Below are 68,985 nucleotides of genomic sequence, written 5' to 3' on the forward strand. Positions count from 1 at the left end.
CGTGCATCACTGTCCGCATCCGCCTTGCTCGCAAACCACTTCGCGACCTCGTGCAGGCTCTCGGCAGTATGCGCGCCATCAATGAGCCACGTGATATTGCCGTCCGCTCGAGTCTCGCACCGGCCTCGAAGCTGAGCTTGTTCCAGGCCGTGGCGCATAGCCTGCTCGAGGGTCTCCTGGGTAAGAGACTGGTAGGCTTCCCCATCGCACAGTTGGAGGTGTTCCGGCACCGCCGCCCGGACCAGAGCCCGGTTGTACTTTTGGAACTCGCCGGCGAGACTAGGGGTGTGATGTGCTGCCGAGATACTGCTCTCCTCGGCTTGTGCGTCCGTCACCTCGACCAAAATAGCCTTCTTCTCCACGGCCCGGGCGCGAATGACCTTCATGGCCTCCTCCTCTGCATCTCCGCCCTCGAGCTTGCGGGTAAAGATCTTGCGCCCGGCCTTGGCAATGCCAATCTTGTGCCAGGCAATCTCGGGCAGGGTGCCGCCCAGCATGCCGACGTGGTCAATGCCGAGCTGGGCCACGACGCCCGCCGTCACGGCCCCCGGCGGCAGGATGTTGGTCGAGTCGTACTCGCCGCCAATGCCGCACTCGATGACGGCGCTGCGCACGCCCTCGCGCAGAAACGCGTACAGGGCCATGATCGTCAGGAAGCGAAAGTAAAACGGCTTGGTCGCCGGCCCTCGGAGCTCGGCCTCGACCTCGTCGCTAATCTGCTGCTGCTGCTCTTGGCCAGTCGCCGCCACGTACTCGGCCCTTGCCGACGCCGTCATGGCGTCCCAGACCTCGAAAAAGTAGCGCGTAAAGAGCTCGCGGCCTATGGGCTCGCCGTCGAGCATGATGCGCTCGCGCACCGTGATCAGGTGCGGACTCGTATAAGTGCCCACGCGGCCGGCGACATTGCGGAGCTCGGGCTGCGTCAGCACCGACGTCAGGTACGCGCAGACGGACCCTTTGCCCTTGGTCCCGGCCACGTGGACGCACCTGAGGCCGCACAGGTCGTCGGGCGTCAGCCCGGCCCGGCCGAGCCAGGCAATGACCTCGGGAATGGCCACGGCATTGAGGTCTTGAGCCTTGTCGTTGCCGCCCTTGCTGTCGTCTGGCGCCGTGACTTTGGGAGAGAATAGCGACGTGATTGCGAAATTGGACTGCAGAGACGCCAGATGCGACAGGGCATCTTCATAGGTGCGCGACATGGCAGATTTATATCGCCGGGCTTGGCGAAGCGGCTTCGGGGCCCCGACCCGGGAGAATTCACAAGGCGACCAGCGGATATGAGAGACGAGGAGAAGCCCAGTTAATCGACTCGATAGATACTTCATACCACTTTTTGTGTCATTGAAACTCCTTTGACAGCCTCGAGCTGGAAATTTTAGCCACCATAATCCTGTCATTGCGGTCGTTGGATTATGACTTGTGAGCCTGTATGCTGCAGCTGCTGCCAGGTGGCCGTTTCTATAAAATAGGCCTCCGAAATCTCCTGGATTTGCATATGCCCTGCCCGATGAACCACGTCTTAACCGATTCAAGCTTTGGAGGAATGAATGCTCAAGCTATGATTTGTAATCTATTTCGTGCAAGAATAGATGTCCTGTAGTAGAAAACTCCGTGGAACTTGCCTCATGACCAGGAGCAGTGGGGGAAAATTGGATGAGTTTAGTACAATATTGCATTTATTTGTAGCTAGGCTCTACTTTGGTATATATCTTCTCAAACCTTTCTCTGCTCAAGTCGCCCTTGGATGGGCCATTCTGCGTCAGTCCTGGATCCGAATCCGAATAGCGCACTCTATCATAATTCCTCGTCCCAATAAATTTGTTTATTATAAGCAGCCAACGCCAACCATGCATTCTAGGAAGTCTTTTTTCGTTTCCTGATTCCGTTTGTGGACCTTCTAGACAAGCCGTTTACCGAATCTAGAGAGACCATCTACTGTTCAGCAGCAAAACTCGTCATACTGCTAATCTAAAAGTGAGATGCGCGACCCTTTCCGTGGCTAGCTTCCTCAATCATCTGGTCGAGGCACCCCGAAGCAGCGGCTACAAAACCAAGGTACGTGGGAGATGGGTCCAAAACCTTGCTGGTGTACTCGGGGTGTGCTTGCACACTGTAATATGATGTTAGTCATTTGTCTTGGAGTAGTCCTCTTTCTCAACTTACCCAACGAAGAAGGGGTGGTCCTTGATCTCAATGCACTCAACTCTGACGCCTTGGCTATCGAGAGCAGTCAAGGAAAGTCCAGCCTCCTCGAGCTTCTCAATGTAATCGGGGTTGACCTCGTAACGGTGTCGGTGACGCTCCTCAACAACATCTCCGCCACCGTAGATGGCGCGAAGCTTGCTCCACTCGGTGCCGGGCTTGAAGTGGGATGTCCGGGTGCCGAGTCTCATTGTGCCACCCATTTGCCTGTTATAGGTTAATACTTGTTGCCAAGCTGATAATCCGAGACCCGAAAATGAAGAAAACTCACTCCTTGGAACCCTCGGGCATAAAGACAATAACGCGGTTCTCTGCGTGAGCAGAAATCTCCTCAGAAGTAGCACCCTTGAGACCCATCTCGTTACGGGCGTATTCCATGACGGCAACCTGCATTCCGAGGCAAATACCCAAGAAAGGAACCTTGCGCTGGCGTGCCCACTTGGCGACCTCAATCATTCCCTCCACTCCTCTAGAGCCGAAGCCGCCAGGGACAAGAACACCCTGAGCCTCACAGACAGCCTTCCAGGCGTTGTGGTACTTGGGCGGGTCCTTCTGTTGCATATCGTGCTCGAGGTGCTCGGAATCAACCCAGATGAGGTTCAGCTTCCGCTTGCATCTCATGGAGGAGTGCTCAAGCGACTTTCGGACACTGAGGTAGGCGTCTTCGAGAGCGACGTACTTGCCGACCAGGACAATGTTGACAGGAGCGAGGTGCTGCTCGGGCACGACTGTCTTCTTCCAGAGATCCCACAGAGCCGAACCCTTGCTGACCATGTCGGGGGACAGCACGTGCTTATCAAGGGCCAGACCCTTGCGCAGCAGCTTCAGCAAGCCCTGCTCCTCTAGGAGAAGGGGAACTTGGTAAATGGTCTCCATGTCACGCACGCCAATAACCTGCTCGAACTCGACTTGGCAACTTCTAGCGACCTTGTGTATCGTGCCGTCATCCAGGGGTCTCTCACAGCGACAGGCAATCTGAGTGGTCGTTAGGTCTGGTCTCGCCACTGCAAATTGATGGGTTCTCTTACCGCGTCTGGAATGAGACCAGCACTTCGCATCGATCTTATGGCATTCTGGGTGGGCTTGGTCTTTTCCTCTCCGTTGATGATTGGGACGTATGACACGCCAATGTTGAAAAAGTTCTCTGGGCCAAGTCTGTGTCTGAGCTGAACCAGTGCCTCAATGAAGGGACCAGACTCGAGATCACTAATAATTGGTTAGTCATAGTCCTATGCTGGACAGTTTTGAGAGTAAAGACTTACCCAACTGTGCCACCCTATCAGATTGCAAGTTAGTATCAAATGCGCTTGTTCCTATTTGAAGCCAGAAGACATACCAATTCAACTAGTACAAATGTTAGCATTATTTTCGACTTTCAATGCAATCATGAAGGAAATAACGTACTGATGCAGACATCCGGCTCGGCGCCGGAATCGTCAACTGGGATCTTTGCGACGCGCTCGATCCACTCCTGGATGGCGTCTGTGATGTGAGGAACGACCTGAACAGTCTTTCCAAGGTAGTCTCCTCGCCTCTCCTTGTCCTGCACAAATTTGTCAGCCACTGCCATCGCTATTCATCTGGATCTTATCGGGTTTCATACAATGACCAGCTTGTAGATCTTGCCGGTGGTCATGTTGCTGTCATGACTCAACTGAATGCCGAGATATCTTGATACTATCGTGAGTCATGGCGCCAGAGGTTCGAAATTTGGCAGATTTACCTCTCGTAGTTTCCGAGATCCAGATCCGTCTCTGCACAATTCTCAGCTTGACGTCCATCAATCAGAACTTGCACCTTTTCTTACCGCCACCATCGGCCAGAACGAAGCACTCTCCGTGCCTAGAGGTTCAATCAGTCACATGCAACCCAGAGAAGCAGCAATAATCCTACTCGAGAGGGTTCAAGAGTCCGGCATCTGTGTTCAGGTACGGGTCTAGTTTTTGTGCCTGAAGCGGAATGAGCATCAACTAGTCAGAAAAATTGCAGCTTCCGGGGGTTTCATACAGTGACACGGAGACCCAGGGTCTTCAAAAGCAGACCGGCACTGCTGGCTTTTCACACACGAGAATCTATCAGCAGACGAAGACCACGGGACCGCCTGGTTTGTATTTACCAATAATGCCTAAAGGAATTGAGAATTAGCACAGTCACTTTACAAAGAGGCTATCTTGAAAATGCACTTGGCGATGGCGATGGCGATAGTGGGCTTGGTCCATCTGATATGGCACAGCAAGCAGGCGGGCAAGCACATGGAAAGGCAAGAGGTTCAGCGCGCGGTCGGACAGAACTCACCTTTGCCGACACCAGAAATGACACCACCGTTTACGAGAACGACCTTCATCTTGGGCGATTTGCAAGAACAAACTGGGGATTAACAACGTAAAAGAGAGGAAAGGTGCTGAATAGTGCCCGTGAGGATTTGTTGGATCTTCACCGGCGCAATGTCAAAAAGGTTGTGGCTGCTGGTCGTCGACGTCGAAAAAAAGATAAAATCCAGAAATGGCCAACCCCACTACGCTGCCTAACAAAGCTGCTAGCTCTCTCTGGGGCGCGTCAGTGCGACAGAGGTGAAAAAAAATTCCCTGCGCGCGCCTCGTCGCCAACCTAGACTCGGACGAGTCTCACCTTGAATTATGACGCCTAATTGGTTTGACTTCTGACGCTAGTCTAAGTCTGGGCTAGCTTGGACGTACGACTCGAAGTTTTTCATGTACAATAACAAGTCTCTTATGCACCACTTGCTTTCTGCTTTTGGCATTCATTAAATCTCTATACTCAATCCCGTCGATTCGCACTATGAGAGACTATTTCACACAAGACAACTGTTTCTTTCCACCAGGTTTGGTAGTCCTACATAAAGTATATCCGGGAGCACAGAACAAGAGCTTCGTAGTATCGACTACCCACATGTCGGGGACTTGGTCGTCATGCATGGATGTGGATTCTATGAGTCAGTAAGCATCGCCTCATGTTCATGTCGTTCTTCTCTACACTTTATGGAATGCCATAATATTTCAGATGTCTCTTTTTTTTTATGTATTGGGTAGAAGGTGTATTCTTCATCTAGCTGGTTCTGATTACGTCCCCTCCCTCTTGAACCGAGCGGCGTGGTTGATGAACGACTTGTGGCACTTGGAAGTTGGAACCATTAATCTGGGTATTGCTGGTGCGAGTGTGTTCCCCAAGACTCCAGAGGCCAATCCAATAACGATAGTCTATGCAATCTCTGAGCGAGCAGTTGGCTCCGTAGAAGATGTGAGAGATCAAAGAGATAGAGAACGATTGAGTATGTAGTCGGATGGATCATTCAATCAGATCACAAAACATTATCCATTGACGGAATAGTCTTGGACTGGTGTAGGGGAACTGGCTCTGCTGAGTGTTGTCCTGCATCGGCCACTGGCTCTGGGTGTTGTTCTGGGGATGGAAGCCACCTCGGCCTCCGCCACGGCCTCCACGGCCTCTGCCCCGTGTGCTCTGTCCGTTCATGGCGGGGCAGTTTCTCCAACTGTGGTTAGGATCGTTACAACCGAAGCAAAGCTTGCTCTCCTTGCGGTACTTGTACTATGACTGCGTAAGCTTCGGGTATCCTGCTTGCTGCATGACTGCGTTGATTTTGTCGATCTCCATGGGGTCTGGGTCTGAGCTATCAGAGTTCTGATTGCCGTTCTCTTTGTTGCCTCCACCTTGGTTGCCGAAGAGCTGGGTGTTGCCGTTACCACGCATTGCTGCGCGTCGACTGTTGTCGTCAAGCTTGGAGTATAGCTTTACCCATCCCTCGTTTTCATCACCCGCCGGGGGCTCCACCTGGTATGCGACTGCATTGGTCAGTGTGGTGTTGACGCGGGCTGCCAGCTGGGAGACCTCTTAACCGTACAAAATAATGTGGTTTCGCCTTGTTAAGCTTTTCAATATTTTATAGAGGCGGAATCACGATGGCGATGCCACGGTCTGTCGCATTTGGCCATGGAGCTCTGCAGTGTTCGCCACGCTTCCAGGAGCCTCATGATTGGAAGTGTTGCTGGCCATAGGGCTGGCTTGCAGGTATGTACTGCGTCTGCAATGATTCTCTCAAATATAAAGTCGTTGAACCTCTGGTGAATGAGAGTTTCCACAGCCTCGGGGTCGTTTCTGACTGCACCCTCTCCATTGTGATCGGGGTTCTCTCCATCGCGGTCGGAATCCTCTTCCGAGTGCTCGTCTGAGAATAGCCAAGGAAGGCAGCCGACGCCATCCTCATTTCCTCCAGTCATGTCGTCTTCGACATCATCGCGATCTGCATTATCATCGTCACTGTCGCCAGAGAACTCGGAGACGTCTGATTCCTCTGAAGAGGAGCTCTCCTCCTCCACGTGTTCCTCCCTGCTGTCCAGCTCTTCCTCAGATTCGGCCTCGTCATCTGATACGACGAAATTGGCAAAGTTGCCACGAGGGTCGATTCCGCTCCTGATGCCAGCTCCGCTGGATCATTGCTTAATCAGCTGAGTTGGCGTAATTCGTCGACGGAAGCCATCGTGTGCTGTATGTTATCGTTGGCAGTGTAAACAATGTTGCCTGAAAGCAACGGCAAGGTAAATAGTATGCCAAGTTATTGCATTGGCACTGGCATTGCGGCGAAGCCAGTACTTCAGCAGCAGGTTAGGCGGGTGCTGCTGATATGACAACCATGTAAGCTGGCCTGGTTGGACTGGCTTGCCCGAATAGTAGGGCATTCACCTGGGCGTAGTGTGCCACATGAGCCCATTGTCCTGAAGAGCTTTTTGAAAGCGCTTGTTCCACCTGCCCAGCCCCAGAACGTACATGCCAACATGCCACAAATATGGCGATGTATTCCAAAGAGCTCAGACGTGAGCCGACTGGACTGACTGGGAGAAACTGCGCGTGGACGTCGAGGAGCGAAATTTGGTTCGTCTCAAAACAAACCAGTCTTTAGGTGGTGCAAAATGGCGGGAACTCATCAAATCAGCGACAAGTCGTGGTCTATCATGTCCTCCAGCGGCGGTTCGTCAAGTCGAATAAGATTAAGAATCATTTTGGTGATTTTGCCACTTTGGGACCAGGGTTAGTAAAGGATGTTCCAATCTGAATCTCCATCTCGCCCGGCAAATTCAACATCAATAATGGACCAGAATCGTGAGAACGTCTCGCCGTCTGGCATTGTGCCTCGGTAGCAGATCAACTGCCACTATAATTGCTTTGGGCATATCACTTGACTGGGTCATTTCTAAGATCCCTCTTATGTCTCAATGATATGGTATCGCTGACATCTAGCCAGATGTATTCGTGAAAAATTCAGCATTGGTTTGATAACCTAGGGAAAGCGGCGCTCTGATGATGATGGAATTTATCATCAGACAAAGGCGCGAGTTTATGAATATAGTGATTGGAAAGCTATATGACGGTGAAGGATAGGAATTTGTTTTGAGAAGGGAAGAGGGAAATGTTCAAAATATCTTTGAGCGTGGAAATTTAAACTCATGAACCATGATTGTGTTTCTTGTTTTGCCATTACATCCCGAATGCTCAAACACTTGAGAGTCACTATGATTGTCAGTATTCTGTGTCTCACCATCACACTAAGAAACACGCAACTAGCTCACAATTTGCTATCGCATCATGATAAACATGTTTTCTCCATGTATACAATCAAGTTCCAATGCCCGAATCTACTCATTGCTGTCCAAATCGGATAACGAACAGGAGCAGCCCTCTCCCCCATGCAGAACAGAGGGTTTGCTGGGCACGCCGCGGGAACGGGAGTGGCTTTGGCGTGTTTGGAAGCCCAGGGTCCGTCCCACTGGCCCACCAGATTTAGCGTCCGGGGAACTTGGAACCCGCTGATAATAGGTACATTCGGGTTCTTGGCCTCTTGGCCGCATCTTTATTATAGCCTCATCCCATGGGAGATGTTCTGTATGTCAGCGACTGATGCACTCAATCTCGCCGTGTTACATTGCACAACTGAAAGAGTTGATGCAATGTTGGCTGCCCACAACATGGGCTAATCACGAAAACTAATAGACATGATGTCATGGAATTGTGCTTCGGCTACCGCTGATGCGATAGGGCCAGGTACCTGCACACCCCGCATTCTGTTTTATCTATGGGTCCCGTTCTAATATGTAATCGTTGTTGGTCATGATCTTATTGAAAAACATGCGACGCCGATTCTGGTCAATCATAGTACTACTACGGGCACGTCTGGTCGGGCAATGATTTGCATTTGAGCTCTCGCACTTAAATTGCCCTGTTCGGGTAACTGCCGACGGTCCGGCCGTTATCAGTCGCCTCTGATCCCGTATGTAGTATTCCTGTGATCATATCTTTTGCCGTTTCTGCTCGCCCGTGGTTCTCTCTCTTCATCAATCCGCCAAGATTTGTCCCTGCCGATTAGTTTCTGGTGATCATCGTTTTGCAGTGATCTGTTGCTAGGATTACTCACTGCCTTTGTGCGAATCTGTGTCTTGGCCACGATGACCGACGCCGAGGTTGAAAACAAGGGCGCATACCCTGGGGAAGACATTGAGAAAAAGACAGTGTCAAATGAGCAGGGTCGTCAACATGAAGTCGGAACCATCATGCATGCCGATACCAATGATGCCGATGAGGCCTACAAGGTCTTTGTGGAACAAGCCGGCGAGGTCCTCGACATAACGCCCGAGGAGGAACGTCGGTTGTTGAAAAAGATTGACTGGAATCTCAGTAAGTTTTGAGCAATTATCCTCATACACACGGTATAATTCCTAACATGGCACATTATAGTGCCTCTCTTGTGCCTATGTTATGGCCTCAACTATCTTGACAAAACGGCCATTTCTTATGCAAGCGTCATGGGATTAAAAGTGAGTTCACTGCTCCAATCACATGTATTTTTGACTAACAAATACGACTGCAGACAGACATCAATCTAGTTGGTGGGTGCCACAGCACAAGACTGTCGGGGAAAATCATCTAGGCTGACAAACATACAGGTCAGGATTATAGCTGGGTTGCTTCCATGTTCTACTTCGGTTATCTCGCCTTTGAGTGGCCAACAAACCGCCTCCTGCAGAGATTCCCACTGGCCAAATACTCTGCCTTCAATATTATCATGTGGGGTTTGACACTCTGTTGCATGGCTGCAGTCAAGAATTTCGCCGGCGCAATGACTGTGCGCTTCTTTCTCGGCGTCTTTGAAAGTGCCGTGTCCCCGGGATTCGCGCTTTTCACTAGTCAATGGTGGACTATTCGCGAGCAGGTCAGTACTTGGTTTCTTAAATGTCAGGTCACTTACACTCATTTACTTAGGGTTCCCGAACAGCGATATGGTTCAGCTTCAATGGATGGGGTCAAATTCTTGGTGGATTCATTGCATATGGCATTGCAGTCGGAACAGAGGCACACCCAGTTGCTATCAAGAGTTGGCAGCTCGTATTCCTGGTAATCGGCTTCTTCACCGCTTCCATGTAAGTCTGAGAAGTCAACTCGGCTCGTAGCCACCTGACGTTTTCCTTGATTCTTGAATAGAGACAAACTGACATATTGCGACTTGATAGGGGCGGTCTGTTTCTATACTTTATGCCCGACAATCAACTCAATGCACGATTCCTGACTCAAAAGGAGCGTCTCATGGCCGTGGAGCGTATCAGAATCAACCAGCAAGGTGTAGGCAACAAGCATTGGAAGCTGTATCAGGTCATTGAGGCATTGAAAGACCCGATGGTTTGGGCATTCGTCTTTTACAGCGTAGTCGCCGACATCCCCAACGGTAAGTATCCGGAATCGTATGGCACAAGTTAGACACTAATTCGTTGCGTAAAGGTGGAATTTCCAATTTCTTCTCTCAGCTCATCGTGTCGTTTGGATACACGAACACGCAGTCGCTGCTGCTAGGCACGCCTGGTGGAGCTGTAGAGGTCGTGGCCTTGGTCGTTGTGGGGTGGCTTGGTGATCGATTCAAGAACCGACTTGTAGGTGCTATCGGGAACCTCAAATGACCGGACTATTGCTGACTCTGTGACACAGCTCATATCAACATCTGGACTTCTTATTGCCGCGCTTGGAATGCTCCTCATTGCTTGTCTACCAGAGTCGAACAATGTCGGCCGCCTTGTGGGGTACTATCTTACGCAGGCGTCGCCTACCCCATTCGTGGCCCTTTTGTCACTTATTTCGACCAATGTTGCTGGCTGGACCAAGAAGACGACAGTTGCTGCATTGTACCTGATTGGATACTGCGTTGGCAACATTGTTGGACCGCAAATCTTTTTGGAAAAGGATGCACCTCAGTATCGGCCTGCCGAGATAACAATCATTGTCTGTTATCTTGTCTGCGTGGTCGATATCATCTTTATTTACTTCTGGTGCAAGCGAGAGAACAAGAAGAAGGAAGCTATTCGGTCGGCACCTGGATACACCAAGCTGACGGGGCAAGAGTTCTTGGATCTGACTGATCGGGAGAACCCTGAATTTATATATAGTTTGTAGGGTTCAAAATTCGGTTGGTTTTCAGCATAGAAGAACGAGGTTGGCTATTTTTTCGCCATTTTGAACGAGTAACATCGATAATACAGAACAGTCAGATATCTACATCCGCTGCAAAGTATGTCCATATTTGTCTGCCTTTGGAAAGCCAGAATTACACCAATGCCAAAATGCTCTTGGGTATGTGGAGAAAAGAAACTAGAGGTACGCAGGTAGTATAGTCAATCAACTAGATGCTCGCTAATACAATAAATAGGTGGATTCTACTATGGAGAACATAGAGCATATTTTGTTTCAAACTACATACTGTTGGTATTGACAGCTTTCATGCGGTTTGAACCTCGAACGCATCGACCAGGTAATTATCCCAGGTCAAGACTAGGCCAGTTCAACTTACCGAGGAAATGCACGGGAATACACAGAGGATCGCCAGTCTCGGTTGTTGCAACATGTCCGGGGTAGCGGATGCATGTGCGGGGAAACAGCCAACCCGGTAACACCTCACTGCCAACCCAGACTACATTCAAGTTTGGGGGCAGTAGAATTCGGGGTAGCATTAATACTTCCTTTGGATGGCACAGCAAATATCGTCCAGTACAGACTCGGCTTGATTTCAGCATCAACTTTCACCGCCTCTCCTCCAGCAAAAGTGAAGTTCGGAACAGAAACCGGTTCAAGCTTTAGTGAACCTAAAACATCTAGACTTTGGCAGACCATTCACCATCTGCACCCGGGCACTGGACTGATCAACGATGCATCATCCGCAAGATGAAGTTCATCAACATTCCCTCAAAGACCCCGAGTCTTTCTGGGGCCATCAAGCCGAGCAACTCTACTGGCACAAAAAGCCCGACAGCATCCTCGCGCGGACTGGTAAGACTCTGAAAAGCGGCACGAGACATCCAAGCTGGGAATGGTTTCCTGGGGGAGAATTGTCCAACTGCTTCAACTGCGTTGATCGACATGTGCTGGCTGGCAACGGAAACCATCCTGCCATCTTCTACGACAGCCCAGTAACCACGACAAAACAGACCATTACATATGCGCAACTTCTCGACGAGGTAGAGACGCTCGCCGGCGTCCTACGGGACGAAGGTGTCAAGAAGGGTGATGTCGTGCTCATTTACAGTAAACAAAAAGGCCTCCAATATCGCCGCCGAGCAAATTTTGCTGACATCTGAATAGTGCCAATGATACCGGCAGCTTTGATCGGCATCCTCGCCATCAACCGTCTTGGTGCCGTTCACGCAGTCGTCTTTGGTGGATTCGCCGCATCATCTTTGGCCCAGCGCATCGAAGCATCAAACGCCGTGGCCATTCTCACAGCTTCATGCGGTATTGATGGAAACAAACCGCCAATCAGCTACAAGCCGCTCATCCGGGAGGCCATCCAGCTCTCAAAGCACAAGCCCGAGAGAGTACTCGTATGGCAGAGAAATGAGCTGCGTTGGGATCCTCTGGACAAGACCGGAGGGGAGCGGAATTGGTTCAAGCTGGTCAGAAGCGCGCGAGCCAGGGGTATGAGGGCAGACTGTGTTCCGGTCAAATCCAGCGACCCAATCTACATAATCTACACGAGCGGCACGACTGGTTCTCCCAAGGGAGTGGTCAGAGATGCGGCCGGCCATGCAGTCGGACTGCATCTCTCCATCAGCTATCTTTTCGGGGTTCATGGCCCTGGAGATGTGATATTCACTGCAAGGTCAGTCCTTTGACACAATTCCCGGCCACCCTTTGACCATCACTAAAGAATCGACATGCTTACGACAACAGTGACATTGGATGGGTTGTAGGACACAGCTTCATCCTGTATGCGCCGCTTCTCACGTAAGTAAATCCAGTCTCCCCATATGTGCATGGCCCTTGGAACGTCTTGCTGATATATCTCTCATAGGGGAGCCGCGACAGTACTCTACGAAGGGAAGCCTATTGGAACTCCAGATAGCTCTAGTTTCTGGCGTATTGTACAGGTGAGTCCAACCTTCGAAGAGACCTCTAGCAAACATGCGCTAACCATTGTGCTTGCACCTAGGAATACAAGGTCAACAGTCTTTTTACAGCACCAAGTAAGTAAAACAAACAAAGTTCACATGAGGATAACTATACTAACATGGACAGCTGCACTTCGGGCTATCAAAAGAGATGACCCAGAAAATAAACACTTGGAAAGAATTGGCGAGAATGGAGGCCTCAAGTCGCTCAGAGCTCTGTTTCTTGCTGGTGAAAGATCAGAACCGTCAATCATTTCCATGTATCAGCAACTCCTTCAAAGGCACGCTGCACCAGGCGCCACAGTGATCGATAACTGGTGGTCTTCAGAATCAGGCTCTCCAATTTCTGGACTCAGCCTATACCCACACGCTGGCAAGGACAGGACGATAACAGACAGGCAGGAAAAGCCCTTGAGTGTGAAGCCAGGCAGTGCTGGAAAGCCAATGCCGGGCTTTGATGTCAGAGTTGTGGACGACGATGGTAATGAATTGAAAAGAGGCAAGATGGGCAATATTGTCATGGCAATTCCGCTGGCGCCCACAGGCTTTCGAACCCTGTGGCAGGACGAAGAGAGATTCTATAAAGGATATCTCAAAAGATTTGGTGGGAAATGGCTCGACACTGGTGACGCGGGCATGATTGACTTGGACGGATACATAAGTATCATGAGCCGAAGCGATGACTTGATCAATACTGCAGGTCATCGTCTATCTACAGGTCAGATTGTCTCACATGGAAATGTTTATTTGAGCTTGCTAACATCAATGATAGGTGCTATTGAACAAGCCATTACCAGCCATCCCCTGGTGGCAGAAGCAAGTGTGATAGGCATACCAGACAACCTCAAGGGTCAGCTGCCGTTTGCCTTTATCACGCTCTCGGTTCCCGATCATCCTTCATCTGCTATACCAGACAAGAAGATTGGCGATGAAATTCAGAAGCAAGTACGGACCCAAATAGGTGGCATCGCGACCCTTGGCGGCATCATACAAGGGAAAAACATGATTCCTCGCACTCGGTCTGGCAAAACACTGCGAAGAGTGCTGAGAGAACTGGTTGAGAATGCAGTCCACGGCGATTTTGATAAACATGTCACTTGGCCTGCAACTATCGAAGACGCTTCAGTCATAGATGTGGCTCGGAGTAAAGTTGCCGAGTACTTCAAGGAAAAGGGTACTGCACACAAGGCCATCGAGGAGCGTGCCAAATTGTAGTATTATAGATGTACTCGAGTCTAGAATAAGCGTTTCTTCTCTGGAATTCCAGGCCAAGAATAACCAACACAATGAACGGACCGTCGAATGCAAGACACTTGAGTAGCCGGATGAACAAAATATATCAGCTCATACATCAGCTCATGGAAACCATTTAACAGAAGGCTTGAAACTTTGATACGCCACAGAGCGGCTAGTTGGTGTGGCTTACCCAGCAAAGTCTCAAAAGGCTGTTGTCAGTTATATGAAATTATGACGGCTGCGCTTCACGTTTGTGTGGACGCCCAACCTTTGACACTCATATAGTTGCACTTTTGTTTCTGAGCTTACAGATGGCGTGGTATAATGGTTATGTTGAGCACTCATTTGCTCATCTTAAGTCCAATAGCTTTGCGATATCTGATTACATTCTTTGGAAGTTCTGCACATGTTCGTTGGCATTCACAAATGCACGTAAAAATGCAAAAGGGACCTTTTCTTTTGCATAAGCCAGTCACTTTCTGGCTGCCAAACTTGCGTAATGTACTCTGTAGGAGCAATGCATCTGGGTAACGCACCTCAACAAATTCTGCAGGGTGCGATTCACATTGCGCCGCTTAACTGCAATGCACAACCGCTCCAACGCACATTTATCTGCATATCTCATGCACTACTTTTTGTATTCAACATATCTGGTTTCTCCTCCCATGATCTCATGAGCTCGGAGAATAGCCCACAATGATCAAGGAGACTCAACAAGATAATACGAAGTGCTCATGGACCGAAATCTCGGCCCTTTGGCGGTGACCGGAACTCCAATATGTCCGTCATTCTTTTCTTAATCAAAAGGCAAGATTTTCATTTGACTCTATTTCTTTTCCACTTACTTCCAGCCTCATTGAGAGAGCAGGTATCTGGTACAAATTCATACGACCACGCCCTCTGGACAAGTATTTCATGGTATAGCAACAAGATGGAATAAACTCGACGTGTTCGAGAAAGGTTGACCGGATGACCTGTCACCGACTGAGAAAGCAAATAGCAACCAAAGCCCATTGGCCAATGAGATGCTTTGAGAGCAAAGTAAACATGCCATATTAACGTTTGGCAGATTTTGCTTGGCAAAGGGAGGCTGGGGGGGAGTCAAGGAAAAGAAGAAAAAGAAATGCTCTACATGAAAATATATGCTATCAAGGTTTCGAGACACTCCAATATGACCGAATACACTTTTTTGCATGGTTTCTTCTTTAGGGTATCGACTCTGTTTCGCAAAGCCATGATCGGTGTGTCGGAATGTATTCTCCTGCAAGCCACGTGCAAGGAACGCCCTGGCAGTCTGGAAAAAGACAAAAGCAAAATCTTCAAAGTAGGCCAGATTTGGAAACAAGCTTCTCGGGACCCAGAAACATGTTGTTTTTAGGTTTTGGATCAACACGCTCTTTCGCGCGATAGGAAACTGCGGGATTTTGACCACGGCTCGTTCGCATAAAATCACCGACATTTGGAATCGTGACAATCCCCTTGCAGAGAGGTTCAAGGCGATGTTCAACATTGATTACACCAAGAAAGAATAACGGGATCAAAGTATGTATGAATGTCGTCACTTGAGTTCTCCCGTGCGCAATGTATAACATATCTTGATTGAGCATGTCCTTTTTCGAATGCTCCTCCTCATGACAGTGCCGATCTGCCGAAAGCATCACCCCCAAAAAGTTATTATACCTGTCATCTACCGCATCAATTCGGCCTAATTGGTATAAAGTTGACAATTGTGGGGGGAATGTATCAACCATTACCATCATTACAGGTTACCTTGGCGGAATACAGCACAATAAACATCCAGCCCCTTCATTATCAAGCCTTGGCAAACATGTCTATGAATACGATTTGCGAACCGAGTAAACAGTGGCATTGACCATAAGTGGGAAGCCCAAAACGAGCCAAGCGGGTAGGTTAAGCTCTAGGTGTACTCTTTTGGTCAGTGATATGCTCACAAGGTCCAGCGCCAATAGTCACATTCGGCAATGGCCGCAACAATACCCGCCGATGCCTCCTCGGCCGCGATGGGATTAGATCAAGGTGTGTTGCAACTTTATAGAGCCCGTATGCTCGTCCCTGTGCCAAGCGTCAACGGTGCCTTAGCGAACCAAGGTGTTGGTACGCGATACTGTCCAAGTTCTTCCAAAGTTTCAAGTCCACAGTGCCTGAATGGAAATGGAACTGAACTCTATGGTATTCATCGCTTTCAGCCCTGTGACCTAAATCTGTGGGCGTTGGCCACTCGGAGGTGGTTCGTCATCCGGAGGCCGTGATGGCGTTGCTTTCGGTTCGCTAGACTTATCTATTGTAAGCTCTCCACGGGAGAACTTTGTTGAGCTCGGCGGTTTGGACGCCATGCCAAAGACGCTTTGTTGGCCTTTTGCGGCCATCTTCAGGTTGCTAAATCTTGCTTCCGGTAATCGCTTGCCAGCCTTGATACTCTCCATGATCCTGTTGACGCGTTAGTGGTTCATGCTCCTTTTGATGGTTTCGTACTTTCACGGGTATCTGACCATTCGACTCCCACAAACTTCACGGCAGCGCCACCAACTTTTTGTATCTCCTTTTGAAGCTTGCCTCCGGCGAGGCCTCCACCACCACCGTTGCCACCACCGGCTGGACGTCCAAGTATGACATGCGTGACTTGCCTCCTACCCAGATGAATTGACATTCTGGCACCGTGTTCAGCGAGTAAATGCTTGAGTTTGTGGTCTGATATAACGGGGTATGTGCTGCCATTGACGTAGACCACGACGCCATCGAAAATCTTTCTTGGTCTGTCGATCTTCTCCTGCTGCGATTCATCCTCTGACTTGCGCCGCCTCGCCAAGTTTTCCTCTGCCGTCAGTTTGTTTTCGTCTCCGTTGGCCAACGAGGACTGGTCGGACCCCCGTGATGTCGAGCTCAAGCTCCGTTTCATGGTCCCCGGTTTGACCAACATGTCCATGACTGAATTCTTGGCTCGAGCACGAAGCTCCGGTGGCACAATGCCTTGCAATTCTGGATCCCAGTGTTGTGATCCCGCCCCGACGGCATCAGACATGCGCTGGCCGCCGCCGGCTCCGCTCCGGAATTGTGACTGAAGCTTTGCGCTCCTCGAGTCCCGCCATCCTGTACTTCCTCCCAGGCGGTTTTCTGCTCGCTGGTGGCCGGTAGACGAAGAGTTCCACGGATCAAAAGATGAGCCAAACTTGGGCGTGGCGGCCTTTGGTATATCTGATTTGTGTGGTGATGGCATTGGTGATATTTATCTACAAGACTGCTTATGCATAAAGAGAGAGACCCAGCAAACGGGCACAGGATCGATCCTACGTCGGCTGTTGTAATGTATGCACATGCACCAAGAACGGAGGCGTAGTAGAATTTGCTTATGCTGTTGGTTCTCTGTGCATTATCGTGAGATGCAAATATGTAGATACAATAATAAGCTTGCATGCATAAAGCACGCGCCCGCGACCCTGAGATTTTGTCCCAGCTGGCGGCTGCATTTGTCGATGTCATGACTCGTTGCGGTGCCAATGACAACGGCACGCCTGCACACGAAAACACGTGACGTTGGTGCCTTAGGGTCTAATTGCACCTAGACAATGATGCACCTCAAATTCCAGCGCACTCCAGTTGTTAGTCAGATGTACTAATAACTACCGTAGAGCTAAGATAAAAATATAAACCGCCATTCAGGATATCATATTCTCAGCCTTCACTCCCACTGCAACATATCTTGGTGACCACGAAACATTCATTGGTCACTGTGGAAGTCAGCTGTCGCCGCAGCAAGCGACGACACCCCCGACATAGAAAGATCCACATACCTACGTACGAATACATGCGTACGGCCGCATTGAACGCCGTTTCCTGTCAACCTTGCAAGTACTCTGACCTCCCCGGTCTGATTCGGATGAACAAAGAGGGCAGAGAGGGGGGTGGCAGACTGATTCCTGGCTCGGCCAACAGCACGCGAGAACAGCACGAAAACGCACATCAAGCCTCCCCCGGCTGCGTCCAATCGGGTCTTCTTGCACAGCTCTCGCATCGCCGCGCAGCAAGCAGCAATGTTTCTGCGCTGTAAGTGCGGCTCGCTCAGAAAATCATTACCAGGGGGGCGCGCCCAGATGGGAGGGGAGGGAGGACCCGGGGGTTGGGCAGCCTGACTGGCCTCCTTCTCTCTCTTTGCTGGCCTCTTTTTCTTGTCCTGTCTCGTCTCTCGCTTGTTTCGTGTGGGAGCCCGGACGGGAAATCAGGCGCCGGACATGAAGTCTTGTTCTAGGGCTCCCTGACACTGCTCGGATCTTGCCAATGTACGATTGTCAGGAGGCACCGCGCGCACATACACACACACACACACATGCTGCCGAACAAGTTGTTACTGCTGCTCTGCTTGCTAGGGGGGTCCCCTCCCCGCAGATCTCCATCGTCGTCACTATCCTCGGGCGATGGATCGAGGGTGTAAATTGACCAAAACGCAATGGCTGCTTCATGCATGTCAGTATTGCACAAGAGTCCTGCACCCTGGACGATATCCGTTTCCGCTATTCCCTTCAGAAAAATCTAACGCGGCCTGCCTCATATGGAAACCCTCCAGACTTTCTAAGCGACTAGGTTGGGTGTACCTAGGGAGAGGGCAAGCCAAGAGAGGGCAGCAGCCAAAGGAGGGGTGACGTGCGTCTCGCTATTTCTGGGGGGCTGGGCTGCTGGCGGGCAGTTGTTTTTGATGGCTGATGCGCTGCAAACTGCATTGTACTGCGCAGGCGGCAGGCTCAGCGGCAGCGGCAGCAGCCTATCTGTCCGGCTGACGAATTCTTTCTCCAGCGCATGTCCCGCCCATGAGAGGCAATGTGAAGTGTCGATACGCCACCTGGCTCCAAAAGCATGACCTGCCTTTCATTGCAAAGCTTCTCTCTGGCGCTTTTCCGCCTCCACTACTGGAAGCCATCAAGCAACCTCCTCTGCAATGAATTGAATCCAGAAGCGACAATCGGCCAGCCCAGATCCGCACAAGACAGGGGCATTGAGGCTGTAAAACTACTGTGGGCTCCCATGTATAATGAGATCTACTATTGCTGCACAGCAGAGCTTGACCAAGCGTTCATGCACGATAGGGTCGTTTCTTGCCTGGGTCTGGCCTGCCTGGCTCCTGTCTGTCGCGCACAGCGCAGCGCACATCTGTCAATTAGCATCGATCTTCCCCAGCATTTGTTCAAGCGGCCGAGCGAGCGAGCGAGCCAACGTCTTAGGATACACTAAAGACATGGCATGGTAATTCTGAATGCTGCTTGCTGGCTTGCTGGCTGGCTGGCTGCTGTATAATGGGCTCCTGCCAATGCTGCCGCTGCCGCCTGCATTCCCGTCTGTAATTGTGATCCTTCAGCCAAGCCTTTTCTTTTCTGCCGGCATGGGAGATCGCCACCTTGTGAACTCGCTGGCATTCACCACGGGTTCTTCCTTTTGTTCTTACTACATACGTACATGGTTTCCTTCCACCCTCCTCCATCCATCCTCCTCCTCTCCGCCAGCCTCATGGATCCTCTGTCCGCTGTGGTGCCACTTGCGGTGTTTGTGACGGCCCCGACCGTACCTAGGTAGCAGGCCCTCATCGATAATTATCGAGATTAAATGCGTCCGTGCAATACCTGTCCACGGATAGACAGGGCCCTGAAGTAAGGTAAGGTATGGCTTCCCTTGCCCGGTGTGCAAGTGTACATATAGGATTTGTATTTCTTGCCTTGCCGCGCTTCTCGAAGTGGAAAGCATATCATAATCCCTAGTCACCCAGTTTGTCCGTTATGGTGGAATTTTTCCCCCCTGGTGGGCGTGGATATTCTCAGTTAATTCCAGGCTGGATTTCAAATTTAGAGGGTCCCTATCCTCGATTTGTAGCATGGACCGTACAACAGCCCATAACCACACACCCAACTTTTCTTTTCTCGGGGCGATGGCTGGGGGAGATATGCTGTCTTTCCAATCGGATGCTCTTCAGTTGAGGGCCATGGACGTACTAGTCGATACACGAGATCATTAGGATTGGCCTGCGGATTATCGAGTCCACCCTCAAATGAAAAAAAAAAGCCCACACGGGACACTATCATTTGAAGTCATACAGAACAGGCATCTAGGGAGTTCAACCACCGGCATATGCGTATCATACTTGCTTCTGCTTGCTTCTTCCAACGCTTCCAGCCTCTGAAGCTGCTGCCAGAGTGCTTTGTGCTGATCTTCTCTTTCCACCAGGTCATATGTACTCTGGTGGCTGTGTGTGAGCGAAACCGCGTCTTCGCAGTGCCGAAGGCACAGGGTACCATGATCATCATCTCTCACTCTCGGTCTTATCAAGTAGTAGTACTCTTTCTCTGTACTTTGGACACTACGGAGACCAATCCATGGCTTGTCAAGTACGTGGTATGAGTATATCGAGCACCCACAAACCCTGCCTGGTCATCAAGAGCAATGACCACCACCTCCTCCCTTCCCGCCTGGAGACAGGGACAAGGGCCAACAGGTAGGGAGACAGGCAATGGATACTATGTACACTACTGTGTACACAGCAGCTTGCTGCCAGCAACGCGCACCGTATTTTCCTCCTCTTGTCACCCCCCATGTCCGTCCAAGTGCTTGGCTTGCAGGTGGTGCAAGCCTTTGATGGCTGCGTGGGTCTAGGTATGCGGCTTTTTGCTTGATCGCGGTCGTCCTCGATAGGCCCGGTCCTCTCATGCCGGCACCTATCTCTAGCTTAGCTCACGCCCCCCCTTCTCGCGACCTTCCTAGCACAGCAATAGCGCGACGGATTGCAGGCTGGGGTGTGGGATGTGGATTGTGGACTTGTGGATTTTCGAGGTCCAGGCTGCACTGACACTAGATATGTGAAGTGCGGATAGGCAAGGCAAGGCAAAATATTTAGCATCAAACAAGAAGCCGACGGCGATTGAAAGGACCCAGTTCATGGTCGTTGTTGGTCGTTAGTTGTAGTACCTACCAGTCTACACTAGTCCAGTCCACTCCAAAAATTCCCAAGTCAGTCGGTAGGCCGGCTCTGGCTTCCCAGCGCCCTACCAAATAGTACAGTGGTACACGTACGCACACAAACTCAAACCGTAGGGCACTACACTACTACCTGCGACTACTACTACGGGTACCGGGCTCTTTTTGCTGCAACTAGGAGCGGGTGCGTAACGCAACTCCAATGTAATGTACGATTTAAGCTCGCATCTGAAAGGGCCACACTTTCAGGGGGGGACCTCGTCCTCTTGAGATCAGAGTACATTGGCAGCAGCAGCAGCATCTTGGGGCTGTCTCTTTTTCGACGGTTCATTATACAACCTCGTGGTACCAATGATGTTCATGTAATGTAGAAAGATGACATGCACGCATGCGTGACGGGTAGATACCACGACATTGCAATTACTTTGGACCTTTTTTTGCAACAGCAACAAGAGAGAAATATCAATTCATTATCATTGTTCGTGGGGTCTCGGGCGGCCCCAAACCATTTCATCTCATCAAATGTCTTGCGCCTATCTTGCATAACCATAGTGTAGCGCAAGCGGCACTGAAGGAAAAAAGTGACGATGCGCCCCCCTCCCCATATCTCATTCCCCCCTCCCCTTCTGGGCTGGGGGCCTTGCCCACCATCCACCCCCATCGACATACATAGCCGCGCTGGGCTTGCCCTCGCGGCTTCTTCCCCGAGTGACTACCCTTGCTCGGGAAAGAATTGAGAGAGGAGGGGGGAATTATGGGGAGATCTCACCAACACACACACAAGTAAGATGACACTCTTTTTTTGAACGTTTTGTTGGCAAATCCAAAACATAAGCACCGGAATGTCACCCACCCAAGGGGGCTTACTTGTTCATCATACGATTGAAAGATAATAGGTAATATCTCTTTCTTTATGGAGCAAATGCAGACGTGAGGGAAAAAAAACAAAAAACAAAAAAGAGGTACATAGGTCTCTGATGAGGATTTTCATTTCATCCGAGAGCAGAGGAAGATGACTAGGGCCCTGGGGAGAGAAGCGGGGGGGCTCCTCCAGGCGTATACGAAAGAGAAGATCCCACAGGTGAAATTTTGTTTTCTTATTCGTTTATTCTCGGTTCAAGAAGATTTCCAATTCCAAGGATTTGTTCGCCAAGGGGAAGGGGTTGAACAGAAAAAAAAACCAAAAAAAAAAAAAAAAAAAACCAGAGACCATCATATTGATCATAGTGGATAACTAAGTTCAATTACGGATCGTGATCCCGGAGGTCTGGATTTTCAACGCTGGCGGCAGCGCGGACGGACTTTTTCTTTCTTTCTTCACATCCCTACGTACCTACATTAGACAGCCGAAATGGCCGAGAAATTTACTACTGCAACTTTGGTTGTATGTACGTACGTTGTTTCCTCGTGCTTTGCCGATCTCGTTTTTTTAGTCAGGAGTATTGAGTCTCTCACAAAAAAGACCATCCATGGGTTTTCGCTGCCCGCTTCGCGGCCGCCATGGGTGGTGGGCAAGGGCTTGCTTGTCTTCCGGGTCTAGACGACAGGAGGCCAAAGGGTCTTGATATGTATGAGGGCATATTACTAAAGTCTAACAACGCTACTTTTTTGTTGTCCCTTATATTGTGCATACACTTACCGAGGCAGCATCTGTAAATAGTAACTTGATCCCTACCTAACCGAGTAGTACTACCAATAAACCATTGAAGGTTACTATCAAGAATCGCAAGAAGCGCGATCACGGGCCTCTTCTTTTGCTGGGTCTTGTCGGAACCGAGCACCGGTCTCGTAAAGTGCGTGGTCGCGTAAGGGGAAAAAAAGAGAGTTTGACATGGTAGTATAATAGTGAGGTACTTTTTTATTTTTTTATGCTGAGGTGAATTATGGCAAGCCGACCCAAAAGCCTCACTCCATATGGAAAGGAATTGGGGAGGCTTGGAGGAGGAAACGCACTGACGACAAAAAGAGGCGTTTTTGGGGAGAAGACGAATCGCGCTGGACTCGTTTTAGAGGATCAAAGACAATTGCTTGTATATTCCGCCTAAACAAGATCTATCCATCTGTCATGTCTCGCAGTATACTTTTTGTTCTTGTCCCGCCTTCAGACTCCCAACTCAAGGTCGAGCCGTGAATCATTTCAAGCCATGGTCTAGTTTTCAAGGCGTGGCTATCCGTTGGTTCTCATGGAGTCTACGGGTAGGTTAGTCGATCATTCGGTATTTCTGGCCGGCACAACTCAACAACAAAAGAAAAGAAATAATTCATCTATTGGGCAGAAAACATAAAATAAAATCAAGAGCCCACTCCAGTACGGAATAAAGTGTGTACAGAGAGATAGCGAAGTATAACCCGCTTGGCTGTCCCCAGAAGGGAGGGAGTGGATGGGACGGCGATCATCGGACAAGCGCGATGGAGACCGTGGGCAAGGATCGCGGCTATGTAGAGTTACGTGGTACCTCGTAAGCAGCAGCCAGCCAGCCCAGTGTAGTGAACAACAACGGCGGAGATTTTTTTTTTTCCTCTTTTTTTTTTCTTTTCTTTTTCTTTCGCTACAGCTAACGACACTGTAGGGGCGTTGAACTATGAGCTCACAGAGTAGCGGTGAAGGATCCACTAAACTGGGACCGGGACAGCTCTGAACTTTGGAACCTGGACAGGCTGGTTTGGCTGGCAATGCTGGCCTATCGAATGCTTGCACCACTCATCTTCTCCCCTCTTTCGTCGTCATGAAAGAGAAAAAGAGAGAGGGACAAAAATGTCATACTGTGTGCCGAAATAAGTCGTGATTGCGGGCAGAAACTACCTACTGACAAGGGATGTTTTAAATCGTTGGTGGACGTATCGCGGGGATAGAGCAAAAGAGAGAACAGACGGTGGCCGAGGCCCTTTAATTGTTGTTGGCTTACCTCGGTGCGCCGGTTCCAAATGTTGGTACTTGTTGGTGTAAAAAAAGTAAATGCCTTGAAAGAATAGTGAGCTAGTTGACCAACAGTCGAGTCACTATGAACCTGGCATATGTTATTGTGGTTTCATGTTTCCAAGTGAATTCAGTGTAAAAGCACATTGAAAGGCATAGCAGTCCCAAAAAAAGAGTATAATAGTAGCTATGCAATAGACGTATGCGGGTGTGGTTTATTTGTCCTGCATCAATTCCATTGTTCATGTCGTGGCTGCAGCTGGAGTCTGTATGTAGGTAATGTAGAAAAGGTACATTGCATGGCTCTGTTAGGTATTGCCTGCACATCAAATGTAGGCTGTAGTGAGAATTTTAGTGTGTACATTACCTATGTAGCCCAGGTACGTACAGAGGGCAGAGGCTTACACAGTAGTAGCTAGCAATCAGGCCGCATGTACTTAGTAATAGTAGCGCAGAAAACGAGGGAGACACATAGTATGTCGTGCATCACATCCACGTTCCGTCTTCCAATTGGAAGAGCGTCGGTTGGACGAGAAATGGCCACGCCATGAGTAGAAGAGGGAACTTAATTGCGTCTCTTGGCAAGCCAGCTCTCACGCTAGTCCTAGAGAACTGGAATCTGTAGAGAAAAGACAGGAAAGAGGAGTGAATTAGTGAGAGAAAAAGAAACAACAACAGCCTGATGGAAAAAGATCGCAACCCGTAAGATTGTATGTCTACGCAGTAGTCTATCTTTTCCTTCACTTTTTGGCCCCCCTCTTCCCCCCTTCGCTTGCTTGCTTGCTTGCTTGCTTGCTTGCTCCGGCTGGCTGGAGGGGCAGGTCATTGAGAGGCCCGGCAATTATTTCTGCTGTCTTGCGACGGCGTGTGACCATGACCCATCTTAGCCTCGAACCACGGGAAGCGGTCCGCATTTGCAGTGTTTCCTAGCGAATCAGAATATGGAGATTTCTGACCCGAGAAGGGGCAGTGAGAGTCGTCTTTTCTAGGCTAGGTTACGCACGTCTTTTTGAGAACCAAAGGGCTGAATTTTGAGAGAGTACACACGTCTTTCAATACTACAAGTACAGCCAGGCTCTGTTCTGGTGCTGGGTGTTCCTGGGGCGTACCAAGCAAATGTAACCGATCGTTACGTACCTACAAACATGCTATGTATGTACAATTATTGTCTGCATTTTCTCCACGGTACGGGAAATACTCGTGGGTGCCAAATAAGCGTTCAAGGTCGAGTCACGTTGGCTGGGTCACTCTGATAAGCTCCCGGGAAAAGTGGTCGATCATTTGTATACATTTTGTCAAGTACTCTTTCTAATCCTAGATTTCGGTCGGTCCATTGGTGCTTATGGGTTTTTGAATCAGCAAAGAAAACAGAAAAGATCTGGGGCCCTGCAAGCCTAGAGTTGTCACTTTGAGGAGCAGGCAGGCAGACAGGCAGGCCCGGCCGGCCTCGCTTCTTTCTAAAAAGAGACCCCAGTCTGCAAGGTTATTGAACATTTTTCTGAACACTGTGCCCTACCCAGCGAGAGAAAGCGGGTGGTCGTCGTTGACGTGGGCAGCTCTGATTGGACATTGATATCTAGGGAGACCAGCACCGTGCGGAGTACATGAACCAGAGAGAGAGAGCCTGATTGTAGTGTATCCGTAGCGTAGGTGGCCAGCGGAAATAATACTTAGCGATAATTTAGGAGAGGAGAACAAAAAGCACGTCTTTTCTTCCCTGGCCCAGCAAGAATTAGTCCCCCCCGGGCCCTATTACCCTCTTGAGATTTCACGATGGCGATTTGGTAGCCCGATCGGACGCTGGCTGACCCAATAAGACGTTGGATTACACATCGGTTTCAACTTGTCCTGTTGGTCGCGAGGGGGACTGCAAATAATTGCAAGAAAAGAGAAAATTTCATTTGCATCACAATGGATGGTACATAGTTCAGCGGTAAATAAACCTTGGACTCTAGACCTAAAACAGGCGGCATACATAGTAGAGGATTCAAGTGTGACTATGCAGGATCTCGTGCCCTTCTATCTTTCCCCTTTTTAAAAATAGTAGGCAAAAGCAAAAGCTGGATTTCCTCCTGTCCTTGATTCCAAATTCCCGGGACAAGCGGTCTACCGGCGGACCGACGTGTGATCGTAGAACGCTTGCGATATAATCCTCTCTATATACGGTATAAGCTTTTCATCTGGGCGTGGCGTATGTTAGATCCTGAAGTTGAAGAAATCGAAGCAACGTTTAAAACATCCTTGCACCCCAACCACCGAAGACGGCATGGGCATTGAATCCTCTCGTCGACGTCGTAGTAAGTCAGCAGCTCATTCCTCCTCTACCCGTACTCTCTGTCCATGTGTCTATTCCCCATATATTCATCGCTTGGTAAAATTTGGACGCCGTTGGCGCTTATTTGAGTAGCCGCCCAAAACATGTAACCCTTCGTCAATCAATAAACGAATAGTAATTTCTCCAAATAAAAGACGGGACCTTGAATATGATGTATGCGGCATACGTAGGTACGCAATCTTGACTTGCTACTAAATGGGACAATCCATTGTCCACACTGCGGGAACACTTTCGAATCTGACCGGGATAGAGAATGCAAGCATTGAGCATGGGGGTAGAGACTGTCTGCAAGTGTCATTGGTCATGTCTTAGCATTGCATAACCGCCGCCCGCTGTGCGTTAGACTGCTTCTCGCTCATGCAAGTGTTCAGCCATCAAGAACAAGGTGGGGGGATCCTCTTCTACGCCCCTGGTCTCGGTCCCACAGTAAGATTCAGACTGGGGGGAACGTATACACCCAAGAAGAAGAAAAAGAATTGATTGACACCACTCGTGTAGTATATAGTTGCTGACGGAAGAGGCGTCTGCTACAGTACCTACTGTGCCGCGCTGCATGTCTCTCTCCGCGTGTGGCTGGGGGAGGGGGAGACTGCAAGCAAGGCAGAATCAGGTATTTCTTTTTCCTTCTTCTCATGGCTTCCACAAGGGCCATGACGAGATGCAGAGTCTGTCTCGTATGTTTCGCTGAACCAAATGCCGAGAGGTAAGATAGAGGATGACCACCACCAACGACTTTTTGCAGGACCCTGTCGTGCACCTCAAGAGACCGATATCGTGCTTCCGTCTGCATGCCCCCCCAGAGGAAGGAACGGGCACGCCCTATTCTCCTTCAAGGGAACGTGTCCTCCCTGTTCACATAATCTCTCTACGTACTGACTGGTCACGGAATATTGCCTCTGTATGCAAGGATATCCGTAATGGCCGCGCGAGGCAGTCCGACCGAGAGGAGAGGGAATATACCCTGGCGAATTGGGATTCCTCTCGAGAATCTGGGGTCTGCACTGACCATATCGGGATATTTCTTGTGGGACCTATATTATCACTACACTACAACTTTGTTGGGGGCTCCCTTTTTGCAGATGATCATCTGATGCTGCTTTGTAACTCACGACTCTTGTTGTTTATCCCGGACTTTGATGACACAGCGTAAAAGGACCACAAATTGTTATTTTGCTTGCACACCAAAGCGATATCTTTCAAGGCATGACGCCCCCTCCTCCTTCCTTCCATTTTCGGTGGCAATTCCCACTTTCATCAGCATCATTCGATATTGCTGCACCCTTTGGTGATTTTCTGCCAGTGTAGTAGGTTCAACAACTATACGCTACTACCCAAGGCGATATATGACGTCGATGTATACTTAAATTCTGAGAGGGCCAAAGAATTTTGAACGGGGCCCATCCATCGTATGCGCCGAGCTGTTGCAAGGACACACTGAAACTCGAGAATGAGCCGAACCACTGCCACCACCACCCCCCCGACCCGGAAGCTGGTTCCATACCTAGTAGGTATCTACCTTTTCCGTAGAACCACGACTGCGTACAGTTGTCGTCTGTGGCCATCTTTTTCTTGCACCTGCCAGCCCAGAGGAACAGGGGATGGATACATGGCCATTTTAGATTAAAATAAGACGTCTGCGGATGATGGGCATGTGCATAAGCATAGCATAGCATGGCATGTCATTACATGACATGACATTGAGGCTCTCTCTGTCACTTACAGCATGTGGCATGGTTACCTCGCTGATGTTTTTATTACTTTTTTTTTTTGTTCCGAATCGCTTTCTTGTTCCAACGCGATACCAACATGCTACTGTACTCCGTACTGCATGTAGGTGCGGATGGCGAACTCGCGTGAAACTGCCACTCTGCCTCGGGGAGAGTGTAAACCTGCATGTAGGGAAAAACCAGTGTAGATATGTGGTCCCTTGTTGCGTATTGCAGTGCGGCGCGCTTGTGCCTCCGCAATGGCGGTAGTAATCTGTTTTCTTGCCCCCTTATTTCAGCCCTGCAGCGCCGTTATGGCCTTGTGGATTCTGGACTACGGATATAGGGGTCCCCGGAACATCCCAATATCTCATGACTGGGCCTAGGTACGTATGCACCTCGATCTAGCCCTCTCTTGCTTGGCCTGATACGTCGAGCCAATTCGTTACTTCCCGAGGAGGACCTGGATTTCGTGGTCAAGGCATTTAGTAATACTTGTCGACTGTGATATCGTTTTCAGTTACCCACCAAGTCCCATTTTTCCCGATTATCACGTTAGGTTTTTCCCAAGTGTCTCTAAGCAAGCCTGAGAACCCAAAGAGACTAGAGTTGCGGGAGCCACCGACCCGATCTAGGAGGCCAGAGGACGTGACTTTGAGCCCATCCTTTTGGGGCCCCCAGTTCTCTGCCGTCCCGACGATCGGGCTTAGTCTTTGAGACACGAGTATAATAGAGCAAGCATCACCAAAAAAAGCAGCGGACTAGAATGGCGGCTCACTAGGGAGGGTTCCCTGAAACGTGAGTCGGCTCAACACACAATTCACACCCCCATCTCTGCCGTCTTCTCGATCACGGGAGAAAGAAAAGAGAAACGAGGGGAAAAAAAAAAGAAAGAAAAGTCTTGTCTTTCAGTTTCGGGGCTTGGGCCAGTAGGCGGTGGCCACGCGCCCGGCACGGGAAGGCTGGGGGCTAGGTCGCCACGTTGTCAAAGGCGGGCCCGTATTCCCAAGTTGACGATGTCAAGGTTCGCTGGCAGTTTGGAAAAAGCAAATTCACAGTCCCTTTTTTTTCTCTTTTTTTTTCGCCCTTCCTTTTTTCCCCCCCCTTCCCTCTTGTCCCGTCGTCGCCGATTTCGCGAGAGGAAAGAAAAAATTGGATATATTGTGCGAGGGGAACTCTAAATGGCCTGATGATTGTCGTGTTCACACTACTATTACTATAATATGAAGAAGAGGCTCCACTTTTGAATAGTCAGACTAGACTATTAGCTGCGGGTAGTATACAACACGCCCAAGCATCGTGGGGTGCAGCACCACCAAAATTGGGCAACTCTTGACAATTGCGCGAATAATCATTGTAAATTCCTCATCCCAGAAGTTTATTTCCGGCCAAGACAAAGGGTACGGCCCCAAACGTAGATCATCATCTTTTATCTTTATACCTGCAGGCCCCGTTGATCTGATCTACTATTTTACCACTACGTGTGTGCTATACTACTACTGTGTACAGCTGTGGGGCTTTTGGGGGGTTGAGAAGTCTTCTGTATATAATAAAACCTGCTAATTTACAGGGCCTTCCCCACACTAGAAGCCTTCTGTGGCAAAATGTTCTTCTTAATCCAAGAGTTCTTCTCAAATCAAGAGTTCTTCTTAAAAACCCCACTGTAAGGCCGCTATAACGTCCACTATAGCTATCGGGACCACCCACTAAGCCATCCACTAAGTCATTCACTAGCAAAAAGAAAACTCGCGATTTTTTTCTTTTTCTTTTGAATACAACACGATCTGAACATAAAACCTACGGGATTATAATAAAGTTTACGGGCTTACGACTACGGCATCACGGATTTACGGATTTACAACGATCACGACGATGCAGCCGGTTATTTCAGATTCTATTGTATAGCAGTGCCTTCAGCGGCCCTCTCCAGGGGACTAAGAAGAACTCTTGGTTCAAGAAGAACTCTTCGTCCGAGAAGAACATTTTGCTACAGAAGGGCTTTAGCGCTTCCGGAAGGGCAAGAACACTTCTTGGCCACCTCAATTTCCCACTACTGTATGCAACGCACTAGTGAGAATGGAAGCAGCCGGGTCAGACAGACGGGCTACCATCTTGGCGTCTCTTGTCTACTATGATGCTGCTACTACTGCGGATACACTTCACGCAGAGCGGAATCTCGCATAAGGATCCGTTCCAGTCTGCAGAAGGGTTGCATAGGCGGGCGGTCTTCTAGCTAGTCATCTGCATGCCCAATCCCATCTCCCTTCCCCCCCACTGACTAAATGAGCTGTACACTACGTATTCCCGTAGTATGCAGGGCTAGTCATGGGTTGGCAGTAATCATAGTTTGTCAAGATAGACACGCATACATAGTATACACACATACACACACACACACACACGGGCAGAGAAGCAATCGCCGCGAAGAGATGAGCAAGAAAGAAGGAACAAATGCCCACCCCTCCAATCCCCTTCTTTCAACGGTTCGTGCTGGGCCGGTAACGATTTCCGGACGGGAAACGCTGCGAGGCTAGAGCACCACCCTCCCCCAGTCCTCTTGTAGCCCACAAAATCGAGGCGACAGGACCACATGACGGTGCTTGGTGCGAAACAAACTTACTTGCGTAGGGCGACGGGTCTCCATTCTGGGCCCCCAGACAGACAACACAAACGAAAGATCTGCTTTTTCTTTGTTCGCTGTGAAACACTTTTGGTTATATCCCGTGGACTCGATGACCACGTCTTGCATTTTGTGCTAAAGTCTCTGAATATTTCATATTGCCACTTTGGGCAAATTATTGACTGGGGAAGAAAAAAATTAAACATAAAAAACGGTTATGGGAGTATCTTTCTTGGGGCCCTTGCCCTTCCGCAGCCTCAGGGCTAGTCGGCCAGCAAAGCGTTTGTTGTTGCCACACTCTCCATCTCAGATATATCGATGGTGCTACAGCATGAGGCAGGTGTAACCGGCTTGCTTTTCTGGTGTAGGACACAGACTGCGCAATCAAGCATGGTAGGGGGTGGGAAGCACGACAAGTTGTGTGCTTTCTTTTCTTCTTCTTTCTGTATCCACTCCAGAGACGTTGAATGGTTGTTCGCACGTGCAGCCAAGTCTGCCTGTCTGCTGCCAATACCAGGTAAACAGCAGTACAGTCAGATCCTTCTGATTGTCTCCATGCAGGCGGCGCTCCGATGGCCGCAGCAAAGAAGACCCTTCCTCCACCCTTTCAGCAAATTCAGGATAGATTACCTGGACTGAGGATGTTGCTATTGTTGGGCCACTGTTGTCTTGCTGAAGAGGGCTAGTTTGCAAGGCAAGTCACATACTACTGCGTTTTATCCTCAAGTGTTTGGCTTGATACAATTGGTTTCCTTGAGTCACAATGCATACAGGCCTCTTGGTAGAATGTGTAGTTGAATGATTCAGAATCCTATGCAAGAGTGTTCAGTCTGCAGATGCGCCCCAGATGTAAGACCAAACAAAGGAGATGATATCTTGGGGGAGGATGACTGACAGGGATGTCACCATTGACCACCACCTGGCGGCGGCGACATATGCATACACCTACACAGACCCTGACTGTGCGTATGCAGTGGCTACCGTCTTTCTTACCAAACGTCGAGACTAGGGCGTGCTCGCCATGAGCTCTGATCTCAAGTCCGAAACAGCAGTCTGCGTGCACTTCAGACTTTGCCAGATTTCCGTTGACTGGCCATGCTGTATGGAGTATACTAGGGCAATAATCCCGTCCAGACTTATTCCCATGCCCAGAATAGATATTGTGGCCCGTGAGAGCCGTGTAGGGATACACGGTGCATGGTAAGGGTGGATAGTCCATGGCCTGTCAAGTTGGGCCAACGGGTTGACTATGCAAGTGTTGTGAATACAGTGAGGGTTGCCAAGATCAAAGCATTCAGGACTTTTGTCAAACGTGGAGATAGATTCTGGCCTTGGTTTCCACTGAATTGCCTTGTTTGGTGAAGGCATTCCGCTGGTATCTCTGTTGTCAATCATCCCTCCCTCCCTCCCTTTGTCCACCATCAGTCAATCAATCAATCAATCAATCAATCAGTCAGTCAGTCAGGTTAGCCATGGGGTCAAGGTCCAGGCCTCGGTCCGCAACGGCCAGGATTGGCGATATCAACCGGGCGTTGGCTGACCCGATGACTGACTGACTGGCAAGCCTGGAGGTTTGTAATACTAACCCTGTAGTATTGGGGGATCCACATATAAGCCCAGGATACTGATTAGCAACAGGGACTTTTTAACCTTTCTTGTCATTGCAAGACGAAAAAAGAGGAGGGGGTGATGGGATGGGCAGATGGGGGAACGGATCCGACCAGAGAAAAGAGAGAGGGAGAGGGAGAGTAAAGATGTGGGTGTGGGGTGAGTTGAGAGCAAACCTCGTCTGTCACAGTTGGTAGGTGGTTATCGCGTACTGTGTATCTATATGCTCCCCCATTTGGTGAGGCATCCCTACTTGTATTTTCGGTAATTCATCCAATATCTCAATAGTGCTGTTGTTGGATCTGAGTATTCCTCTACCTGCGATAATCATGGTTCTGGATCGGACCTGCACAAATGCACTAGATCCGGGGACATAGAGCTTTGGCAGTGGCGAAGATGCCAATCCAACCACTTGGCGGCTATTCTCTACCTTTGTGAAGGCATGTACGAGAAAGGTTGTGACGCACGATATTTTGCATACCAAGAAAGGTGACCCATCAATGGCCTCTTCTGCTCGTTGGGTTTTTTTGTGCAGGACAACATAAAATAAACTTGACACGAAGACCTGGTGGTCGGTGCTCTCTAGATTTCGTATCCATGGCATTCGCCTCGATGAGGAGATCCTTTGATCATGATCATGATGGAAAAACACCTCAGCAAGGAGGAGGCATCGTGGTACCGAACGTTGCACGAAATATGACGGAATGGGCTCAATACGAGCGATGCAAGGCTATGATCTTCCAGACATTGGTCATCATCCAAGACCCGTGGCCCCCTAAGGAAAATCTACCTTTCAACGGTAGGGACCTGGGCTGGTGTGCTGTACACAGGACTCTGTATACTCCGTAACGATCACTGTGCAGACGACAACCATGATGGGCCCGCGAGTCGTGAGCCGTTCAGCAATTGGCGCGCTGTCGGCGGTTGTGGGTCAGGTACTGGCGCTGACAATGGCGATATCTCAGGGTGAGACGTAACGAAAACTGGCGGAGGACAAGAGGGGGTGGAATACTTACTGTACAAGGGAGGGCCAAGCTGAGCTGACGGGAGGAGGGGGGGAGAGGAGAAGGGAAAAAAAAAAAAAACAATTTTAGTGAGGGGTCGAGGGAGGGAGGGAAAAAGAGCCTTTGGACCAAAGTACCGCTAGCGAAAGTCCGTACCCACGCCGAATGAAGCCACCCAAGCCACCACCGTCTCAGAAAATCCAGTACGCGATAGATTAAAGAGATACTCCGTGTCACGATGCCATAGCCCAGCCGCAGTGCGCAAGTTGCAAGGTCGGTGAAGAAAGACGGTCTCTCAAGGTGGCCGCCTCATGTCATGATTCAATCAATCCTCCAATCGCTGGCCAGCAGCCCGTGGCGGGCAGTTCTGGGATCAGATCCAATCTCGCGCTGGGGGGATGGGATGATGGATAAATTCCTATTCCTACGTTTGTTCACTGTGTCCGTCGTTCTTTGCTGCCATGCACCCCTGCGCAAACACAAGACACTGTCCATAGTCAATCTCTGCCTGGTCTCGCCTCGTTTCGCAAAAGACTTCCATTCACTTTCTTTTTGCTATTGCTAGTGCCAATATCATAGTAATTCTTTGGCATTAAATTCTATTCTATTCTAAATGGGCTGCCGAGCGCTAGTTCTCCAGCTTTCCACCCGGAGTCTATCGTCATCTGCAAGCCCCAGTATCAAGATTGATCTACCGACGCGCCGCAACCAGCCACGCAGGAAACGATTTCATGTGATGACGAGCTTGGCGAGTAGGCAAGGAACAAATATATCTGACAGAGATATCAATTTCAACTAATAAATACAATCATGCTTCGAGGGCTGCTTAAAGTCATAACTCTGACTCGGGATGAAAAGAATCACAAGCTACTCGTCTCTGGCTGAGCTCCGGGACCGGGGGTGACCTGCCTTTGGGGAGGGAAAAGAAAAACTACTACGGGCAAGACGGACCTACCTAGGCAGGCTAAGGTTTTTGCTGCTCTTCCTCGTACAATTTGAGCCGCATTCCCGTGCTGTGTTTGCTTGAATCATTCTCGGCGAGCTGCTGCTAACAGAGTGAAGCCTTTGCTAGACTAATTATATCATCGACAGCCCGTAGCAAGTCACCGTCGTTGGAATATAAAATGCACTATCGTCTGGCGCCAAGTAGCGAGATGGCCATCCGGCACTGTAAGTGGATCAGGATGCAACGCGGCGTAAAAGGGCAGCTCGCGCCAGTGAAAGAACCTTATTAGTATGTAGGTACTTCGTAGTGTATTCGTACATTGCCCACCACGGGACGCGGCCATCATCCAAGTAACCGCACAGTAGTGCTCGCAGAAACTGCCTGCGGCCCCTGCCCTGCTGCCAGCCGCTTGGTAGGGGGAGCCGGGGGTTGGAGGGAGATCTTACCGACCAACCGATGATGCTGGCATCAGTCCTCCTTACGCGCGAGCGCGATTAACTCTCAATGGCAGCGGCTGCTCAGAGAAGTCGACAACAACAACCGCTGACACACTGCGCTTATATGATTGACTTACATTCACTCACGGCCTGGGACCTGGATCGACGACAGGCTATTTTGTAATGTTATCAAGACGTCCTTGAACCTAATTGCCCGTAGCATCTACATTACGCGCTGGCTCCCAAGGAGGAACCATGGTCTATTTCCGAGGGAGTCATTGATCATGAGCACAGACGACACACATGCTCTGGATACACGCAAAAACCAGCTGGGGAGTCCCGTCACTGGTAGGCCCCACCCAATAACAAGAAGCGACTCCCCTGTCTGTCCGAGGCCTGAGCAGGCTTCTTCGATGGCTGGTGGCCAGATACAGTGGAGCATTTACGGCCTGTGACCCGGCACCAGGCCAGATAGATGCCTGTGCAAAAGTTCCCCTCCAAGTGCCCGCGCGCCGCGAGAGAAACGGCATCCGACGCCTAAGACGGCCGGACAGAGCGCGCCGAGGTGCCCGAATCCTTTTAGCCCTTTCAAGTTCAGGACTCCAGGGCAAGAAGAGGAAAAGCTCGGCTCTGGCATGGTTTGCGTCGTTCCCCCCTCCAGTCTCTCTGGCGAGGACCGGCTACATTACTCTCGGACTGGGCAAGGCGTCCCACAGATTCAACGCCGCCATCATGAGCACAGAGCCTGCCCACCTAAATGTACTATTTAGTGCAGAGCTCCCGTTTCTCGGAATCAGTCTACGTACTTTGCCATGTTTGATGTGCGTGTGTAATCGCCAAGAGAGATTGTGAGGTATTCCTTCTCATTGGGTCCGAGTATCTTTCAGGATCCCTGACCAAGGATCCAGATTTCCCATGATCAAAGTTTTCAAGGACCCGAGAGCTTCAGTCAGAGACGTATTCTTTTTTAGCTTCTCCGAACCGTAAGAGGACAAAAAATTCTCACACCTTCTTCAATATTGACGCAAATGTTTATTTACCATGACACTTTGTGAGTCTCGCCCTCTGTTGCTGTCTCCATAGAGGGGCAAAAGGCCCGAGGTACGTGTGGCCTAGCCTCGCTGGGCACATATATCCTGTACATTAGACCTGCAATATCGCATCTTGATAGACAAGCCGCCGTCATTCCTCGTTAAGAAAAACGTGCAACGACTGCGAGACGCCCATGTATACAGTGTCTCATGGGCTTGCTAGACAGACACAGCAGATGCAGCGGCGGCAGCAGAAGCAGGAGCAGGAACGTCGACAACTCTTGTGCGGTCATGAATTTTGATTCATTTGCTAATCTTGACAGAGTAATAAAAAAAAAAGACGATAGTCATTCAGGATTTGAATGCTCAGCAAAAAGTAATCCAAATTTGCCAACCATGTACGTAGGTAGCAGCAGAAAAATGGACAAGAAAGTATGGGGTGAGTGGCCCCTCCAATGTGCATCCACAGGGCAACTCTACTACCTACTGGGTCGCGCTTCATCGATGATCTGAGGTACTCACGAATGAATGGGTCCGGACAATGACTGAGGCACGATGAGCATTGAATGTAGGTACATTTGCCAGAGTACCTACCTTGCCGTCTATGGACAACATTCAATGGGAGAGAGAGAAAAACCCACTGCACCGATTGAGCTCCAGTAATTCAACCTGGCCACACTCTACGTAGTGTAGGTACTTTATAGAAATACTGTGTAGCTGCTCTCTTGTGCCCTCAAGCCTCTCAGGCCATCTTATGCTCTGCGCTAAGAAGCACCAACCACCATCTTACAAGATTGCACGCCCCCTTGGATAAAAACACCCGGCAGCGCACACACACACACACACACACACACATCGGAGTAGTGGGCTTGGTTTGGACCGACTAGACTAGGCCAGGGTATATAATGTAGCTGGGATGCTACGGTAAGGAAGTTAGGGTGCCAGGATCAAATATCGCTGGGCAAAGCCAGGGTGCCAGGATACTGTACATGGTAGAGGTCGACGCTACCTAGGGTACCGCATGCACACAGTCCACACCCCTCAGCCCACCAAAAAACGGCAGTAGGTACTTCTACAGTGCCACCAACGGCTGTTCTTCACTTTTTCCCCCCCCCAACGCTCTTCAGCTATCAGGTGACTATGATACATAGTACTTCATGGCTTGGATATAGTTGTTGTAATTTTGGTAGATTTGAATAGATTCTCCAAGAATTAAATAGATAGAAAGGGAGACATCAAGGTCAAAGTTATCCGTCTGTACATGGATTATAAATATCGTGTTGTTGGTAAATCCGCACAGCGGCCTGGGGGGGGGGTTGTCTACGCACCCCCGTCGAGACTCCAACCCAGTCCTTGTCTACATTCAGCCCACTATTATTCACATCCGCTGGGGGTTCACAGTGTCAGAGAAACGAAAGATCGAGCGACCAGGTCTGGCTAGATGATTATTTGGTTTCTACCCCGAGATAATGCACCTAGTACCTACAGCATCATCCATGGGTGACTACTACTACTACAACTACTACTATCTTAGCTTCCCCTGCCTCCTCTTCCTAACCACCACGACCGTTTTCTCTTTTCTACCTACTTACTTCTTCTCTTCCTTCCTCTCTTCCTCCTTACGTCTATCCGACCACCCCAATTCTTCCGAGACGGACTTCAGAGGTTGGAGCGTAGGTACGTATTGTGATCCCGTCGAGATCGCCGTCTTCTACTACACCGTCCCCGGGCCTAGTTGCCAACACTTCCCTCTGCTTCCCACTCCGACCAACGAAAACCAAAAAGCTCTTTCGCGCAAACCTCGACCACCTGGGTCCGCTATATTGGACCACGAGCTGAATGTCAACCTGGCCCTTGAATCATATATCCATGGCCTCAACTCATTGCATGAAGCTGACCATTGTGCCTCACCACGAATAGTGTCGAACTTTTTTCTTTTCTTTCTCGAATCCAAAAGGAAGCAAGCGAGGAAGAAGCCGCGTTCGTAGTTGGGCAGGCTTGAGCAGACACATACTTTCAATTGAAAAGGTCATAACCTCAAGAAACCTCGAGGACGAATAAAAAGAGTAGGAAAGCACGACCGGACTTACGACTTTCTTCGTTTTTCTTGTAACCTGTCTCTGCACGTCACGAAAAAAGCCCCTCGTTTAAGCTTTAACGACATCAACATCAACATCTTGCATCGCTCTTAGACTTAAGCGATACGACTGACGACCAATTGTTTCGATACCAACTTCTGTGAGGGTTTAGCAGGAAGCGTCCGATTCGGTTCCAGGACTCACGTTCCACCTGTGATTTGAGGTAGGAGGACTGTTCCTCACCGTCAGCGCTGTGCTTGTCCGAAGTACCGCGCAGATTTAGGAAAACCACTGCGTGGAGTGGGTGTGGTGGGCTCTGTGCTTCTTGAGAAAGTCAGGGTTTGCTGAGGCGTACGCCGTCTTCTGAATCGTCTCTACGACTCCCCTTGCTAGATCGTCAAGCTGGATCCTCAACTTCTTCCGCCGATTTCTTACTCGCATCCCCGGGGACCAAGCGACGTATCATACTACGGGCAACCTGCCGCGCCGCGCCCGTTGCCGTATGCCAGTGAGAGATTGCCGTCGATTCCTTTAGCCCAACATCTTGCATACTCCTCGGGTGCATCTTCACCCCGGCTCAGTTCTATTGGCTCGTCTGTGAGTTCGAACGGCGATTCCCACTCGTCCTTCACAACCGCCACCTCGGCCACTTCGTCCAACGGCCCCAAGACCCCTTCCCCAAGCCTCCCTGTAACAGGCATATCTGGGGCATCATCACATTCAGTAGGAACATACGACCATTATCCCGCTATGAACTCCGCAGGCCCCGACATGTATTACCAGCAGCACATGTCCGCCGGTCCGGCACCTACTCCTCAGACTGTAACCTCGAATGCCCTCCCGCCGCACTATGGCCACCAACAACCCACATTGCTGCAGCCCGGTCCTGCACAGTATGCTCCGGCTCCGTATCCGCAATACGGTTATTCCAATGGCTTGACGTCTCCGCAGTCGGCACCCCCAGTCTCGAACTCGATGGGCTCTACCGTGCTCCCGCCACCTGGTGTGCACCAGCCGGGTATGACGAATGCTTACCCAACTGGCATGGACACGACTGGACAAATAGCGCCTCCTGGCATGAAGCCACGCGTAACTGCAACGTTGTGGGAGGATGAAGGCAGTCTCTGTTTTCAAGTCGAAGCCCGCGGCATCTGCGTGGCACGTCGCGAGGGTGAGCATCAAACCGTTCCAGAATACGTCTTTTGATTTCAGCATTGACACATGTCTTTTCAGATAACCACATGATCAACGGCACCAAGTTGTTGAACGTCGCTGGCATGACCAGAGGTCGTCGCGATGGAATTCTCAAGAGTGAGAAGGTTCGCCACGTAGTCAAAATCGGGCCCATGCACTTGAAGGGCGTATGGTAAGATTACCCTCAGCCGTGTCTTATCCCTTCCATGCTAATGTGGGGAAACAGGATTCCGTTTGAGAGAGCCCTCGACTTTGCCAACAAGGAGAAGATTACCGAAATGCTGTATCCCCTTTTTGTTCACAACATTGGCGCTCTACTCTATCACCCCACCAACCAGACCAGGACCAACCAGGTCATGGCCGCTGCAGAGCGCAGGAAGGCCGAGGCAGGTGGCCAGATGCGCAACGGCTCCGGTGGCCCTGCACCCCCAGCTGGAGTTCTCCCTTCCATCCAGCAACACTCGCACCACCACCACATGGCTTTGCCCGGGCCACAGCCTTCGATTCCTTCCAACAATTCCTCCGGCCGGCCTTCGTTAGACCGTGCTCATACTTTCCCGACTCCGCCTACTAGCGCCTCGAGCGTGATGGGAACCATGCCTTCGGACAACTACCAATGGCCACAGCCTGGCATGTCCAGCGCTCAGCACCCCAACCCCATGTCGATAGATACAGGTCTCAGCAATACTCGATCCATGCCTGCCACTCCAGCAACCACCCCACCCGGAGCCTCGATTCAAAGCATGCAACAGTACCCACAAGTAACTCAGCCTTATGACAACTCACGATATGCTCCTCAGCAAGCCCCGCAGGCTTACCCAACAAGCAATACCAGCCCACAGGATCGCGACTCGTACGGCCAAAGTTACATGAGACCTGGTGACATGGCCCCGCCCACTGGAAGGCCTGCAGGCCCTGGCGAGCAGGATGTGAAGCCCCCCAATGGCATGATCCATTCATCGCAAACCGGCGAGCAGCTGTCGCAACCTTCAGCCGAAGACGAGGATCAACACGAAGCCGAATACACGCACAACAGTTCATACGATGGGAACAGGAATGGTTATGGCTATAATGCACCGCCCTTGGCTCCTCTTGCCGATGCATCTGGCGACCTGGGTGGCTCTGATGCCCACCAGGCAGGTTCCGGCCGTGCGACACCGAGAACCACCAATCCCTCCCAAGGATACTATTCCCAGCAGACGGGCTACAATTCTCCCCCCCGTGTTCAGTCGTCGAGTAATCTGTATAATGTAATGAGCAACGCTGAAGCCCCCGCCAATATTGCGTCCAGCCGAGACGTCTATGCTTCACAAGACATGTCGGCCATGCAAAACGGCTATGCCGCTCCGCCCGTCATGAATGGCTCTACGGCCAGCATGAAGCGAGGACGGGATGACGACGACGAACGGCCTGGAAGCGGCGGTTTCGATATGAAGCGGAGGAAGATGACTCTTGATGGGACGATGCCCGCTTCGACTTTCGACCCAATGAATCGACCTGCTTCCGTTACTTCCGCATTGCGTCGATAGGGTTAATATCCGGGCAACATGCACCTCGAGGCCCATCACCAAACTGATTCAGCTCCTGACTCAGCATTCGACCGACTTTTTGACGTATTGCATTTTTCTTCTTTCAATTGCTACGATCATGACGCATTACGCATGGTGTAACCAACAGGTGGGGAGTTGGATATTCTTGGCTCGGGGGGAGGTGCTACTTCTCCTTGGGTGTGTTGGAAATCTCCCCTTTTCGGACCAAAACGCCTGTTACGACTAGGACACCACTCCCTTGCAACTTTTCTTTCAGTTCTTGTTGTACTTGTGAGCAACGATTCAGCATCGACCATCCCCGGGCGAAACTCTAGAGAACGCGACGACGATCTTGACGACTTGCTTCATGCTTGATTTTTTTTGCGATGCCCCCAAGGCTGTGTACATGCTTCACGAATTGATGCAACGCATGGAGGACCCTAATGATCTCAAAAAAATCCGAAAACACCCTTACAACCCTCTTCTATTTTCCGACCTCTACTTCATGCCAAGCGCGACGAGAAATCGAGCCATGGAGAATCCCGCCTAACCAGAAGGCGGGTAATGTTTACGACATGACGAGGCCAAAAAACTTGTTTCATTTTCATTTTTATTTTAACAGTTGTGGGGATATGCTTGAAAGGCTTCAAGCTGATTCTCTCTGATTATGACCTAACGACCAAATTTTTCTTCTCTTCAAAAGGCGCGATTTGCCTGTGGGCGTGTTGGATGGAATGATTCTAGGGGATCAGGTCATGAATCGCTAGGAAAGCCCAAAAGCCCTTGCTTGATACAAGACGATTCTAGATATTGAGAATTAAATACATAAAATGAAAGTATTCAAAATGATCAATTGTCTTTGCTGCCATTTAAATGAGAAGCTGGTGCTAGACCCTTTGGTTGCAAGGGAGTTAGTTGTGAATGCCCCCCCACCCGTAGACTTGTTGTACATGCTACATGATGTATGGTGGGACAAGAGGATTCAGCGGGTTTCGTCTCGAGACTGGATCCATAAGCCTGCAATATCTCCCAAGTCTTCGAGGGTTAGTAATCCTAAGAAGAGTGCAGTAGCATGCCTAGGCATTCCAATAGAGTGCTTATATATGCGCCTTTGGCTTTGCTTCCCACCAGTACGAAGTACATGCCGTGAGACGACGCAGTGCGGAGAGACTGTCAGACTGGTGCTCAGATAGCCATGATCCTTTCCTCACACGATGAACGAGGCAGTATGGAAAGGGGGCAAAAAAGAAAGAAAAGAGTTCCTCAAAGAATTACCGTTGCACACAGAAATACCAGAGTGAAGTTTGGAGCCGTTGATTGTTTCGAAAACTCCTTCCCAGGACACCTTCCTCCCCACCATGGCGAGATTTGGGAACGGGATGTTTGGTTTACGCAGCGACCCGTTTGTTGTCGTGTCACGAAAATGGGAGGGTTTGTGAAGCTCTTCCCATCAAATAAGCTGGCGTCTTCGGGTAGAGTCGGCCTCTCCTCGAAAGGCGGATTCTTTTTTTTTTCTTTTTCTTTTCAAATCTGATTGAAGTTATCTATCATGCAAAAAGCTCTGCCCAATGCAATACAGATGACACATCTTGTTCCCTCATCGAATCTGATGTCGTTTCAAATCGAGGGATTGGGCATTGGCTCATGATGGATTAATTTAGCAGCATGTCGTTGCGAAAGTCACGGGTTCGAATGGCAGATCCGAGACATGCTCTTTGACCCCCTCTTGAGAAACGCGCAATACTGCCGAGTACAAGCAACCGTCGCTTTTTTTGTAGATGTACTTGCTACCGTTGAGGGATCTAAAACATTCCAGATCAGATCTGGAATACTTGTTCGGAAGACCGTTGAATCTAGACGGGAGATCCGCCCGCCCTTGGTCAGACATTTTGATATTCAGGGGAGAACGTCTCAGTTAGTAAGCAGCCGGCTTGAATTTATTGGCACAGTGTACAATGAATATTTGAGCAAAAACTACGTGCGTAGGCGGTGGATTGCGTCCAATGTGAGTTGGTCTATACTGAAGCTGGTATATCTCAGCATGCCAACCAGTCAGAACATGGTATATTCAATGTTGGGGTATAATGTATAATTCTGCGGGTGCTCGGGGTCCCGATGCAGCTGTAATAGTCCATGTATGACGGCGTTACAATAATTCAGCGTCATATATGCCCACTGCCTCGGTTGGACTCCGCATCCCCGCCCCGACTGTACCGTCGCCGATGGCAGATCTGCTACAAAAGAAGTGAACCTACGACTTGCAATGGGTATAATTCAGTATTTTTACATTGGATAATTTTTTGAATATCCATAGTTTTGCATCACGGTTTGGCGAATATGGGTAAGCCATCTTGAATACTGAGTTGTATTCTTGGCAACACCTACTCAATATTACCGTGCTATTTCATACCCCAACATGACGCGGGTTGTATATGCATGCTACAAACTCGCAACCAATAAGGAATCGAAACATAGTCACTCTGAGCATATAAGAATCCCGGCGGTCTCACCTTTTTAGCACCACCTCATTTGTCCTGCCTTATATAGGCCAAATTACATGCAGTTACTGCACCTGGTACATCATATTGGTGGATTTGAAAACAGATTTTGTCAACATGACAGATATCAAACCATTTCGTATTGCTATCCCCGATACTGAGCTTTCGGATTTGACGAGCCGCCTCTCGCGGTCAAGGTTTCCAGATGAACTGGAAGAAGCTGCCTGGGATCTCGGCATCCCCCTCGAGGAAGTCAAACGGTTGGTATCATATTGGGCCAGGTCATTTGACTGGCGTCTTGCAGAGGCAAAGCTCAATGAGTTCCCACAATACACGACTCCCATTGCCGTCGACGGCTTCGGGACTCTGAATGTGCACTTTATCCACCAGCGCAGCTCAAGGCCTGACGCGATCCCGCTCATTTTCGTGCACGGCTGGCCGGGCAGCTTCTACGAAGGGACCAAGATCGTGAGACCCCTAAGCGAGGGCGACGGCAGCCGCAACGGCCCGGCCTTTCACGTCGTGGTGCCGTCGCTGCTCAACTTTGGCTTCTCGGACGGCGTCGCCAAGCGCGGCTTCTCCATTGCGCAGCAGGCGGAGGCCATGCACAAGCTCATGCTCAAGCTCGGCTATGATGATGGCTACGCCACGCAGGGCGGCGACTGGGGCTTTGCCATTACGCGGGCCATGGGCCATTTGTACCCTTCGCACGCCCGTGCCCAGCATATCAACTTGCTCCCGGCCCGGCCGCCGTCGTTTTTCCGCCATCCGATCTTGGCTGCCGAGAGCGCACTCCGGCCTTGGTCCGATGCTGATCGTGCCGGGCTTGCTCGGTCGCAATGGTTCCAGAAGGAAGGATCTGGTTATAACCAGATTCAGGCTACTAAACCCCAGACCGTTGGGTACGCGCTGGCTGATAGTCCAGCTGCGCTGCTGAGTTGGATTTGTAAGTTTCTGGATGGCAAAGTGGTGTCTTTAGGCTATCCAAGCACCAACCCTCATTTTCTTTTGCTGCGGACTGATCTGGTTTGTTTCCTTTTAGACGAAAAGCTACACGACTGGTCCGACGAATACCCCTGGACCGAGGACGAGATCTGCACCTGGCTCAGCATCTACTGGTTCAGCACGGCCGGGCCAGCAGCGAGCGTGCGCCTCTACTACGAGAACACGCACGAGCCGGGGGCCGACGGCCACCGCGGCAACCTCTGGGACAAGATGATGAGCTACCAGCCGCACGTCAAGGTCGGCCTGGCCCGCTTCCCGCGCGAGCTCCTCGTAGTACCCGCCGTCTGGTCCCGGCAGCTGGGCCATGTCGTCTATGAAAAGACGCACGAGCGTGGTGGCCATTTTGCGGCGTGGGAGGCGCCCCAGGCGATTATTGGGGACCTGCGGGCCATGTTTGGGAAGAAGGGGGCCGCGGCTGGTGTTTTCAAGACGAGCAAGCTGTAGAATTTCTCTTGTGATGAGTTGATCCGAAATCAAGACGTTTGGAAAATCTTTCGGCATTCTATTAAGGCTCGTGATTTTATTGTACACCTGTTGCATCGACTTGTATTCTATTTGATCAATTCTTGATCAAATACACGAATGATCAGCCCATCATGTCATTGCTGTCTTGAACAACTCAACCATGTCCCTTTGATGGCTTGATATTTCAGAGGGAGATCGACAAGAACAACGCCCGACACGCAGGCCTGCATCATTAGATATTGCGTAGCGCGATTGACTCTGGTTGCAGTGTCCTCTGTATAGACTACGTGCTGACGGAGTTGTATGAGTTATTGTGAGAAGGGGTCTATGACTAGAGAGGAGAGAATGACAATTGCACCAATGCGAATGGCCCAGCTGCGTATCCAGAAATGCCTGTAGCGCAAAGTCGAAGGAAAACAGGAGAATAGAAGTACGAGCCTCTGAGCCGCCACAACAATCTCAGACTTCCAAATGGTCCTCGGCTGGCGGAGTCGATAATGCCAAAATCGACCAAGGCTGGATAACCGCAGGAGAATCAGATCCATTTCCACTGTCTAATTGCCGCGTCAACCACAAATAGCAGCTATCCTTTACTGGCTGTTGACAGAATGGAAACAATGGTGTTCAAGTTGATCTCGTGCCATGAGAAGATGGGCTTCCCGTCGTGTTCAGCCAATATAATGACCATCCCAAGTAACGAGAGGCGCGATGCAACTATTGAAAAGGCCTCCAAAAGCCATGCTGACGATTTGAACATGTTTTGCGGTGCTTGAATTCGAGTCATTGTGAGTTCGGACTTGCAATGCTATACACGTTCGGCAGTGGGAACAAGTAGCCAATGCAGGAGAGCACAGGCATGGGCGAAGCTCTGTGTTTACAGTTATATAAGCGGTACAAAGGCATGTTCAAAAGGCAGAATGCCCACTGACAATCCAAATAAAGACATGACATTCATGTCGTTCGCGGGTGCAGCTCAGGCTGAGGCTGAGCTGCAGACACTACCTTGTATATCCTTTTCACAAAGTCGCGATGTGTCTGGGATTGGGTAGAGAGCCTTGACATGCTGAGCCGGTATCAATGTGTGGGTGGTATTTTGTGATCGTGGGCTGTTCTTCAGCCCCAGAGTGCCATCGAGGAAATATAAATAGTCACTCTCGTCTAGAGGAAGGACCTTATATGCGCATCTGGCTGCTTTTGGGTTGGTAACCAGATTGATCGATGCAATGCTTATAGATAATGAAGCTGGAAATGACATTGGACACATTTCGTCAAAATAAAAGGGCAGGCGAGAAAAATGCATCTGCTCTACCACATACATTGGTAGCTCGCTAGCCACGCTACAATGATATTTTCCAACACGTCATTCATTTCCGTGATGTAAGATAGTTAGTGATCAACAAAACTGACTTGTGAATCTCGAGTCCACCTCGCAGTCATTGCTGGCCATGGCCATGAGTGACGTACGTACGTGGAAGCGGGCAAATAAGAGCAGTGAGACACTAAAACGGTCGTAAAAGACGCTCTCTGTGCGGAGTTGCATCGGCCAGACGTCGGACGCATATACGATATGAGGAATATCAAGCATTCGAAGAAATCGCAGCTGACAATTGAGGCCATGCCAAACAACATGTGTATGTCTTCGAATTGACCAGTGAATTGTGTCATGCGCAGCGGGCCAGCCCATATTTGTTCTTATGCTCCCCGTGTCATCAGATGGAGGACATGTCTATTCTTCCTCCAAGACGTTGGCTGTTTCAGCTGAGAGGGTGATGATACATCAGATCTTTTGTTGCATATCAGAGGCAAAGGACATCCCATCGTCAAAGTGAATGATGGTTCGTTTGTGGGATGTACTAGTCTTCATCCTCGTCCTCGTCGCTTGTCTCTTCGATATTCGACTTCTTGGACTTCTTGTCCGAAGAAGACTTCTCGGTAGCTTTCGAAGGGGCACCGGATGGGATATCCGCAACGTCGAGACCTTGGGCGACGAGTTCGGCATTGATGGCGGGGATCGCCTTGAGCAAAGCATTGTATTGCTCGAGGGGAAGTGAGATGCCCTGGAAATAGATGTCAGCTTCTAATTCTAGCCCTGCGGTATGAACTCTGAGAACAAGAGGCATGGTTGTCTGACCTTTTTACCGGGCTTTAGAACACCATCATTGTCGGTCCAATACTCGCGGATATTGATGTAAGGTTTCTTTTGAAACTCTGATATTCCTACACGACGCTTGCCTGAGAGCTGCATTGTGGTTGTTAGACTAGATTTGTAGTTGATCTTGACAAGAAGGGAATCATACACTCCACCAAGAATTACCATCACTGTCTTTGCCGGACTCGAGATCACCACTGCCAGTCTTGGCCTTCTTGCCTGTCTTGGTTGACTTGGTCTGGACTTCAACGTCGCTATCGTCATCGCCCGGGCGAACACGCTTGGCGCTCTTGAATCCTGCCATGGTCGATGTCGAGACAATGATGGAACTCGTCTTAGTTGTTCTATATCACGGCTCTGTGATTTTGAATCTCGAAGACGCGAACTTCCTGTTCCGAGTGCCTGTTGTGCTGCGTGTAGGATTGATTACAGTGTAGATGCAAGCAGTGGGGGTAGGTTTGACGCGTTGGAGTTCGGAGCTGGAGGTCTGTACGCGCCTTGCAGGGGTCCCTGCTTAATTGAATTTCCACCCTGGGTGACCTCATCTCTTGGGTCTCCCAGTTGGGAGGATACAGGTGCTAGAGTTACATTTTGCAATTACTCTAATGAGCGGAGCAAGATGGCATGAATATTTTTATAGATAGTGAAGCTGATGAACTGAATATGCGACCGACTTACGCTTCACTGCCTGTGGAGGACTCCTCTTTATTTACCGCAGGATGATCAAAAGGACAAGTAAAGGTGCATCTTCTCCTGATACAATTCAATGCCCTGTTTTAGCATCTTGTTTGGACCTCTAGTGGTTCATAGCACGCGACATCTCAATCATCCACTGCTGCACCACTGTGGAAAGGGATCTAGCAGGCCTAAAAGCGCTGGCCCGTGCTGTGGCTGTAACCTTTCCGCCTGTCAGACAAAATCTCCGGGGCTTCCAAGGCGCCACTGCCATTGACGGACTTGTGGGGAGTGAACAACGGTCCCTAGCTCAAAGAAACGTTCTTGGCACAACTTGGACAGCATCCCGCCAGGGCCACCACCTATTCCCCCAAAGGTCGAGCCGCCTCGATTGTGGAGGGCAGTGGACACACATGTCCAGCATCAAGCTCAAAACACGGGGGGATTCGATTTCGGTTCCACATCTACACCTTTCACTCAAAGCGTCTACTGCCTTCACAGATTTGTCTGCGTTTCTGGCGTTGAACAGTTTTCTCCTCTTGTTTCCTGTTTCTCCATTTTCTCGCGGCTACTAGACTTGACAACTCTCGTGACGGGCGCATCTTTCTATCAAAGGGCATGACGCCACTTCTCATGCCCTCTTCTTCTCCTTCTCCTAATCTCAATTAACCGACACAACCGACCAATCCAACGTACTCCATGATCGCCGAACACGATGCGCATGACGGCGCAGCAACTGCCAGTCCCGTAGTAATGGAGCCCGACCATGCTTCTGAGAATGAACACACGGAGAAGCCTCTGGAGGCTCTTCCGGAGGAACGCGCTCAAGCTACAACGACGGCAACCCCCGTGGCCCAAGAAGAAGATTTGGCGACTAAGGCCCTTCAATTCTTATCGACAGCCACGCCAGGAACCCTCGGAGGCATAGCCGTTGCGCTCGCAGCCGTAACATACTTTATACTGGGGCAGATTGGCTTGGTTTTGATCGGCGCATTTGCTGGCGTCACCCTCTTCATATCCTATGAAGCAAAGCATCCTGAGGTGTCGCGTGCCGTGCGCCGAGAAAAGGGTTATGATTTCTTGGACCGCTTACTCGACACCAACCCTCAAGCCACAGCATCCAGAATCGACCAAGACGACGAGGACGACTCACAAGCCCTGGCGCAAAGCTTTGATCAATTTCAGCCCGAGACGCAGGATGCTCTCACCAGCTTGGTTGATGCTGTCATCCGTGACTACGTTGACTGGTGGTATGGTCCGATCATCCCATCCGATAGATCGTTTCCGCTGTCTTGCCGCAAAGTCTTGACATCTTTCCTCCTGTCCGTCTCGAATAGACTGAGCCGCAAGCGCCCTGCCGACGCATTTGTCGATTTTCTCACCAATACCTGCTCGATCATCATAGTCTTTTTTTCCGAGATGACAGCTGCTTATGCGTCGGTCCCCACGGACAGCTCCATTACCGCAGCTGACGCCATTTACAACTACCTGTCTACCAACACCGAGTCTGCACTTTCCAATCTGCTCAACCAGAGACAACAGGCGAGCAAGTTCAAGATGGTAGCCGAAGATCTGCTGGGATTCCTGGAGAGGTCTACCTACGACTGCGACCCTGCCAGAATATTTTTGAGAGAGGTTCTGGCCCAATCTGTCCTGGAAGGAACTCTGCAAACTTGTTCGAAAGCGGAATGGCTCAATGGCTGGATAGTATATCTGCTGGAGTCGGGAGAGACGGACCTCTCGCAAGCCATTGACGAGGCTATACAGGATCAAAAGGCTTTTGCTGATGTCGATGGGAATTTCGGCAACATTAGCTTATCCAAGGGCAACCGCAATAGCTACGAAATGGATCGAGCACGAAAGAAGGAGATGACTCACAAGAAGAAGTTGTCAAAGGCAGACGAAGAGATGGAACGGGCCATGGAAGAGATGAAGAAATTGAACGATATGATCGCCGAGGCCGAAAAGTCCAAGCCTACGAATACGACTAATGGGCAAGGTTCAAATGCCTCGGAACTTTTGGAGGATGCATTAAAGTCAAACGCCGAAGAGCTTGATCTTCAGGGGAATCAGCAGATTGGCGCAAAGTCTGCGGCCGAGACTTTCCGGGAGCTATCCCTAGAAGCCAAAGACCAGATCAGTGACTTGGCGCCTGGAATCCAGATGCGCAAAGAGGTGCCAGTCCAATTGCCAATCACTCCAAAGTCATCTATGGACATTTCCCGGCAGAACCCGTCTCCCCTATCAGGTCAAGCCCCGAGCCATACGCGGTTCACGCGCTTTGATCAGATCGTCCCGCCTGCTCAGGATGATCAAGAAGAGCCCCGAAGACCGCCGCCGCTGACACTCCACAATGCAACTATCACGATATTGGATGACCCCGGCACCGACAAAAGTCGACTTCGCACAAAGCCAACTTGGGAGTATCTTGTCCAAGTTGAGCCAGCTTCGTCTCATCACCCTGGATGGATGATCATGAAAACATATCCGCAATTTGAAGCACTCCACGAAAGCTTGCGTCGTATAGCGGCTATCTCTGGTGCCACCGCTTTTCTCGAAGCCCATGCTACGTTTGCTGCTTGGAAGCTCCACACTCGAGAGTCGTTGCGTGGTGAGATTGAACGATATATGCGTGCCGCGTGCTCAGAAAAACCTCTGGCCGAGTCGGAAGCCATGAAGAGGTTTTTGGAAAAGGGACAAGACAATAGAATGTCTGCTCAGCGGGGCTTCTCTTTCGAATCGATGGGTAAGGGGATGCTGGATGCTGTGCAGACCGCCCCGAAGGGCCTGTTTGACGGTGGTAAAGTAGTCGTCGGTGGTGTGACTGGTGTGCTTGGCAACATCGGACTGGGCCAGCGCAAGTCGACCATTTCCTCTGTCCACGAAGTATCTGAAGAGCCCAAAACCAATGGCAGCGTCGCAAACAGACCCCTCTCATTGTCTGCACTTCCGAGAGTGGACACAGCAACTACTTCCAGGTCTCGAGAAAGTATGGAAAGCACGAGATCTTCCATCATCTCGACCCAACCGGGGAAAATGCCTCCCATGGATCGAAGAGCTAGCTACCAGCTTGACTTTGAGCAGGATGGACTGCAACCAAACCAATACGATCGGTGGGATCGCAAGTCGGTCAGCGCAACCAGTAGCAGAGGCAATAGTCGTGCGTCCAGCATGGCTGCGCTTCGGTCGCCCATGAAGTCCCCGTCAGAGAGCAACCTCGCCAACGTGAAACTCCCGCCCATGCCTTCTGAGATACCAGATGACTATGGCTCTCCCAACGGAACTCGGCAAAGTAGTGACACGTATTCCAGGAGTGAAAACAATCTACTATCGCCACAGACTTCATTCTCATCCCCGTCGCAATCTCAGACATCCCATCAGCACAAACGATCATCAGTTAGTGACTACTTGGCAAAACGGCCCAAGAAGGAATTCCATCCTTTGTCTGAACAGGAGACACGAGTGGCAGTCGAGCTACTCTTTGCAGTCATTAATGAGCTGTACACTCTGTCTTCTGCTTGGAATATCCGAAGGACCCTGCTCACAGCTGCAAAGTCTTTCCTCATCAGACCGGGCAACCCGTCCCTTGTATCGATTCAGACACTCATTCAGGAAACTGTCCTGGACGCCAACACGTCCGATGCGGGCATTGCTTCGCACTTGCGCAAGCTGCGGGAGAACTCGCTGCCCACCGAGGAAGAGCGCAAGGCTTGGCCAGCCGAGTTGACTGCCGAGGAGAAGGAGGAGCTGCGAGCAAAGGCCCGCAAACTGTTCATCCAAAGTAGCGTGCCTGCAGCACTCATGGGCATCATGGGTCAATCTGCCACAAGCGAGGCGCTGGGAAGGCTGTTTGACTGCCTCCAAATTGAGGAAGTTGCACGAGGCTTGTTCTTTGGCATCATGCTTCAAGCTGTTCGCGTTGTTACGCACTGAAAGGTGATGAAAGACGACCTAGACGATGTATTTTCTTTCATTTTTTTTTTTGGGCGAAAGCGGTAAATTAATAATCTAAAACCATTGCAAGTTACCTGCAATGAGTCAATAGCCGCGAAGAAAGTTGGGACGATTGTACGATAAACCTATATAGATATGGCACCATGATGTCGCGGTGATGTTCAAGCAGGACTTGCAAGGACACCGAAAATTGCGTTCACACAATATCCAAGACGCGTCGGTCTCGACGTTGTAAATTACTCATCAAAAAACACAATATTTTATCACATTTACTTGGCTCCCTTGTCAATATTTGATATGCGAACTTCAGTGATCATGATGGGGCGGTCTTGGGACTCCATTTTCTTCAGCTGCCACGTCAATATGTTGGAATTTAATGTAGACAGGAGCGTTGTGGCATAAGTGCAGGCACAGTTCGAACTGGGTTATTCTACTGAGCCTATTTTGATCTCCTTCCTTCGCCATCGCGCAGACCTTGATGTGAAAACGGGTAAGTGTTGAGTACCTAGTAGGTAGCCACGATTTTGACACTTCGGCCCCTTCTTTTGGGTTTGCAACAAGATGAGGTGTACTTGCCTTTGGATGAAACTCAATGAATACCTTGATTTGTTTGAACAAGCATGACACATATTCGTGTATCTTGATTCTTTCATAGATGGACATGAGATCCAGGCTCCAACGATATCAGACCGGAGGAGATGCCTCAGTATCTTTCGGGCAGAGAGGAAGGCAATAACTGAGGCAGTGGAGGTATCCAGGCAATGAGAAAGGCAGGTCCTCGGATTGGCAAGAGTCATTGTTACCATTAGTTACCGAGGTTTCAACGGATCGAACCTGATCAACATAATTGATATAAAGAGATGGAAAGAACTTAGTCATCTAGACATGTTGCAACAGCTACAATTATTAGTGGGCAGACTAGGTATGCTGGAAATGTATAAATCTTGTCTACCTTGATGGAAAGGGTGCGCCTCCCGCGGCTTATGTAAATGGCTGAGTAGAGCAATATTAAAAGACTTGAGGCTTCCACGAGGCTTTTGTCTTTGGCTGCAAGTTGATTGTCTGTCCATCCCAGTGCAAACGCGGCGCCTCCAATGATTACTCCATGATTATCCCAGGAATCTCGGCGACCAGACGCATGTGGCCAACCAATTTAGGTACCTACACAATCAGCTGTCTGCCTGCCTACCTAATTTATTGAAAGCCTGAGCAGACTACTTGGGCTAGGCAGGTGCAAAAGTGCAAACGAGCGGCGGGCCACTCAACAGAAAATTCACAAGCTTCGCCGCTCGCCGCAAAGGCAAGTCCAACAAGTGACAAGAAATTACAAAACGGCGACTTCTTCCTGCCTTTCTTCTCACTCAACCCACCAACAAATCTTCTCCCTCACTCACGGCCGCCAGACCTGTTCTTACTGTTGCCGCCACCACGACCGCCGCCGCCTGGAGTGCTCAAGCACATTATTCACTGCCGTCCGTGGCAGGAATAATTCCTGGCATATCAAACGTGTGAGCAAGTTCCGACATCATCCCACGCGTTTGACCTGTGTCTTCTCCTTCTTCAGGACGCGTGTGTCTTTCCAAAGTGCACAGACAAAGAAATATTCCATCACTTCATCTTCAGCGCCGTCTTCTCGACTATTTCCCCCTGCTTGCCGTCTAGTCATTCAGGCAAAAGCCAAAGAGTAGTCACTCGCCGCCCAGAAACTCACCGTACCTCTTTCCTTGTGACTGTCTTTTGGCAGCATCCACCCTCAGCCCCAATTAGACCTGCATGGTCAAAGATTGTCACCTTCTTCACTCGGTGTACACAAATCCCATCATAACACCATAGAGCAGCACTTGCCATCGGCATCAGCATCCGCACTTTCATTCCCGTTTTGGCTCATTCGCCCACCGGACCAAACCAACTACCGCCTGACTACGGTTTCGCTCAAACAAACAAAAGCCTTCACACTGGGCACAGACGCTTTGTTGGGTGGAAATCATGGCGCCCTTACAGGATGTAGAGGATCCCTCTCATCCAAATGTCGCCACAACCAGACAAAATGCAGAAGCGCCCTTCTTCCGGCTCTTGCCCATCGAAATTCGACTCAAGATCTACGAATACGCTCTGTCAGAGGTTGAACCAATTCACGTACAGCAAATCGCGGCTCGATCGAATAAATTTGCCCATCAACCGGGTTCCATAGCCACAAGGCGTGAAATGTTCGTATCTCGCCTCACACGGGTCAGTCGGCAGATCTACCTTGATCTCAACTTCAACCCAGTGTTCTACCGTGTCAACAAATTCGAGTTCGATGAACCGTGTGTCTTACTCCAATTTCTTGCGGCACTCACACCTACGCGACGTGCATTGATTCGAGACATCAAGTTGTCAAATTTTTATTGTCGTGGCTTCGATGCTGGCATCATCGAATTCTTCCCAAATGTTGACCTCGGCGATCATGGAATCCGATACCTTTTTCACCTGAAGATCCATGTGAAGGTCTTTCAACATTTGTCTACTCTACTCAGCTTTTGTCATGATCTCCGTCATCTGCGAATACGTGTTAGTATGCGTAAGTACTGGGACGGCCTACCGTCGGTAGGCACCTTCCTCCTCACGACATTCATCAATGCTGCAGCATCTGATGAATTGGACCCAAGCATGAGGAGAATATCACACATAGATCCAATATTGGTCTACCATCATGGCCCTTTCGAAAAGCTGCAAACGGAGGTCGATCTTACCGACACAAGTCCTCTCCCAACGGAGATTCTGACAGCTGACCAGACAGAACTGCTTACGCGGGCCAGGGTTGCTGTCGCATCCCTCAAACAGCGTTGGAAGAGAGCAGAGAGAGATGGACATAGCACTCGCATCAATCCCACTGAGAAACAACTCCGGGAAGCACTTCAGCATAGTCGAATTGATTTCCCGGGTGAAGATCGCATGGAACTCGATCGTTTCAACAACACATCTGGCACAGTCTCGAGCCGCACACGGCAGAAATGCAAAAAGGAGGCTGTCGATATCAGTGGAGTCATCCAGAGAACCAAGAACAAGTATAATGCCGAGGGCATGTTGACATGGCGTGCGTTCGACATTCTCGGTTTGAGACGGAGCGAATCTACCATTGAAGTAGAGGTACAGAACACATCTCGTTTTCAACCATGGGAGTGCTCGTGGGAGCCCATTGAGTCTGTCATATCTGCGGACAATGAAGATCTCTTTAGGTGGTATTATGATAGACTCCTAACTCCCTCGAAACTATACATCTCCCGGTCCCTCCTCACAGCTTCATCTGCACGCAAGGCTTTACAGAGGATCCAAGAACATCCGAGTCCCAAGGAACTAATAGCAATGGTTCCTGGCCTCTTCATCGACTCTGTATCAGATGAATCACCTCTGCATATCCAGAAGAGAAAGCGCCGCCGGGCAAATTGGGACTTCATGCAACAACAGCACCAAAACACGATACACGGCCTTACAGAGTTGGTGGAGAAGAAAGCATCAGAGGAGAAGATGAAGGAGGACAAGGATAAGAAGGAGAAAAAGCAGAAAAGCAAGAAGCGCAAGCGAACTTCCTCATCGTGATGGAATGCCTGGCGTTGGGCATCATGGACTGACATTATTAGCACGCTTGACTTTTCTTTGCGTTTAGTCCTGTTCGGAACCATAGTTCTCTTGATAGGGCAGTCTTTCTATTGCCATAGTTACTCTACTGTCTGTAGCTTAATGATTGCTTTTGATAAACTCTGGGCGTAATTCATCCCTTGAAATTTCTCACCCCTTTTCTCGGCAATCGCGCCTACCTAGATCGTAATGACCTATCATCCAATACTAGCTTCATGGCTGGGACGAGGAATGCCTTGGAAATAAATATATATTAGCTACTTGTGGTTCGTAGCTGTAGAAATTGATACTATGGAAGTCTATCATTACAGTCATCATTGTTGGCAAGAGCAAATCAGCAACATGATCTCAGGCAAAAGTGGACCTGGCAAATCTGGTCATCGACTTCCAAAGGGCCATGTTGTCAGCCAGAGAGGACTTTTCATTCTTAGCTGAAAAAGACCAGATTCTCAGTGTCTTGATCTGTATTAGTTGACAGTCAGTCGAGCTTTGGCAGGAAGCAAAGATCTGTCCAGAGCGGCTCAGCAGGTCAGCCTCACTCTTGTGCCGTCAAATCCTTCACGATAGGATCATCATACAAAACCGAGGCCTCCCCGCCGTTCTCAACTTTAGTATTAGCATACATGTTTGAAAGTGAAGTATTATCATTTTATCGTTTCAGATAAAAACGCTCGAAAAATGCAGCCCATCTTCTCGTTATCCGCTCTCCTAGCTTGCGCAGGTGCCGCCCTCGCTGCTCCGTCCTCTCTTCCTTCTGCCTCGCAGAATCTGTCGATTTTCAACAAGAGAAGCGACACATGTCTCGACGACGCCGACGGCGCGAGACTCGCCGCCCAGTTTGCCGACCTGGTGGGCAACTACACGGCCGCCAAGGCCGACGCGCTCCTCCTGCCCGACTATGCCGACTACAGCGACGGCATCAACAGCCTGATGGGTAGGCCCCCCGGCAGCGAGACGTTTGCGGGCCGCGAGGCCTTCAAGGCGGCGCAGGCGGGCCATGGAGGCACGCCCATGGTGGTGAGCGACGTCGTGGCGGTTACTTGCGATGCTGTCGTGTGGACGTGGACGGCGGCGTTTGGGGAGGCTGCTAAGAGTGTCAGGGGGATTAATGTTGTGCGCTATGTCCTCGGCGAGGATGGGAATTGGTGGGTGGCGCGGGTGGACATGGAAATGAATAGTCTGGTCTATCTAGAGGATTTGGGGGGTTCGTGGACGATGCCTGCTACTGCATGAGAAATATCGGGCGGACAGTGGGGGAGCACGGAACGGAGGGAAATAACCCATGCCATGAGAGATGCTTTGAAACGAAAGAAGTTGTTGCGAGTTTCTCGGACTCGATGGATTATAAATTATGTGATACACCAAGCCTATTCTAGAATTATCTAATCCCCTTGAGAGATGAAAGATTACATTGCAAACATGAATACACCAACCATGACGAGCAGACTTAGGGTCGTGATACCAGTCTTGCCAGCCCCATTCACGGAGACGCCAGATCCCGATGTTCCACCACCATGACCGGCAGAGCCACTGGCGGTAGTCTCTGGGGTATAAGACAACGACACCGTGGCATTATGCCCAGACGACACGGGCACCAATGTGGCCGTGGCTGTCACGACAACAACCAAGTCGGAGAGGGCCGTGGAAACGGTGACGCTGGAGACGGAAGCGGACGAGGACTTGACCGTGACGGTCGTGTACAGCCGGAGTGTCGAGGTTGTGGTGGTGGTGCCCTCGAGAGTCGTCGTCTTGGATCCGATGCTATTTTTGGTGCTGGTGCTACCGCCGACTTGGTAGCTACCGCCTCCGCTGCCGCCTTCACCCTGGCCTCCATTGCTGCTGGCACTTGTCGGTGTGCTCTTGGTAGCTGAGACAGTGGCGCCTGTCTCGACTTCGGGAGTCGTTGCGCTGTAGGGAACGGAAGTGCCAGATGCTTCAGACTTGTGGGTGCTCGCACCCGTTGCCGTGACGGGACAGACCGTGGTGTAGAGTGGAATGGTCTCGGTCACAACGACTGGGCTGCTGCGTGCTGGGCAATTGGTCACGGTAGGGGCACACGAGGTAACGGTTTGCACCCGTGTGGTGTAGACTGTAGAGGTCGTAAACTCGGTTGCGGATGTCGTGGTTGGCTCCGTGACGTCGGCTGAGCTCTCTGTTGCCGATGCTTCGTAAGAGGTGGGAACTGCATCAGTGGCTGAGCTAGAGTACGTGCTGGAGGACGCTGTTTCGGAGGCCGAATATGTAAGCACCGTGGACGAGGTGGAGCTTCCAGCCGAGGTTGTGGTGATGGTCGCATTGGCAGTCGAGTACGTCGCCGTTTGGTCATCAGTACAGGTAGTGGTGTTGCTGTAAGAACTGTGCGAGAGGGTAGTAGCAGGGAGGCTCGAGGCTGTAGCACTTGTTGCGCTCGTGATTGTGTAGTTTGAAGACTCGGAAACAGACAAGGTTGCAGAGGAAGAAGTATACGCCGACGATGATGGCACTGTGGTGGGCAAAGTTGCCGAATAAGAGCTCGTGATGATCTCGCTGTCAGTGGAGTAGACTGTCGACGAAGTCGAGATCGGAAGGGTCGCACTGGTAACTGGTTCGGAAGACGGTCCGTATGATGAAGCCGTGCTGGTTTGGGTCGAAGGACTAGTAAATGCAGAAGTGGTAGCACTATCAGTGGCCAGTGCACTTGAGCTATTGCTTGAGCTGGTGATTGAGCTTGTCGAAAGAGATGAGGAGGAGATAGAAATAGAAGTCGTTGCAATGCTGCTAGCCGCAGTTGTCGTGGTCAACGACTCGGCAGAGGAAGTTGCGGTGGAGGAAGAAGAAGCAGTCGAGGAAGTAGTCGAGGAAGCAGTCGTCGTGTAACTCGAAGTGGACGAAGTCGTAACGATATCATCTGCTTGCTGATAGACCTTGATGTCTGCAATCTTGAAATACGAGTCCTTGAAGGCTTCAGGATTCTCTGCAACATAGCCGGTACAAGTGTCATAGCCAGTGGAGGCCTTGCATGAGTCCCAGATACCATCAGCCCCGGCGACACCGCAAAAGTCTATGTTGAAAACAAACTTCATGTCTTGGAAGGCCTTGTCAATGTTGCAGTCTGTAATCATGAAATTGGGAACACCCCAAGTCAAAGGTAGTGGCTTGCCGAGCGTGACGTCGAGGGGAGTCAACGCTCGAGTCCAACTCCAAATCTTGAGGTGATCACTCGTCCACTCCAGAGCATACACACCTCCCTCACTCAAACCAAAAGGTAAACCATACGAGTCGGCGGAACAACCTTGGTTGTCGTATTGTCCAGGAGTCTTGTCGTAGCAATTGTGGGCTTCAATCAGCGATGCAGTCATGTCGGAAGACTTGATTGTACACTCGCCGACGACGTCGGGGCTGTTGACGTGAGCCGTGTTGCGGTTGAACTCGAGATTGTTCCAATTCTCCACAATGTCAATCTCTCCCTTTGTGGGCCATGGATCGCCAAACATCCAAAAGGAAGGCCAGGCGCCGCAGGTTGGTGTGGGCAGATGGGTAAAGTCGGCGATAAAGAGGCCGTGGTTGTACGTAGTCAAACCCTCCAGCCTTACACTCTCCCGACCGTAACCATAGGGATCATAATTTAGACTTGTTTCAGGGCCGACATACACCTCATCGTCGTCGATGGAGATTAGACCAGCCTTGAGGGCATCGCTGCGATCAAGATATTGGACGTAGCCCGAGGTTGGGTCGACATCGAGAGGAGTCTTGCCCAAGACACTCTGAATAATCGTCAGCAGTTGATAGATAAGCCAAGAGCATCAATACAAAACTTGTTTACGTACCACAAAATGACCAAACTTGTCGAAGAAATTAGTAGCATTGTACACGTCAGTGACTGTGTATGACTTGGTGGCGTCTGCGATAGCAGCAAAAGCGGCGGCAGCAAAGCCAACAGTCTTGATGAGCGAACGAGCCATGGCTATGGCAATAGTTTATCCAAGAATGGATGGACAGAGGTAAAAGAATGAGTGGAATGACGTGTAATACGTCGGAATCGCGTGGGGACTCTGACTCGAGGAACTTGACGATTTCGAAGTCGGGTAGAAAGAAAAAGAGTGTGATTCATCAGGAGAGGGGACTGGTGCCTGCTTTTGTTCCATTGCTGCAGAGACCTTTTCGGCGGCCTACTCCATCGACGACGACCTCATGGCTGTCTGTTATGCAGGTACGGTAAGCCGCCAATCGAGACTATTCGCTGCAGTCGAGAGGCGTAGAATAGAGTCATGTCCAGATACGACATGGACAGAGAGAAACTTTGTCCTCGCTCTCCCATTGGTTGTATAGACTGTCAGATCATGCGCGAACTGCTTCCCCTGCAGAAACGTGTGGGCACCCACGGCCAGACTGGGAAAGCGTTAATTTGTGGAAGTGTGAATAGTCACAGGGGCTCAAGGCGGGAGCCTAGCCATGGCACGCCTATCTTGGTGATTCTATATGCGCCGCTCAGGCGCGTGGATAGGGTGAGGTCGTATCCATGCGTCTCGATTCGGACATCACGGCCGACCAACCGACCTGGAACCCTGAATTCATTGGCCGAAAAACCCACCCTGGTAGCATGGGGGGCTAAAAAAGAAGCTTAACATGACATCGAACCACGATGGGGGGAAATAAAAACGGTCGAGGCCTAGCTCGCTTGGCATTCGTTGCCTCTCAAAGTTGACACAAAAAATGGGTATCTTGATGATTGTGGAAATTGAGTCATGTATGCTGATTCCTTCAAGATGTTTGTCCCCGGTTCTTTCGGACCGTATGCTAATTGTGCGCGTGCGAGTTTGTAGAAAGAGAAGAGAAAAGGCATGCCCACACATAAGTTTGCCGGCCATGGCAGGCGCATGAGTGATTGGAATTACTATAATTCACTTTTTGGGACATGTTGTCGTCGTGCTCACAGAGGCAGTCAGTGTCAAGGGTTGTTGAATAATAAAAGAGGAGCCAGTGACAATAACCACTGAAGCAGTTCGTTTTTGGCCTACTACAGGTGATGACAGTCATTGGAAGCGACAATCCAACATGACAATGGCCAACGTCAATGTTCATTTGCATCAATCCGAGATTGAGGGAGGGTGTTCATTTGTTCCCTATAATGGCAAGTATGCGGCTCCCAAGTGCCTTGGCGATCGACGTCTACTAGCAAAGAAGGGGCAATTGTGCTGTAGATCGTGCCCAGGGCTGACACTATTCTGGAGCTGCAGTATAGAGAATTCAACCATATTGACTCTAGGCCATTGTTCTAGCACATCAAGAATGAAAAATAAATGACGTGAAATCAGTTCCCTCTTGTGAATGTCACTCGGAATGTGCAGGAACAATCAGTACATAGGCACTATCAACAAGTTTTCATTAATCAGGCCGCACTCCTCCCGTTTGTAGGCAGCTGGCTGATTTTTCTCTCGATTTCTTTCTTCGGTTGGCCACCAAGGTAAACAGACACGTTCTAGAAAAATTCTTGCAACTGCCTTACTACAAACGTTCCCCTCTTCCTCCTTTTCCCCTCACCCATTTCTTCACTCTCACCTTTCACTCCCTCCAAATCACATCAATCACAATCACAATCACAATCACGAACCGCGCACAAGAACCAACACCATGTCGTCGCCGCCGGCAGATGATGAAGTTGTCGCCGTCGCCGAACGCATCCTCACCATGTTCGGCGACAGTGAGCGACGCGCTCGCGTTGCCTACCGCAATCGCCGAGTTGCTTTCGATTGGCACATGGTAAAGGCAATCGCCATGCTCTCTTTGGCCAGCTTCCTCTTCCAGTTGGGCCTCGTCCTGAGCAACATTCCTCTGGCCAACACTATCCGCAACACTGTCTGCGACAATGGTTTCGGCGCTGGCACTTCGAATGCCCAGCCTGCTCTTTGCATGTCTCCCGATGTTCAGTACCATGGTTCGTGTCTTTCGATCCTTTGCTTTCTGAAAGGATACATGTTAACCATAGCACGTACAGTCAACATCATCAACCTTGTCCGCGGTTTGGCTTCTGTCATTCCCGGTGAGTTTGGCCGTCCTCTCAGAACAACTTGTTGCCACAATCAAATGTAAGCTTTGCTGACTTATCGCGCAGTTCTTGTCACCGCACTGTTCCTTGCCTGGCTTAGCAACAACTATGCAAAGAAATAGGTCCTCTTTGCTAGTGTTGCTGGCGTTCTGGTCCAGACACTGATCAACTTGGGTGTCATCGTCGCCAAACAGTCTGTCCCCGACATCCTTACTAGTATCGTCTTGACTTTTGGCGGCGGTGTTGGAATCGTCGAGGCAACGGTTTTTTCCATCATGTACGACGTCTGGAAGCGCGAGTGGCGGTAAGCACGAATACCCTTTATCGCAATGTATTCTTTTGCGACTAACAACGCCATTTGTAGTGGTATCGCCTTCCAGCTGGCGTCCTGCTCCATCCTGCTACCCCGACCCCTGGGATCCATGATTGCTCGGCTCATGATGCAGTCTGGAGGACTTCAGTCTCCCTTGTGGACTGGATCTCACCTCATTGCCCTGGCAATGTGCTTGGTCTTCCTACTGCCCAAGATGCGCTTCCCCCCGCAGTTTGCCCATCCCATGGAGCCGCCTTCTGGAATTCCGCGAGATGCTTATGCCGCCACCGAGGCACCCAGGTCCATGCGTCACCAGCTGAAGAACTCTTGGCGCATCTCATGCAACTACCTCAAATTCACCAAAGGCATGGTTGAGATTGTTCTGGTCGGCGTTCTTGTTCGACCCATGGTTCCCGCTTCGATGGGAATTCTGGGCCAGTACATCCAAGTACGTTATGGCAAGGACGACACCGTGTTGTCCAAGCTGGACTTTCTTCAAGCTGTGGAGATATCTTCTGGTTTCATGCTAGTCATGCCCCTTTATTTCCTATCCTGGCCCACCCAGAACCCACTCAAACGAGACCTGTTTCTAGCCAAAGTGCTCATCGGTTTGATTCCCGTCGGCATGATGCTTACTGGCGTGGCATCTTCCTTTGGCGTTGCCACAGCTGGTGTCGCTCTCACGGCTGCGGGCTTGCCTGTTGTCGGACTCATCCGAGCAAGCATGGCAAACATGGTCCTGCGAGAGCACATCTGCGCACTCTTCTGTCTCATGGCCGTCATTGAGCAGCTGGCTATCGTCTTCTTCAACTTTGTTCTGAATGCATTGTTCCAGGTGGGATTGAGCAACATGCACGAGGACCAAAATTGGCTAGGCCTTCCGTTCTTCTTTGTCGGAGGCTGGTTCTTCATGCTCTGTCGCGGTTTTCTATCGGCTCACCCCAGAAAGCTCGACTACTTTGCTGGCTTGGGTCACACCTGGGATGGACGAGACATTGTTCTCCGCAACATCGACGGACGCCCGACCTACATCATCGAGGGAATCAACTCGGAGACTCTTCGCGGAACCCGCGGCGGTCTTGCCAACCCAGAGTAATGGTACACGACTAAGAAAAGGCAGCAGCCAAGGGCCTTTGTAAGCTCATGACTGTCTTGCCCGATGGCCAGACATGACACGAATGAGGCCACGAAAATGTATCATGCATGAGCACAACTGGACCGAGTTGTGAGTTGGTGATTATCTAATGTGCGGAAGGAGTCCGTAACTAGGGCCTTGCATCTACCGGCAAGGCGGGAGGCGTTCAGCCCTGAGAGGCTGGACTTGTTTAGGCCATCGATGAATAGGATGGCTTTCTGGTATGGGTTTTTGCGGAATCTGGCGGAGATCGACGTTTCTTTGACTCAGCCTTGAGCAAATCTAGTCTGAAACGGTCTTTTCCAAGCTTCATCCGATGGAGGGCCGTTGCGGCTTTTGCGTGTCTAAACGCCGAGTTTGGGTTGATAGCGAAATGCGATCTTGTGAGTAGGCAGCAGGTACAGTTGGCCACACAATAAATGCAGTTTCTATAATTTCCTTCCTGTGTTGCTTAATCCTTTCCCTCCAGGACCATGTCATGTGTTGATTGTGAGTTTTGGCGGCTCAGACTTGTCGGATAGACCGACCTGTGATGCGCTGCATCGTCATGCCTTTCCTCTTTTGGTTCTATGATGTCAAGTATCGCTGCCCGTGTTGCTTCGGTTTAATCCGTTATACCTCGTACGCAGTGCCGGTGGTAAATATCTTGCCTATGCTAGCAGTATCTCGTCGCCTCAACTTTTCCCGCTCGTGCAGTCTGCCTACTAAAGATCGCGCCATGAACCTATATGAAGGGCTCGGCCGAGATCGTCTTAGCAATCAGCCCTAGGTAGGGTCTTTTAATGGCAAAAAAGAGAAATCAGCCAGTTGCAAAGCTCTTTGGTCCTGGCGTGGCGTTTGGCCATGGGACCTTGGTCGGTAAATTCCCCCACGAAGTCCCAATCTCTTTCACAGAGCAACGAGGGGCGCAGAGAATGGACCAGTCCAGACATGCATGGCTAGAGTTTAGACAAGGCAGGATCGCGGAAAGTTTAGTCGCGAGTTGACGTATTGCGGGGACGCTTTCCGGAAGACGGTCGCCGCCTGCAAGCCACAATATTCTCGTTGGGATCTCGAGATAGAGTAAGGGAACAAATCAAGACGTAGCTCGTCCCAGCACCTTCCCCCCTCCCCCAAGAGGACGGACAAGGTTTGATATACGCCTTTCCCCGCCCCCCAAAGAGTCAAGACGTGACTGGATGGGAGCTCCGCCCTCGGGTATTGGAGGTTGTCATAGGGCCAAGGGAAGAAGTTGTGTGAAGTCGAATGGGCGACTTGTCAGTCGCAGCGAATGTTTAGTCCTCCTTGGCTGTTTGCTAGAGAGGCACAAGGCCTAGGCCTAGACCGTTGATAGGTCCGAATTTGCAAGCAATGAGAATGGCGATCCCATTCATGTTTATGGCGCAGTGTAGCAGTGTGCACCAAGTCCCCAACATCAAAGGGTCATTATAGGAAAAATTTCAAAGCAGCCTCCATGTGAGTTTGTGTGAATAGAGGCATGCATGCATGCAAGCCCCTTGCAACGCTCGGCTTGGCCGATCCATCTTGTGCTGTCGTGCATAATCTCAAAGAAGAAGCGAAAATTCGGGACCGATTACCAACCAGCCATGGAGAAAGGAGGGAGACAGAAAACAAAAGGGGATCTTCTCAAGGTTCAGATGTGCCTCACCAACGACCCAAGTCCCAAGGACGAGGTGAGCTTAGGTTTGACTATACAGTAGCGGCCCATCACTTTGGCCATGGGGCTGCACCGTTAGTCTTGGGTTGTCTTTTTGTCCTTTGCATGTGTTTGTTGAGAATTCTGGATTTTTCAAGGAACGGCGCAATTTCTTTCACATTTTTCCGCGTGAGAAATGTTCAACTTTAGCTTGAACTGGAGTTATCACACACAAGAGCGTTTGTTTGACAGTATGATGTTCCATTATTTGAGTAGATGGGCGCACTGCCTTGTATGATGAGCTATCTCCAGCTGTAATTATGCCGCCTTGGGCGTATAAGCCCAGTCAAAACGCCCAACTCCCATTCAAACACTTCATCTTGGTGTAGTTTCGTATCCTGGCCTCTCCAGCCGTACTTGCTGGTATTGTAACAGGCGAATAGCTGCCTTGTCAGGTCTTTGGTGTAAGTCATTAGGTCGTTTAAATATTGTACATTGTTGGTGCTTCGCACAGGTAGAGCTCGGATTCGAACCCGTCTATCTGACTTGTGGTGGGTGGTCCGGTCATGGTGGGATCGAAACTGATGCCGAGCTGCTGGTATTGGACCGCGGCAGCGAGATCTTGCTCGCTCTTTAGTTTCATAAAGTCTGCCTGCAGGCCCGCATAGGCCTGGCTCAGCACGTCGTTTCTCTGTTGTGCCTCATTAAGGAGGTCCTCGAGGTCCTTGATGCGCTGGTCTTTTCGCTCCCGGTATGCTCTTTGTGAAGCGCGGTTCTGGGCCCTCCGACGCTGGAATGATCATGTTAGGATGGCTGGGCAATGAGGCTATAGCTCGTCTTCACGGTGGTACTCACAGATAATACTGAAGGGGGAGCATTTTTATATCTGTTCTCTCGTTTCCGCTTCGGCTTTTGTGTGGTTCCCTGGGAAGACTCTGACGGCGTAGACTCTGCAGAAATGTCGCCATGATCAAAGGTAGGGTCTATGCCCGGGTATGATATATACTGTCAGGGTCTGTCAGTCTGCAAAACTTGTAAGAATAATCCAAGCAGTGGGATTTATTCGTACAGTTGACTCCATTGGACTTGTGGGTGTAGATGGCTCTTGTGATGACTCTGACTCTTGGTACAAGCATGGAAATGAATTGGGCGGTAACGGGAAGTCGTATTTGTCCATAGCGAGACTACTGTTTTCTTTTTATATATATACAACCAAGGCGATAATATGTTTGGCAAATGTTATTGAGCGGGACCACTACGGATCATGAGTAATATGAAGCTGCGAACAAACGCAGCGTGGCTTGTCTGTGACTTTGCAACGGCTGCGGTTGTCGATAATTGAATGTGTACGGATAGGAAATCAAAGTCCCCAGTCCGATGCAAGGGGGCAACCTCAAGGTTATATCTATTCAGGGCCCTTCTGATATCCCAAGTGAACGGCCCCGATGCGGCATGCTCACTGCTGCTCGAGACCCCTGCTTCAGTAGGGCTCTTGGCTCGAAGGAGCATGGCGTCAAGCGAACCTCTAAGCTTGCATCAAAGTCTGTCCAAAGTATCGACATGTACCGTGGTAGCTTACCTTTATTACCTTCTCTCTCTCTCTCTCTTTCTCTCTGCCTTGTGGGCCCCTTTTGCCTCCACCTTACCTACCCACTCGGCTTGACCCTCGTTCGGTAGCTTTGCACGAGTATGCGAGCGTTTTGGCGCGCGCGGGGGACGGACCAGGCTGTTCTGGTTCGCCGCCCTTGGCCCTTTTCCCAGGGGATTGGGGATTTTGGCTCGTTCATGCAGGGTAACAACACCTCGCCTTCCTCGGGGCCGATTGGCCGGCAGTAACTGTCATTCCCAACGTTGCTGCCGAAATGCTGTACCAGGTGAGAAAGAGGTGAAAAGTGCGCGGGTGGTAAGGCGCGGCATGGCGGCTCGCCCGTTGGGAAAGGCAGTCAACCATCAACCGACCTCGTGTCTGCGCCGATCAATTGCGCAGTTTCTCAAAACGTGAATTCAATAACTCTTGTTGAAGGATACGGGTACCGGTCAATCATGATGTATGCAAATATGGTGTCATCAAGGTGGTACTGGGTGCCCAAGGTGTAGTACGGAGCCAGATCTGGGCAGAGACAGGCGTATAGCAAGTACTTGTTATCATCATGATACTATAGTCGGAACTCGGAGATGCGCCCAGACATGAAAAGTACGAGGCGTGCTGAGGATCTCGGCAAGGTCCAATAAGGCTAGTCTCAATTTCTTCTATATCACGGGGATAGGATGCGCCTGTTTCCTCGGCCTTCACATTTCTGCTGTATCACAGATTGCACTCACGAATGCTTGGCTATTTTCTGACAGCATCATGCAGCCCGACGTGGCTACCTGGCCAATATCGCTTAGCGGACTATCCCCTTCTAGCATCATGATTCTCAGCACCTATACATCCAGAATTTGTATAAAACGCTGTAGAATTGAACTAATATGATGAAATTTCGCAATGAATTGGCTTTTGTCTCGGTGAGACGAGAGTCGTTTGGAACATGCCGTGGTATAAATCACGGCTATCTGCTTTCGGAATACCGCTTCAACGGTGATTATCTCATCTAATAATATGCATCGCCTAGCTGAGGCATATCGAGGCTAGTCGGATAGCCAGTGACTAAACTGTACACTTGGGATGCAGCGTTTCTTTGACAATTGCTAAGAGTGTTTATTGCACATCATAAAATATAGAGACGATCTGGGGGCCAGATCGCTACGACCAAAAATTGATCGGCATAACTAGATTGCGGAAGATGGTTACCTGTAACCTAGCTCGAATCCACTGCAGAGGGGCCTAGTAATCTATGCGCGCAGTTACCAGAGAGTTAGTTGTGCATATGAGCAAGCAGCAGCATTTTCCAAATTGATTATACAACCCACCGCCGCCTCTTTGATTGTTTTTGAATTTTCGCCAGTCAACCCAATAGGGTTCAAAGTTCGTGCGTGACCTCCAATGATGGGTCGAGGCTATAGGGTATCGCCGTGGGAAACTCCCCCGCGCTCGCGCCGATCTTACAGGCACTTGCCATGCAGCCTTTCGAACCGTTATACTGTAAGATGGAGTGTGAGATTTTAAGGCTGCCACTTGTTTGACATTGTACGTATAATGTAATCAGGACCCAAAGGGATAGCAGTGCCATGCCACTGGACTAGAGACAGACCCGACGCTTTCCAAAAATGCTAAAATAAAACTAACACATATTTTGTCCCCTTCCGCGCTGTTTTGGCACGAAGCTTTCCCTTGCCTCTTACCCTACTACGGCACGAGCCGGTAGTAGCAACAAGGTCTGGCTGGTTTTGGAGGTGGGGAGGAGACATCCAGTCCCCTGCCAGAAATACCTAATGCCCCCCCAAGCTACCCCTCCCCTTCCTAGGGCAGCTCTTTTCTTTGCAGCCTGTCAAATAAAACACATGTGCCTGTATAGAAAGTATCCCAAGGTATTTGATCAATATTATTCATCTGCCATAGTGTCACCTATTCTGGCCATAGCGGGGCCCCGGCAACGCTCCAGGCGCTCTGATTTGACTCTTCTATTTGCTTCGTCGGGAAAAGTTTATTCGCGTCTGACAGGACAAAGGACACCCACCGGCCCCAGCCAAAATCGTGTGCGCGCGGTGCTCCCGCATAGGAAGAAGACACACAGAGAGTGTGAGTGAACCCTTGTTCTCTGCTTTGGACCACACCCCCTCCACCGTTGCTTGGATGGATGTGGGAGATCAGGCCCAGATGATCGCGGTGAAAGCGGATCTTCGGTCGAGTGCCGAGCTTTAACATTGTTGAAGAGAGCTCTAGACTTTCCGCTCGCGAGTTGGAATTTGAGGGCAAGCAGTCTAATGTATAATCAGACCCTTGATAGGTTGTTTCTTTCTTTTATTCCTTCTTAGTTGTCCCTTGAACTCATCCGCCTCGGATCTTGTCCATTGCTATATTTGAAAGGGATGGCTCGTTGATTTCGATTATGGCGGATGCAGTACAGGAACTGCAATTTCTAGTGTGCTGTAGTGAAACTACGTATATTGGCCAGGCCGAATAGACGCTTATGCATGTGTCCCTCGGTCTTCCAAGATAGCTTCGTAGGGAAACAAAATAGCGCTCCAGTGACGTGTGTGACGCCGCGCTAATCTTTTTTTCACCATCAAACAATCCACTGCGTGACAAAGATACAACCTAGAACTAAAAAGTGACCCCTTGGGAAACGCGGCTCACACTCTGTTCAACATTGAAGCCCTTGATTTCGGTGACGTCAAGACCCTTACTTGCTGCGTCGAAATTCTCGCGACCAGGCGTTTCTTCTTGTGACGGAGCTATAGCTTAAGGTTATATCAAACAGCTAATTAGTGCTGACTGATATCTTTGTCACTCAGAGGGCGCGTACATGATTGACTATTTCATGTAGTTGGGGAAACCCAGATCTCTGGATCCCTTCTTTTAGCAGTCGTTGTTACTTTAGCCACCGTGGTTGATATATGTCAGCAATTCATGCAGTATAAGGAAAATGGAGATCATGAGAACAAATCATCCGTCGATGGCCACTTGAGATTCCTGCAGGCAGCGAGCTTCATTCTTTCGGGTCGAACATCCAGATCTGAACATGCAGAATCTATGAGGTCGTTTCTCAACCGACAACATACAATCTGCCAAAGGCTTGGGTTGTTTGAATCAGTCGTACTGCCTCTGCGACGTCTGCAAAAGTGTGTACGTACAGGTCCGGCGCAACAGCATCTTTGACCCATCTGAAAGCTTTTCGCAGCACGATCAATCTGAGATATATGCATGAGCCGTGCGGTCGTACACCAAGCCCAAATTGGCATCTACTGCCTGCCTCACTGAACGTTGTCGTTCTGGAGAATTTATTGCCTGAACATTGTTGCTCTCTATCAGAAGCCTGAATATACTATTCGCATAACCTCTTGAATGTTCACCCTGTATTCGAATGGGCTGCAAGGATGAATAGAACTCGGATTCTGGACGTTTATACATCCCGGCCCCAAGTCTGACATGATACTTTAATTCCAGGAACAGCGTTGGGCAGGTATATATGGTGTAGACAACCAAGAATACTTGATGTTATCATGAGTCAGGAAGACTCTCCTGACTGCTAGCGAATGACACGGATCATGTGGCATACGCAAACTCCTCATGTCAAGACAGTCCAATCGCCCTTGTTATTGGGGTCGCATGTCGTGTAGAGAGTAGGAAGAATAAGACA

The 68,985-nt window shown here is 50.1% G+C and overlaps 16 protein-coding genes across 16 annotated transcripts in view; 8 read left to right on the plus strand and 8 right to left on the minus strand.

Annotated features, from left to right (window-relative positions):
* The window catches only part of PFICI_06295 (uncharacterized protein), a gene marked incomplete at both ends in the record, with an annotated part of 1,572 nt that extends 373 nt beyond the window's left edge, over positions 1-1,199 (minus strand). The window contains one exon of the mRNA XM_007834876.1: positions 1-1,199. This exon is cut by the window's left edge and continues 373 nt beyond it. Coding sequence (XP_007833067.1) covers positions 1-1,199 — 1,199 coding nt within the window.
* Positions 1,200-1,968: 769 nt separating this feature from the next.
* Positions 1,969-4,546, minus strand: PFICI_06296 (CTP synthase; the record flags this gene model as incomplete). Its single annotated transcript, XM_007834877.1, has 12 exons — positions 1,969-2,110; positions 2,164-2,409; positions 2,474-3,177; positions 3,231-3,408; positions 3,603-3,745; positions 3,806-3,872; positions 3,926-3,956; positions 4,010-4,044; positions 4,096-4,151; positions 4,210-4,256; positions 4,319-4,327; positions 4,498-4,546. 12 exons carry the CDS (start codon positions 4,544-4,546, stop codon positions 1,969-1,971), a joined length of 1,707 nt encoding a protein of 568 aa, XP_007833068.1.
* A 962-nt stretch (positions 4,547-5,508) lies between these two features.
* On the minus strand, positions 5,509-5,694 carry PFICI_06297 (uncharacterized protein; the record flags this gene model as incomplete). The annotated part of the gene is made up of 1 exon (XM_007834878.1): positions 5,509-5,694. The coding sequence occupies one exon, from the start codon at positions 5,692-5,694 to the stop codon at positions 5,509-5,511; it is 186 nt and encodes a 61-aa protein (XP_007833069.1).
* Positions 5,695-5,769: 75 nt separating this feature from the next.
* Positions 5,770-7,007, minus strand: PFICI_06298 (uncharacterized protein; the record flags this gene model as incomplete). Its single annotated transcript, XM_007834879.1, has 3 exons — positions 5,770-6,069; positions 6,258-6,666; positions 6,922-7,007. 3 exons carry the CDS (start codon positions 7,005-7,007, stop codon positions 5,770-5,772), a joined length of 795 nt encoding a protein of 264 aa, XP_007833070.1.
* Positions 7,008-8,678: 1,671 nt separating this feature from the next.
* PFICI_06299 (uncharacterized protein) lies at positions 8,679-10,671 on the plus strand (the record flags this gene model as incomplete). The annotated part of the gene is made up of 8 exons (XM_007834880.1): positions 8,679-8,907; positions 8,968-9,047; positions 9,101-9,119; positions 9,177-9,442; positions 9,493-9,650; positions 9,741-9,952; positions 10,006-10,154; positions 10,210-10,671. 8 exons carry the CDS (start codon positions 8,679-8,681, stop codon positions 10,669-10,671), a joined length of 1,575 nt encoding a protein of 524 aa, XP_007833071.1.
* A 749-nt stretch (positions 10,672-11,420) lies between these two features.
* On the plus strand, positions 11,421-13,874 carry PFICI_06300 (uncharacterized protein; the record flags this gene model as incomplete). Its single annotated transcript, XM_007834881.1, has 7 exons — positions 11,421-11,796; positions 11,854-12,370; positions 12,442-12,495; positions 12,563-12,638; positions 12,701-12,734; positions 12,787-13,377; positions 13,432-13,874. 7 exons carry the CDS (start codon positions 11,421-11,423, stop codon positions 13,872-13,874), a joined length of 2,091 nt encoding a protein of 696 aa, XP_007833072.1.
* A 2,237-nt stretch (positions 13,875-16,111) lies between these two features.
* On the minus strand, positions 16,112-17,130 carry PFICI_06301 (uncharacterized protein; the record flags this gene model as incomplete). Its single annotated transcript, XM_007834882.1, has 2 exons — positions 16,112-16,343; positions 16,406-17,130. The coding sequence occupies 2 exons, from the start codon at positions 17,128-17,130 to the stop codon at positions 16,112-16,114; spliced, it is 957 nt and encodes a 318-aa protein (XP_007833073.1).
* A 21,169-nt stretch (positions 17,131-38,299) lies between these two features.
* Positions 38,300-40,272, plus strand: PFICI_06302 (uncharacterized protein; the record flags this gene model as incomplete). Its single annotated transcript, XM_007834883.1, has 3 exons — positions 38,300-38,720; positions 38,783-38,915; positions 38,970-40,272. The coding sequence occupies 3 exons, from the start codon at positions 38,300-38,302 to the stop codon at positions 40,270-40,272; spliced, it is 1,857 nt and encodes a 618-aa protein (XP_007833074.1).
* A 2,615-nt stretch (positions 40,273-42,887) lies between these two features.
* On the plus strand, positions 42,888-44,219 carry PFICI_06303 (uncharacterized protein; the record flags this gene model as incomplete). The annotated part of the gene is made up of 2 exons (XM_007834884.1): positions 42,888-43,716; positions 43,813-44,219. 2 exons carry the CDS (start codon positions 42,888-42,890, stop codon positions 44,217-44,219), a joined length of 1,236 nt encoding a protein of 411 aa, XP_007833075.1.
* A 1,874-nt stretch (positions 44,220-46,093) lies between these two features.
* PFICI_06304 (uncharacterized protein) lies at positions 46,094-46,693 on the minus strand (the record flags this gene model as incomplete). Its single annotated transcript, XM_007834885.1, has 3 exons — positions 46,094-46,297; positions 46,372-46,479; positions 46,538-46,693. 3 exons carry the CDS (start codon positions 46,691-46,693, stop codon positions 46,094-46,096), a joined length of 468 nt encoding a protein of 155 aa, XP_007833076.1.
* Positions 46,694-47,763: 1,070 nt separating this feature from the next.
* Positions 47,764-50,997, plus strand: PFICI_06305 (uncharacterized protein; the record flags this gene model as incomplete). Its single annotated transcript, XM_007834886.1, has 1 exon — positions 47,764-50,997. The coding sequence occupies one exon, from the start codon at positions 47,764-47,766 to the stop codon at positions 50,995-50,997; it is 3,234 nt and encodes a 1,077-aa protein (XP_007833077.1).
* Positions 50,998-53,004: 2,007 nt separating this feature from the next.
* PFICI_06306 (uncharacterized protein) lies at positions 53,005-54,597 on the plus strand (the record flags this gene model as incomplete). Its single annotated transcript, XM_007834887.1, has 1 exon — positions 53,005-54,597. One exon carries the CDS (start codon positions 53,005-53,007, stop codon positions 54,595-54,597), a length of 1,593 nt encoding a protein of 530 aa, XP_007833078.1.
* Positions 54,598-55,314: 717 nt separating this feature from the next.
* Positions 55,315-55,869, plus strand: PFICI_06307 (uncharacterized protein; the record flags this gene model as incomplete). Its single annotated transcript, XM_007834888.1, has 1 exon — positions 55,315-55,869. One exon carries the CDS (start codon positions 55,315-55,317, stop codon positions 55,867-55,869), a length of 555 nt encoding a protein of 184 aa, XP_007833079.1.
* Positions 55,870-56,042: 173 nt separating this feature from the next.
* On the minus strand, positions 56,043-58,577 carry PFICI_06308 (uncharacterized protein; the record flags this gene model as incomplete). Its single annotated transcript, XM_007834889.1, has 2 exons — positions 56,043-58,379; positions 58,443-58,577. The coding sequence occupies 2 exons, from the start codon at positions 58,575-58,577 to the stop codon at positions 56,043-56,045; spliced, it is 2,472 nt and encodes an 823-aa protein (XP_007833080.1).
* A 1,669-nt stretch (positions 58,578-60,246) lies between these two features.
* On the plus strand, positions 60,247-62,070 carry PFICI_06309 (uncharacterized protein; the record flags this gene model as incomplete). Its single annotated transcript, XM_007834890.1, has 4 exons — positions 60,247-60,550; positions 60,602-60,701; positions 60,798-60,965; positions 61,026-62,070. 4 exons carry the CDS (start codon positions 60,247-60,249, stop codon positions 62,068-62,070), a joined length of 1,617 nt encoding a protein of 538 aa, XP_007833081.1.
* A 2,156-nt stretch (positions 62,071-64,226) lies between these two features.
* On the minus strand, positions 64,227-64,922 carry PFICI_06310 (uncharacterized protein; the record flags this gene model as incomplete). Its single annotated transcript, XM_007834891.1, has 3 exons — positions 64,227-64,535; positions 64,601-64,750; positions 64,815-64,922. The coding sequence occupies 3 exons, from the start codon at positions 64,920-64,922 to the stop codon at positions 64,227-64,229; spliced, it is 567 nt and encodes a 188-aa protein (XP_007833082.1).
* Positions 64,923-68,985: the final 4,063 nt, after the last annotated feature.

This window comes from Pestalotiopsis fici (genome assembly GCF_000516985.1).
Source record: "Pestalotiopsis fici W106-1 unplaced genomic scaffold PFICI_Scf_4, whole genome shotgun sequence".
Lineage (NCBI taxonomy): Eukaryota > Fungi > Ascomycota > Sordariomycetes > Amphisphaeriales > Sporocadaceae > Pestalotiopsis > Pestalotiopsis fici.